This window comes from Bubalus kerabau, chromosome 3 (assembly GCF_029407905.1).
Source record: "Bubalus kerabau isolate K-KA32 ecotype Philippines breed swamp buffalo chromosome 3, PCC_UOA_SB_1v2, whole genome shotgun sequence".
Classification (NCBI taxonomy): Eukaryota; Metazoa; Chordata; class Mammalia; order Artiodactyla; family Bovidae; genus Bubalus; species Bubalus kerabau.
Window position 1 is genome coordinate 164,935,908 of NC_073626.1, and position 72,089 is coordinate 165,007,996.

Sequence of the window (72,089 nt, forward strand, 5' to 3'; positions counted from 1 at the left end):
CTGTCAGTCTTTATATCTCTCAAGCTTATGTCAAATCCATCTCTATTTGCTAACACAGTAGGCCAACCCAGCATCCTCTATTCTCACAATAGCCTCCTTAGGGTCTCCATACTTCCACTCTTGTTACTGCCAATCTCTTCTATTAATAATTAGGTGTTAAAGATGGTAACCACAACACTATATGCAAGACAGCAAAAGAGACACGGATGTGAAGAACAGACTTCTGGACTCTGTGGGAGAAGGCAAAGGTGGGATGATTTGAGAAAACAGAACTGAAACATGTATAGTGAAAGAAGCAGTCCAATTTCAATGTATGAAACAGGGCGTCAAAGCCGGTGCACTGGGACAACTCTGAGGGATGGGATGTGGAGGGAGGTGGGATGGGGAGGGAGGTGGGGGCAGCATTCAGGATGGGGGACACATGTACACCCATGGCTGATTCATGTCAATGTATGGCAAAACCCACCACAATATTGGAAAGTAATTAGCCTCCAATTAAAATAAATAAATTGATTTAAAAAATAATTAGGTGTTCATCCTCTATCACTAGAACTTGTTTGTGTCTTTCAGGGCACTAGCACACATTTGGTTTATTTTGTTTCTCTCACTAGACTCTGAGCCCTATGAAGTCAGAGACCTTTCTTATTCACCCCCTCTTATTCAGCCCATCCCCGTACCCCCACCTAGTGTTTAGCACCTGGACGCCTTTTCATAAATAGTCAATGAATGAATGCGTGTGAATTCTCAGTCTCAGCGACCCTGTCTTAATTCACCTTTGGGTTATCAGGACCGAGGGCTATGCCTGGTGCCAAGCAGATACTGCATAAATACTTGTTTCACGTTTGGGTCAACTGAAGAAGGGAGGACTCTGCTCTCTACGTTATAAACAAAGCTGAATTGTCACTCTGCTAGTTGCTTGACTTTGACCCTGGCCTTCATTAACTGACAAATGAGCTAATTTCACAGGGTTGCTTTACGATGCCCTCTGTTTGGTAAAGGGCTTTGCAGAATGTGTTACATGGCGTATACTCAACATTCCCAGTAGCAGTGGTGGGAGGTCCAAAGTCTAGAAGTGGAAGGGGCGGGGCGAGAAGCTTGGTGCAGATAATGCGTTCTGAGGCTGCGCGCCGCTTGGCCCTCTGGCCTCGCCGTCCTCCCCTCCCCCGCCGCCGTCGCCTGGGAAACGGGACGCGTTCGCCCGCCCACCGACCGAAGCTAGTTTCATGGCAGCCACGAAGAAAGCAGTTTTGGGGCCGTTGGTGGGAGCAGTGGACCAGGGCACCAGCTCGACGCGCTTTTTGGTTTTCAATTCAAAAACAGCCGAACTACTTAGTCATCATCAAGTGGAAATAAAACAAGAGTTTCCTAAAGAAGGATGGGTGGAACAAGACCCTAAGGAAATCCTGCTGTCCGTGTATGAGTGTATAGAGAAAACGTGTGAGAAACTTGGACAGCTCAATATTGATATTTCCAACATAAAAGCTATTGGTGTCAGTAACCAGAGGGAAACCACTGTAGTCTGGGACAAATTAACTGGAGAACCTCTATACAATGCTGTGGTGTGGCTCGATCTGAGAACCCAGTCTACCGTTGAAAGTCTTAGTAAAAGCATTCCAGTAAATAACAACTTTGTCAAGACCAAGACGGGCCTTCCACTGAGCACTTACTTCAGCGCAGTGAAACTTCGTTGGCTTCTTGACAACGTGAGAAAAGTTCAAAAGGCAGTTGAAGAAGATAGAGCGCTTTTTGGGACCATTGATTCATGGCTTATTTGGAGCTTGACAGGAGGAGCCCATGGAGGTGTCCATTGTACAGATGTAACAAATGCAAGCAGGACGATGCTTTTCAACATTCACTCTTTGGAATGGGATAAAGAGCTCTGTGAGTTTTTTAAAGTTCCAATGAAAATTCTTCCAAATATCCGGAGTTCTTCTGAGATCTATGGCCTAATGAAAGCTGGGTCTTTGGAAGGTGTGCCCATATCGGGGTGTCTGGGGGACCAGTCTGCTGCATTGGTGGGACAACTGTGCTTCCAGGATGGACAAGCCAAAAACACGTATGGAACAGGCTGTTTCTTACTATGCAATACAGGCCATAAGTGTGTATTTTCTGAACATGGCCTTCTGACCACAGTGGCTTACAAGCTCGGCAGAGACAAACCAGTATATTATGCACTAGAAGGTTCGGTAGCTATAGCTGGTGCTGTTGTTCGCTGGCTAAGGGACAATCTTGGAATTATAAAGACCTCAGAGGAAATTGAAAAACTTGCTAAAGAAGTAGGTACCTCTTATGGTTGCTATTTTGTCCCAGCCTTTTCAGGCCTATATGCCCCTTATTGGGAGCCCAGTGCCAGAGGGATCATCTGTGGGCTCACTCAGTTCACCAATAAATGCCATATTGCTTTTGCTGCACTAGAGGCTGTTTGTTTTCAAACCCGAGAAATTCTGGATGCCATGAACCGCGACTGTGGAATTCCACTCAGTCACTTGCAGGTGGACGGAGGGATGACCAACAACAAAATTTTGATGCAACTGCAAGCCGACATCCTGTATATCCCGGTAGTGAAGCCCTCGATGCCGGAAACAACTGCCTTGGGAGCTGCCATGGCAGCAGGGGCCGCAGAAGGGGTCGGCGTGTGGAGTCTCGAGCCTGAGGATTTGTCAGCTGTCACGATGGAGCGGTTTGAACCTCAGATCAACGCCAAGGAGAGCGAAATTCGTTATTCCACATGGAAGAAAGCTGTAATGAAGTCCATGGATTGGGCTACCACTAAGTCTTCAGAAAATGGTGACACTGGAATCTTCAGTAGTCTACCCTTGGGCTTTTTTGTAGTGAGTAGCATGGTAATGTTAATCGGAGCCAGGTACCTCTCAGGTGTGCCATAAATAATACCAACTCCTGGATCCCAAAGATCTTGACCTAAGGAGAGAATTCAGTGATTCTGTCTCTTAATGTGCTGACACTATTCATAGACTCTGATTTTATTTACAAGCCACTTGCTGCATGACCCTCCAAGTAGACCTGTGGCTTGAAATAAAGAAAGTGAGGCCGAAAAAAAAAAAAGTGATTTCTCAATTAGGAAAAAAAAAACAAACAAACCCAGCAAGTTTTGCATACAAAAAGTCACAAACTACTCCCCTGAACTACTCAGGTGTTGTTGTTTTTATCCAACTTTCTATTAAAATGTTGAAGGAGAAAGGGGCATGGTGGGGGGATTGGTAGTCAACTATGTTGATTTGCCCTGTTCCAAACTCCCTCTAGCAATGACTTGACAGCTACCTCCCACTTGGTGTTGGTCAACTCTACAGTAAGATTTATAAAGAAAATGTAGTGTGTGCTCACAGGATGAGGCACAATCTGTTATTTAGTTGCAAAGTTGTGTCTGACTCTTTTGCAACCCTATGGACTATAGCCCACCAGGCTCTTCTCTCCATGGGATCCCAGGCAAGAATACTGGAATGGGTTGCCCTTTCCTTCTCCAGAGGATCTTCCCAATCCAGGGATCCAACCTGTGTCTCCTGTATTGGCAGGCAGATTCTCTACCACTGAGCCACAAGGGAAGCCCGAGGCACAATTTAGAATCACTCCATTTATTTAGCATATCATAAATGGAATCCTTCCGTGGCAAATCTTAGGGTAAAAACTTGAACCCTAAACACAGCCTGCAAGGATCTGATTCGTGGCCACTGTTTTTGCATCATTTCACTACAATCTCCTTGTTCTCTGAGTTCCCATTATATTTGCATGTATGAAGTAAATGAAGTATATTTATATACTTTAGTTTCAGCCACAGGACCTTTGCACATGTGCTTCCCTTTGCTTGAGTTAGATTCACCTTTATAATTAAAGTCAAGGTCACTCCTTCTGAGACTGACGCTCCAGTCTAAGTCCTAGAACCTTCTCATTCATTCACAGTAGGGTTTCACTTTGCAATTACACACCCAATGGTGTGGTTAATTTTTCTTGTTTCTCTCCCCGCCCCACCCCCACCCTCCAATCCCAATTTGTACTGAGAGCAGAATTGATGAATGAGCTAGTGTATCCTCAGCGCCCAGATTGGTTCCCGGCAAGAGATAGGTATTTAATAAATGTCCATTGAATGAGTAGGCGAAAGGTTTCCAGGATAGGTGTAGGAATCTGAGACACAAAGCTAAGGAGTCCCCCAGAGTTTGGGAGTGGTGTGGGGGACACAGACCAATAAACAGATGGGTACCAAGCTCCAGAGAAGCTAACTCTTGCTCCTACCTCCAGCTGGTGGGAGAGCCTAACCCTTCTCCAGCTGCAGACACTTTAGGAGGAAGAGGTGGGTTTAAGAGCGGATGCTGAAGCCGGACGCACAGTAATCGATCTCTGAACAACGGCCAGGGTTCGGTGGAGACCCCCGGGTTTCTAGGCTAATTGCAGGAACCCGAGTTGCCGGGCTTGGGCAGGTTGCCAGCTGACCCCGCTTGCCGACCCTTGTGCCCAGCGTTGCGCTCTCTCTTCGGCGCCCTGGCGAGTCAGCCAATGCGCTCTGGGCGCCGCAGCTGCTCCCGAGCCCCGGCGCTCGTGATTGGCAGCCCCCAGCCTCAGCCCCGGCGGGCCCTCCCACCCAAGACCAAGTCCAGTCCGCGCCCAGTCCCGGGCGGTCGCTGCCTCCTCTGCGCTCGGGAGCCAGGAGCTGGCCCGGGCGGCCGCTCACACCTTGCAGGCGCAGCGGAGCAACGAGATCCCAGGCGACCGCGCTCAGCGCCGCCCTCGCTCGCCACGGCCGGGCCATGAAGGTCGAGTTTGCGCCACTCAACATCCCGCTGGCGCGGCGGCTGCAGACGGCTGCGGTGCTGCATTGGTTGCTGTCCTTCCTGCTGTTCGGTAAGGACGCCTGGCCGTGCAAGATCCAGGCGAAACCGCGCGGTGCTTGGGGCTCCCTCTGCTCCTTTCCGGACCGTCGTTGTCGGAAAGTCCAGGGACGTCCTTAGACCCTCCAGCCCCACTCCCTTTGTAAGCCTAATCTGGCAGGTCACACGGGGCGTGGGTAACTAATTTGGGATTCCCCTCTTTGATTCATCCTTTCACATGAAGCTCGTAGCGAACGACTGATTTCCGACTTAATTTTCCCCAGTGCTGTTTTTAAAAATCGAGGCGTACCTTTACCCCAAGTAAAAGGCCCAGATTTACGGCTCGATGGGTTTTGACACATGTATACATGCAAATGGAACCACGACCCAAGCCAGCTGGAAGACAAGGCACTTAAGCCTCTCGAAGTAGACAAACTCGTTTATTGAATTACGGGTTCGGAAATTGACTCAATGCCCAAGGATCTGAAACCTGATCCCTTCCTTCTCTCCACCCTAAGGACAAACATCTTGGTTAGCTTCTCCGTGTTGAAGGTTTCCGGGATGCGGAAAGGTACCTTGCTGCGGATGCACCATGCACTAGTTGAGCTGGGTGGCCTCTGCCTGTAAACAATTCAACCCCGGAGAATGTTGTCCTAGCCAGCTCTTAAATTAAGCCCAGGTAGGAATGCACAGGAGCCAGTCACTAGATGGGGCAGGGGACTTACCTGTGCGCCTTTCCTCCGGATATTTGTTCTGCTGTTGGAGTAAAGGGGTTGAGGGGGTCAGGGTTAAGGGGGGTGGTACGAGAGCACAGGAATTATTGGGAACCTAACCGCTCAGACAGGACTGAGCGACTAACATACGCAGCCGATTCAGAAGACTAGTTATTTGTATGCTCGAAGACCATGGGCTGTACACTGGAGGCCACAGTAACAGTGATAACTCATTGCACTGTAGAGGTTTACCGTTTTGAACAGTCTTACATTTTGAGTGTCTTGGATCGATGGTTCTCAACCCAGGCTGCAATTAAAATGACTGGAGAACTTTCTTAAAAAAAATAGGATGCCCATGGTCTCTCCCTAAGAATTTTGAATTCATTTATTTCAGAATGGAACCTGCACACGGGGATTTTTTTTTTTTTAATAAATTCTCCCGAGTGCAGCTTGAGTTTACTAAAAGAGGAAATTGAAAGCCTTAGCTCATTAAGTCCTCCTAGGCCAGACTGTTGAGACAGCATTATATTTTGTTTTGCTCTTGGTCAAAGTACCATGGAGATAATAGCTACACTTATCAAGGCCTTGGGGTGTGCCAGGTGCTCTCTGCCAACTACAAATGGGCACATGCCGCCTACCTCTACAGTGCTAAGCACCATACACTGTTAACCATGTAATCTTCACCACAGCCCTTTGCGGTAAGGACTGTGCCTTCTTGCACTCATTGTACAGATGAAGGAACCAAAAGGTCGAGTGAATTGTTCATGGGTTAGTAGGTGGCGGAGGAGCTGGGGGCAAACCTGAATACTCTACCCAGACTTCCTGCTTTAACCATTCTGCTGTCCAGTTTAATGTCTTGAACCTGGAGACTGACCTCACTCACCAGTCAGCACATCTCTGATAGCCCGCTGTCTTTTCCTTCCATGGCCCTTGCTGATGCTTATATCTGTGTATGTCTGTGGCTACTTGAGAAAGGTCTGTATTGCCATCCATAGGTAAGCAGAATTTGTCACTCTAAAATATGTTTCTTTGGTTTATTAATTATTTGAAGCTGGTTATTTTCTAAAAAGCACCAAACAATACAAAGACAGACAAAACAAAACACTCTGAAAACCCAGCAGGAGTTACCCTTTTGTAAGTAATATTCACATTTATAAGAGAAATCTCTATTTGTAGTTGTGTGTCCCTTGCTGTAGGAAAGAGGATGACCAAATCTCTAGAAACCTATCAAGTGGAGAAGGGAGGGAAAATGGAGAAGGGAGGCTTATGGTTTGGTTACCTGGTTATCGGTAGGGCTGGGTGAAGATGGAACCATAGGGCGAAAGCATAATTAGGGAGTTTGGGGTGGACATGTACACACTGCTATGTTTAAAATGGACAAGCAACAAGGTCCTACTGTATAGCACATGGGAGGAACTCTGCTAAGTGTTATGTGGCAGCCTAGATGGGGAGTTTGGGGGAGAATGGATACAAGTGTGTGTATGGCGAAGTCCCTTCGCTGTTCACCTGAAACTCACAACATTGTTAATCAGCTACTCCAATACAAAATACAAAGTTAAAAAAAAAAGTCTGTCAAGCCACTGTAGTCTGACTCAAATTAGGAGTGGTGGGCCATGTCCAATCCACTCACATCTGGTTATGTGGAGCTCTACCACTCACCTTGTGACCTTCAACAATTACTACACCTCCAAGAAGCCAGGTTATCTGTTCTGCAAGATACCTTCAGGATTCCTCTGCTATTTTGGAGGGCTAACTTGTTCCTCAATTATCTGTTGTTGTTCAGTTGCTCAGTTGTGTCCAACTCTTTTCAACCCCATGGATTGCAGCCCTCCAGGCTTCCCTAAACTTAACCATCTCCCAGAGTTTGCTCAAACCCATGTCCATTGAGTCTGTGATGCCATCCAACCATTTCACCCGCTGTCATCTCCTTCTCTTCCTGCCTTCAATCCCATCATCAGGATCTTTTCCAATGAATCAGCTCTTCACATCAGGTGGCCAAAGTATTGTAGCTTCAGCATCCGTCTCTGTATTTCTTCTAAAAGGGAAGTTGGAGCTAAAACCTTGATGAGATTTAGGTGAAACATTTTTGCCAGTCCTATTCCAAGGTGTTGCTGGGTGCTCATGTCACATTATGTCAGACCCATGTAATGTCCAGTTGTCCCATTATTAGTGTCTAAGAGTGGTCAGTGGGTCCAGGTAAGAAGTAATGTGAGGGCTGGTAATTGACATGGGTGCAGATAAAAGTTCCCCATTGACCATTGATCTTTCACCTAGTCTCTGTTAATGATCCTTGACTAAATTAATTTTTATTTGGAACTACAAAATGGTAATTTTCCTATTGTCTCATTCTTTCTTCACATATTAGCTAGAATTTACACCAGGAATAATTTTTCCTATCATCTATGGCCATTGCTTACCCTACAATTCCTTTCTTACAGGGAAGATAAGGATAAACACTTATTTCTTTCCATTTTAATTATTTTAAAGAGTTGTAATATCTCCTTTCAATGGTGACAGAAATTTTATTAACTATGTCTTTTAAAATCTCTAAATGAAGATCTTGGAATACATTTTTCTTTCCACCATCAGGAAATGAGTTTAAACTATTACCAATAGCACTTGAAATATATTTTTTAAAATAGCAAATTGCTTCATTTAGTCATGAAATCAAATACTCTTTCCTTGAGATAAATGTTAAGTGCTTGTTTTTCAATCTTACAACATTGTATTAGTTTTAGGTATACAATGTAATGATTTGATTTCTCTGTTGCAAAATGATTTCCACAAGTTTAGTTAACATCCATTACCACACAGTTACAATTTTATTCTCTTATGATGAGACCTTTAAGATTTACTCTCAGCAACTTTCAGATATACAATATTATTAACTATAGTCACTATGCTATACATTACATCCCCAGAACTTTTGATTTCTAGTTTCGATTTCCATTTTTCTAATGAGAGATGTTGAACATCTTTTCATATTAAGCTATCTGTCTTCTTTGGACAGGGAGGCCTGGTGTGCTGCAGTCCATGGGGTCGCAAAGAGTCGGACATGACTGAGAGACTGAACTGAACTGTCTTCTTTGGAGAAACGTGTGTTTAAGTCTTCTACTCACTTTTTGATCAGGTTGTTTGTTTTTCTGGTATTGAGCTGGATGAGCTACTTGTATATTTTGAAGGTTAATCCTTTGTCAGTTGTTTCATTTGCTATTATTTTCTCCCATTCTGAGGGTTGTCTTTCCCCTTTGTTTATAGTTTCCTTTGCTGTGAAACAGCATCTAAGTTTAATTAGGCCCCATTTGTTTATTTTTGTTTTTAATTTCTGTTACTCCACAGTTCGTTTGCTCGTTTGTGTCAGACTGTTTGAGACCCCGTGGACTGCGGCATGCCAGGCCTCCCTGTCCGTTGTCAACTCCCAGAGTTTACTCAAACTTATGTCCATTGAGTTGTTGATGCCATCCAACCATCTCATCCTCTGTTGTTCCCTTCCCCTCCTGCCTTCAGTCTTTCCCAGCATCAGGGTTCTTTTCCAGTGAGTCAGTTCTTCACATCAGGTGGCCAAATTATTGGAGCTTCAGCTTCAGCATCAGTCCTTCCAATGAATATTTAGGACTGATTTCCTTCAGGTTGGACTGGTTGGATCTCCTTGTGTCCAAGGGACTCTCAAGAGCCTTCCCCAACACCACAGTTCAAAAGCATCAATTCTTCAGCGCTCAGCTTTCTTTATAGGCCAACTCTCACATCCATACATGACCACTGGAAAAACCATAGCCTTGACTAGATGGACCTTTGTTGGCAAAGTAATGTCTCTGCTTTTTAATATGCTGTCTAGGTTGGTCATAACTTTTCTTCAAAGGAACAAGCATCTTTTAATTTCATGTCTGCAGTCACCATCTACAGTAATTTTGGAACCCCTGAAAATAAAGTCAGCCACTGTTGCCACTGTTTCCCCATCTATTTGCCATGAAGTGATGGGACCAGAAGCCATGATCTTTGTTTTCTGAATGAAGAGTTTTAAGCCAACTTTTTCACTCTCCTCTTTCACTTTCATCAAGAGGCTCTTTAGTTCTTCTTTGCTTTCTGCCATAAGTGTCATGTCATCTGCATATCTGAGGTTATTGATATTTCTCCCGGCAATCTTGATTCCAGCTTGTGTTTCTTCCAGTCCAGCGTTTCTCATGATGTACTCTGCATATAAGTTAAATAAGTATGGTGACAATATACAGCCTTGACATACTCCTCTCCTGATTTGGAATCAGTCTGTTTTTCCATGTCCAGTTCTAACTGTTGGTTCTTGACCTGTATACAGATTTCTCAGGAGGCAGGTCAGGTGGTCTGGTATCTCTTGATCTTGAAGAATTTTCCATAGTTCTGATCCACACAGTCAAGGGCTTTGGCATAGTCAGTAAAGCAGAAGTAGATGTTTTTATGGAACTCTCTTGCTTTTTTGATGAGCCAACAGATGTTGTCAATTTGATCTGTTTCCTCTGCCTTTCTAAATCCAGCTTGAACATCTGGAAGTTATCGGTTCACGCACTATTGAAGCCTGGCTTGAAGAATTTTGAGCATTATTTTGATAGTGTGTGAGATGAGTGCAATTGATGGACATGAGTCTCAGTGAACTCCGGGAGTTGGTGATGGACAGGGAGGCCTGGCGTGCTGTGATTCATGGGGTCGCAAAGAGTCGGACACGACTGAGCAACTGATCTGATCCGATCTGATCTTGAACATTCTTTGGCATTGCCATTCTTTGGGATTGGAATGAAAACTGACCTTTTCCAGTCCGTGGCCACTGCTGAGTTTTCCAAATTTGCTGGCATTTTGAGTGCAGCACTTTCACAGCATCATCTTTTAGGATTTGAAATAGCTCAACTGGAATTCCATCACCTCCACTAGCTTTGTTTGTAATGATGCTTCCTAAGGTCCGCGTGACTTTGCATTCCAGGATGTCTGGCTCTAGGTGAGTGATCATTCCATCATGGTTATCTAGGTCGTGAAGATCTTTTTTGTACAGTTCTTCTGTGTATTCTTGCCACCTCTTCTTAATATCTTCTTCTTCTATTAGGTCCATACCATTTCTGTCCTTTATTGTGCCCATCTTTCCATGAAATGTTCCCTTGGTATCTCTAATTTTCTGAAAGAGATCTCTAGTCTTTCCCATTCTGTTGTTTTCCTCTATTTCTTTGCACTGATCACTGAAGAAGGCTTTCTTATCCCTCCTTGCTCTTCTTTGGAAATCTGCATTCAAATGGATATATCTTTCCTTTTCTCCTTTGCTTTTCTCTTCTTTTCATAGTTATTTGTAAGGCCTCCTCAGACAACCATTTTGCCTTTCTGCATTTCTTTTTCTTGGGGGTGGACTTGATACCTGTCTCCTGTACAATGTCAAAAACCTCCATCTATAGTTCTTCAGGCACTCGATCAGATCTAGTCCCTTGAATGTATTTGTCACTTCTACTGTAAGGCAGAGACATTACTTTGTCAGCAAAGGTCCATCTAGTCAAGGCTCTGGTTTTTCCAGTGGTCGTGTATGGATGTGAGAGTTGAAGTATAAAGAAAGCTGAGCACCAAAGAATTGATGCTTTTGAACTGTGGTGTTGGAAAAGACTCTTGAGAGTCCCTTGGACTGCAAGGCGATCCAACCAATCCATCCTAAAGGAAATCAGTCCTGAGTGTTCATTGGAAGGACTGATGTTGAAGCCGAAACTCCAATACCTTGGCCACCTAATGCAAAGAGCTGACTCATTTGAAAAGACTCTGATGCTGGGAAAGATTGAGGGCAGGAGGAGAAGGGGATGACAGAGGATAAGATGGTTGGATGGCATCACCAACTCAATGGATATGGGTTTGGGTAGACTCCGGCAGTTGGTGATGGACAGGGAAGCCTGGCGTGCTGCCGTTCATGGGGTTGCAAAGAGTCTGGGCGACTGAACTGAACTGAACTGAATGGTCTAGTGGTTTTCCCTACTTTCTTCAATTTCAGTCTGAATTTGGCAATAAGAAGTTCGTGATCTGAACCACAGTCAGCTCCTGGTCTTGTTTCTGCTGACTGTATAGAGCTTCTTCATCTTTGGCTGCAAAGAATATAATCAGTCTGATCTCGGTATTGACCATCTGGTGATGTCCATGTGTAGAGTCTTCTCTTGTGTTGTTGGAAGAGGGTGTTTGCTATGACCAGTGTGTTCTCTTGGCAAAATTCTGTTAGCCTTTGTCCTGCTTCATTTTGTACTCCACGGCCAAACTTGCCTGTTACTCCAGGTATATCTCTTGACTTCCTGCTTTTGCATTCCAGTCCCCTGTGATGAAAAGACATCTTTTTTTGGTGTTAGTTTGTTGTAGGTCTTCATAGAACCACTTAACTTCAGCATCTTTGGTGTTAGTGGTTGGAATATAGACTTGGATTACTGTGATATTGAATGGTTTGCCTTTATATGGACTGAGATCATTCTGTCATTTTTGAGATTGCACCCAAGTACTGCAGACTCTTGTTTACTATGATGGCTACTCCATTTCTTCTAAGGGATTCTTGACCACAGTAGTAGATATAATGGTCATCTGAATTAAATTCACCCATTTGGGTCCATTTTAGCTCACTGATTCCTAAAATGTCAATGTTCACACTCGCCATCTCCTGTTTGACCACTGCTAATTTACTTTGATTCATGGACCTAACATTCCAGGTTCCTGTGCAATATTGTTCTTTACAGCATCAGACTTTATTTTAATCACCAGTTACACCTACAACTGTGCATTGTTTCTGCTTTGGCTCAGCCTCTTCATTCTTTCTGAAGTTATTTCTCCACTCTTCTCTAGTAGCATATTAGGCACCTACCAACCTGGGGAGTTCATATTTCAGTGTCCCATCTTTTTGCCTCTTCATACTGTTCATGGGGTTCTCAAGGCAAGAATGCTGAAGTGGTTTGCTATTCCCTTCTCCAGTGGACCACGTTTTGTCAGAACTCTCCACCATGACCCGTCTGTCTTGGGGGCCCTACATAGCATGGCTCATAGTTTTATTGAGTTAGATAAGACTGTGATCCATGTGATCAGATTGATTAGTTTTCTGTGATTGTGTCCAAATCCAAAGATGCTGTACTATGACCTGACTGACTCATTTGAAAAGACCCTGATGCTGGGAAAGATTGAAGGCAGGAAGTGAAGGGGACGACAGAGGATGAGATGGTAGGATGGCATCACCAACTCAATGGACATAAGTTTGACTCAACTCCAGGAGTTGGTGATGGACAGGGAGGCCTGGCGTGCTGCAGTCCATGGGGTCTCAATGAGTCGGACACGACTGAGCGACTGAACTGAACTGAACTATGACCTAAGCCAGGGGCCCTATTCATGTTTCACCAGTTGCCCCACTAATGTCTTTTATAGCAAAGGAATCTACATGTATTAAATTACATCATTTTAGTCTCCCTTAATCTGGAAGATTTTGAGGGAGCACGTTTTAATGTTCACGCTAGTGATTTGTACTAGATTCTTGGACTTGCACGAACACTGTTTGCCTCTTCTATCATGGATTATCTTTGTGGTTTTTAGTTTGTAGCTTTACAAATTATTTATGTTTCTTTTGTCCTTCAGCTTGTAAAGCTTTCTGAAATAGTATGAAAATGGGACTGGTTTCAACTCAGTCCTTGTTATAATTTAACTTCATTAGGCAAAGAAACAGTTCCAATAATGAATTCATCTTTAACCAAGAAAAGTGTGAATCCTTATAAGTCGATACTTTTAAAAGGCAGTATGGAGCAGACCCACATATGAGGAATACTAGGCTGCAAAATTCTTCGAGGGGTTCTTAGATTTGTGTTTTAGCATTATCGTCATCCTAAGAATCTCTGGAAGTGAAGTTTTTTTAAAGCAAGCATTTTAAAAATTAGAGGAATGTTAAAATTGCAGTCTTATACTCAGCAGATGGCACTGATTGATGCTTTAAAACACAATGCCTCAGGAATAAAAAAGAAAAGAATGTGATGTGCTAAAGGATTTGCTTGCCTCTGAATTCTCTCCTTTCTCTATACTATGTTAATGGCTAAAATAAGTATAGAAATAGTTTTTATGGGGGCAAATGAAAACTTCTTAGATACAAGTGGAAATGGTACCCATACAAGTTAAATATTTTTAATAATTTCTTAATATTGGTCACTGGTCACTATTTAATGCAAATAAATAAACTTCCACAAGTTTTCACAGTGTTTTTCTGATGAGATTTGTTCATGGTAATTTAATAAAATCATGTTAAAGATGAAAATATTCTTACATAAGTAGACTTATTCTGTTTTGTTTACTTTTTTTCCCTTTAGTGGAATCACTTTATTTAATTTTTAAAAAGAAGTTTTGATTATAAGATAATTCATGCTAGTTATTAGAAAAATTAGAAACCAAAGAAGAACTTTTAGGAAAGACTAGAGAAAGCCCATTTTCTCACCCAGGGATACCTATTGTAAATATTTTCTCATATTCCTTTCCTTTTATTTACCTGTTTTTAAAATTTTTATCAAGGTAATATAAGCACTGGGAAATAAATAAAAAACTGGGTTAAGCTATATGAAACTGGTATTTATAAAGGTCTCAAACAGTTAGTGGTGGCTGATAACTAACATTTATTTGGGATTTTCCTATATGCCACTTTTACCAAACCTGGGTTCAGCTGGTAAGCCAATAATTCAAGAGACAAGTGTCAGTAGAAAGGAAAGATTCTTTCATAAGGAAAGCCAGCCACCTGGGAGAAGATGGATTTGTGTCCAGAGGCCAGCTCTGAAGATTGTGCTCAGTCATGATGATTTTTAAAAGGGGACATGTGGGAAGGGGAAGCATCCCAGTGAATCATCCAGGCAGGAGGTTGAGTTCTACATCACTCTCCATGAGGACAGGCTGGCTGACTCTTCAGATATTATCTTGCCTGTATGATCTGCCTGCAGTATTGCTTGGGGGTAGAGAGCTAGTTATTTTGTAAACCGTATAATTCTTCATTTCCACTTATTTTTATCTAGGGAAAGGATCAACAGGTGAGGCAAAGCATGGTGTGCATTCAGGAGAGCCTAAGTCCAGAGTTAGTTTCAATGGCTTAGTGATCTCATTCCTATAATTAGGTTCTTTTAAGGTTAGAAGGGAACAGAACTGGGCGAATAGGAAAGGGGCAAAACAGCTGCTTTCACCATCATTGTTCTTTTATTATTCTTATTGTTATCCTTTTGTTTATTAAATTTTTTTGGTCGCACTGTGGCAGTGCAGGTGTGGCATCCCAACCACCGGGACAAAGTTGAGAATGGATAGGAGCTGGGAGATAAAGTCAGCATGAGATTAGTGACTCAGCACAAAATAAAGAAGAAAGAGGCAATGCTACTCCTTAGAGGAGTAGTAATGGCTGGCATTTTTTGAGCATTTACTCTGTGCCAGGTTTTAAGTCTCTGTGCTCTTCCCCATTGATATCTTTTTGTTTTTATAATTTTTTAAAAAATCTGACACAGAGCATAGACATGTGGGCTTCCCAGGTGGCGCTAGTGGTACCGCCTGCCACTGCACCTGCCAGTGCAGGAGACATAAGAGACACAGGTTCAATCCCTGGGTCAGGACGATCCCCTGGAGGAGGGCATGGAAACCCACTCCAGTATTCTTGTCTGGATAATTTCATGGACAGAGGAGCCTGGTGGGCTACAGTCCATGGGGTCACAAAGAGTCAGATATGGCTGAAGCGACTTTGCACGCATGCACAGCATTGACATAAAAAGAAAATGTGTAGCTTAGCTTAATGTATTACTTAAAGGCAAATATTCTTGTCACTATTGCCCAGGTCAAGTTTTATCAGTTCCCGCTTCATCTATTTGAGTCTACGTCATTAGGTGCACAGATAATTAGAATTGCTCTGCCATGAAATGTTGCAAGAAGTAGGTGAGCTAAGGCACAGAGTGTCTTCTCTTTTATTTCTATCTCTGGCGATAGAGTTCCTGAAAATGAAGTTTCTCAGTGGAATGTGCCCTTTACATGGGCATATGATGAATAACTGCTCAATCAAGGTGAACACTTGTAGTAGGAACTCTTCTTTATCCATCTTGTCAACGACAGTTCCTCCACATTGGGGGTGCAGTGGGGTGGTGGGGTAGGGTCATGGGCTTTGACAATGGACCTTGAATTTAGACGGGTCAGCCACTTACAATTCGTGTGTCTTGAGCAATTCACTTAACCTCCTGAAGCTGCAATTTTCCCTACTGTAAAAAGTACATTAGCTCAATGTTATGTAATAACCTAAAAAGGAAAAGCATTTGAAAAAGAATAGACACAAGTATTGGGCTTCCTAGGTGGTGCTAGTGGCAAAGAACCTGCCTGCCAGTGTGGGAGACATAAGAGATGAGGGGTCAATCCCTGGGTTGGGAAGATCCCCTGAAGGAGGAAGTGGCGACCCACTCCAGTATTCTTGTCTGGAGAATTGCATGGACAGAGGAGCCTGGTGGGCTGTGGTCCATAGGACATGACTGAAGCAGCTTAGCAAGCACACGCAAGCATGCAGACATGGATATGTATGACTGAATCACTTTGCTATACATCTGAAACTAATACAACATTGTTAATCAGCTATATGCGAAAATAAAAAGCTAAAACATGTATCTCATTTCTAAATTATACCCTTTTGTGAAAAATTACTTTCTAGACTTTTAAAAAACAAAATAAAGAAATTGAAGCCCAGGAAAAAAAGGAAAAAACGACATTAGGAATGTTCCGGCTGCTTCTATGATGTTGTGGCTATATGAGGATTAAACTTGAAAATCTTTTGGTGAAGCCCACAATACAGAAGTTGCCATATACTATACATCCAAGAAATGTTAAGTCATACTATACATTGCTGTCTTGTTATATTGTCTCAGTTGAACTGAGGCTCAGTTAAACATACTTTGAAAATATTAGATCCTCCTACCTTGGGCCACCTAATGCAAAGAACCGACTCATTGGAAAAGACCCTGATGCTGGGAAAGATTGAGGGCAAGAGGAGAAGGGGGCAACAGAGGATGAGATGGTTAGATAGCATCGCTGACTCAATGGACATGAATTTGAACAAACTCTGGGAGATAGCGGAAGACAGAGGAGTCTGGCATGCTGCAGTCCATGGGGTCGCAAAGAGTCGGATACAACTTAGCAACTGAACAACAACAACACCTTGAACTAGTGATTGTATGTACAGCGGGCAGATTCTAACGGACCCCAATTTCTGAGGTCTTCCCCTTTCTTACAGCACAGGTATGCCTCGGAATTATCGTGTTCCTGATCATACGCAACTACTGGTTCCTCTACCTCCCTTACTTGACATGGCTTTACTTTGACTGGCAAACCCCAGAGCAAGGAGGCAGAAGATCCGAATGGGTCAGAAACTGGGCCATTTGGAGGTACTTTAAGGACTATTTTCCAATTCATGTGAGTAGTATTATTTTACATAGTATGGTTTTGAGCTGAGAAAAAAAATGCAAATGTGTTTTTGTCACATATTTTTCAAGCTTTTCCCTTTTTAGAGGAAGAGAGCCTGAAATTCAGCCCAAGTTACTAAATGGAGTCTAAGCTAAATTGACAAAATTTAGCAGGCTATGTGTGAAGGGCTCAGGACACAGTTGAAAAATGTGAATACAGCTCTACCCCAGGGAGGGCTTCCCTGGTGGCTCAGATGGTGAAGAAACTGCCTGCAATGGGAGAGACTTGGGTTCATCCCTAGATCAGGAGAGACTTGGGTTCATCCCTAGATCCCTTGAAGAAGGAAATGGCAAATCACTCCAGTATTCTTGCATGGATGGAGGAGCTTGGTGGGCTACAATCAGTAGGGTCGCAAAGAGTCCGACATGGCTGAGAGACTAATACACACTATCCCAGGAAACTAAAACGAGTCAAGTTTCCCATTTCCTCTTGAATGTAGAACTGCATCCTTTTGTTTCTTATTGGAAACTAATCGGGCAACATTTTATTTTTTTATGTCAACATAAACGCACTGTAGCTCATCAAAACCTGGGATTTGGATCCGAGTCACAACTACATATTTGGGTTTCACCCCCATGGAGTGCTTGTGGTTGGAGCCTTTGGAAACTTCTGTACAAATTATTCCGCCTTCAAGGAGCTGTTTCCCGGCTTTACTTCCTATCTTCACGTGCTGCCGTATTGGTTCCGGTGTCCGCTCTTCCGGGAATATCTGATGAGTAGTGGTAAGTGAAGGCAGATCACTGTTTCCACGGTGTTCTGGGGTGGCAGGACCACACAAAATGTTCTCTCTCAAGCCAACCAGGTTTATGGTTTTTTAGAGTATAACTCTGTGTCTTTATCCCTGTCTCACACTTAATATGCTGTGTGGATGGTTCTTGCTTTCCCCCACGGGACTGGAAACACGAGGAAGACAGAAAGAAAGTCAAAGTGTTAGTTGCCTAGTCATGCCCGATTCTTTGCGACCCCATGGACTGTAGTCCGCCAGGCTCCTCTGTCCATGGGATTCTCCAGGCAAGAATACTGGAGTGGGTTGCCATTTCCTTATTTCCTTCTCCAGGGGATCTTCCTGACCCAGGGATCAAAGCTGGGTCTCCTGTACTGCAGGCAGATTCTTTACTGTCTGAGCCACAAGACGGTGTATTTTTCCCCCCCATAATTCACCAAGTAACTAGCATAATATATAGCATAGTACCTGGGATTTAGGAATGTCCAATAGATGTTAATTCAATGAAAGTATAAATGAATGAATGCATTTTGTGTGTCCAGATGAGAAAGAAAGAATCATGCTTGGAGCAAATAAGTAATAAATGGTACCTTTGAAGAAGTGCTTTGTCTACTTTAATGAATATTAGAAATTTAAAATGTCCTCCAATGTGTCTTGGAATAATGGCCATACTGAATCTACTGTCTTTTTCCTCCCAGATTAAGCACAACTTGGCTCAGAAATTTTACTCTGCTACTCTGAACTAGTGGAAGACTTTCAGATTAGAGAAACCATAATCCTCCCAATTCTGAGAATAAAATTCAGTAAAAATGCTGTAAAGATATTATATGAGTGTGTCCAGAATAGCTTATTTAATAGCTGTTATTTCAACTTGAGGCTCAATTTATTTGATTTTTCCAACTTGACCAATTTACTAAGTGTGAGCTGTAGTAATTTACAAAGAGCTTTATTTTTATGATCATTGTGTAGGTTAATTATTATTGTCTTTGCATTTCTTGGACATAATGAAAAATGGATAATCTCTTGGGAAAATTATAATTTCAGGATCAGAGCATATTCAGAGATAGAATTGCTCATGGTCTCCCAGGTTTTTATTACTTCTTATTAATTTCTCAACTCTCTGTTGTCATTAGATAGCTTGTTGGAAATCACTAAACGTCCTTGCCTGGGTTTCCAGGTTCTGTTAATGGACCTTCACGCATGTAACCCTGGGCTGTGTCCAGTTTAGGCTGTCTCTGCATCTGGCCACTAGAGGGCGCATTATCCCCCATCTCCTGAACTAAGTGGGGGGAAAAAATCCCTTCTCTTTCCTCTTTTGCAGATGCTGGGTTAGAGTTTTATAAAAGGAAGAAAGTTAAAAGGAAAAGTTTTTTTTTTTTAATTTCAAAAAATCACAGAAATATATTTACATTATGTGTGTGTGTTAGTCACTCAGTCGTGACCCCATGGACTGTGGCCTGCCAGACTCCTCTGTCCATGGGATTTCCCAGGCAAGAATATTGGAGTGGATAGCCTTTCCCTTTTTCAGGGGATTCTGACCCAGGGGTCAAACCCAGATCTCCTGCATTGCAGGCAGATTCTTTACCATCTGAGCCAGTAGGCAAGCCCCATTTACATTATACTGTTTGCTGATTCGAAGTATAGCCACAGGGGAGTTTGGGTAGTATAATTGGAAGCAGGTGTGGCAAATTTGTGGCAGGAGAGATGAAGGTATACCCTCTTGAAGGCCATGTCAACCACAAATAACCCAGGATAGGGTCTTTGTCCACGAGGAGCCACTGTTGGTTTCTAGAACTGGCATTTGAGATGGAGCGGGTCTACTGTCCCTGGCTCATGACATCATGAGACCTTCCCTGTTGCTGTCACCTGAAATGCCCTAAAGCTAAATAAAAACATCCAAACTTGTAGCCAGGGGAAGTTTGGACTGTCCTTGTCTCTAAGTTTAGGGAGTTCTCATCCCTTCATAGAACTGGCCTCCTAGAACTGCCCCTAGTCCAAAGCTGCCCCTCTACTCTGCACCTGCCTTGGTGGCTGCCTCTCTGGGGGGGAAAGAGACAGCCATGTGCCCCAGACCTCACTTAGTAAGGAACCCATTGTTGTTGTTTGGCCGCTAAGTTGTGTTCAACTCTTTGCGACTCTAGACTGCAGCATGCTAGGCTCCTCCATCCATGGGACTCTCCAGGCAAGAATATTGGAGTGGGTTGCCATTTCCTTCTCCAGGGGATCTTCTCAACCCAGGGATCGAACCCATGTCTCCAGCATTGGCAGGTGGATTCTTTACCACTGAGATTCTCTACCTTAGGAAGCCCTAAGTAACTCATTGCATTTCAGAAATCCTCTGCTGATGGTATTTCACTCTTACCAAGATTTCTGTAGCTATAAGTCTTTGCAAGTTCCATGTCCATGCTATTCCTCTTGGTGCATTTTGGTAAATCTGTACTCAGCAGATGTTGGCTAGAGTACACGATGTGGTTCATGTTTCTTTATGTCTACTCATTAAGGGTGAGCAGGCAGCTGAGATCAGATCATAGCAGCCTTATCTATAACATATACACTTTAGATTTTTTTTCTTGTAGATTAGCCATGAGGAACTTGTGAGGGATTTTGAGCAAAGTAGGGACCTGATAGGATTTTGCACAGTAAGTCATGCAGGCAGTAGCTTGGAAATAAGTTAGAGATGAGCCTGGAGACTATGAACATGAAAAGGCCTATTTCAGTCATCAAGGGACAGGTGATAAGGGCTAAACTGGCACAGTGGCTGTGGTAGTGGAACTAGAGAACAAGGAATCGATATGAAAAATAGTTGATAGAGTCTACAAAACTTGGGGTTCCCAGGTAGCTCAGTGGTAGAGAATTCACCTGCTGATGCAGGAGACTCAAGAGATGCAGGTTCAATCTCTAGCTCGAGAAGATACCCTGGAGGAGGAAATGGCACCCCACTCCAGGATTCTTGCCTGGAGGAGCCTGGTGGGCTACAGTCCAAGGGGTTGCAAAGAGTTGGACATGACTGGGCACACACACAGTGCAACAATATTTAGTGACTGATTCAGCCCATGAGGGCAGCAATTGTATTTCACTGTCTTATCAGCATCTAGCACAGTGTCTAACCTGTAGCAGTAAGTGTTTTTGAATGAATGAATGAATGAGTGAGTGATGAATGATCATGGTGGCTGAAAAGAGGGGACTGTATATGGAAGGAACCTACATTCTGACTTGGGGGACTGGATAGATGATAGTCCCAATCGCTTTGATAAATAATATTGGGAGAGAAACAACTTTGTGGAAAAATTTCATGCACTGGGTTGGGGAAGCATGGAGTCTGAGGTGTCTCGAAGCTGTTGAGGTAGAGATGTCCTTTGAGCAACAAGAGGTGTAGGTCTAAAGCCTCAGGAGGAAGAACTCCCTGGAGATGGGTTTGGGAGAACTCAGCACACGTGAGTGGTGGTTGAATCCTTGTGGAGAGATGATGTTAAAAACATCGGCTGCTATAAGAGAATACTATAGACTAGATAGCTTGAACACTAGAAATTTATTTCTCACGGTCTGAAGGCTGGGACGATCTGATGTCTGGTGATGGCCCACGTGCTGGTTTGCAGATGGCCATCTTGTTGTATCTTCACTTGGTGGAAAGAGAGAACAAACTAGGTTTGTCCTCTTCCTGTCAGAACATTCATCCTGGGACTTCCCTGGTGGTCCAGTGGCTAAGACTCCACGCTCCCAATGCAGGGGGCCTGGGTTCGATCCCTGGTCAGGGAACAAGATCCTGCATGCTGCATCTAAGAGTTCTCATGCCACAACTGAAGACCCGAGTGCTGCGACTAGGACCCCAAGCAGCCGCATTAATTAATTAGAACATGTAAATAAATATTAAAAAAACATTAATCCCATTCAGGAGGCCTCCACTCATGTGCACTAATTATCTCCCAAAGGCCCCACCTCTTAATACCATCCTATTAGGGATTAGAGTTTCAACATATGAATATTGGAAGAATATAAACCTTTAGTCCCTAACAGCCCTGAGAAATACCAACTTTTAAGCATGATCTGAAGAAGGGAAGACTCAGGAGGAAACTGAGAAGTGGACAGAGGCAAGAGAGGACTGCCAGGTGTCTGAAAATCCAAGGGGCTCTCTTTTCCAGTGGAAGTGATGCCTCTGCGCCCATTCAGGGCACACAGAGCAGAATGGCCATGCCCTGAACTCAACGAGAGTTCACACTCCTGTTTGCCCAGGTTGTCTACCCTCTAACCCACTCTCCTCTGCCTCTTCTCTGCAGAGAGTAGCTGGTTTTTCAGAATCTGGTCCTTATTTTATATTCCCCCAGCAATAGAAATGCACAGTAAAATGAGCATGTAATTTCCTTTAAGAGATGAAGTGTTATGTCTTGATAAAGCTAGCACATTCTTTTATGACTAAAAAAAAAAAAAAGGATAAAATCAAGAATGGAAGGAAACAATAAGACATTAAGAAGGGATTATCTCTGAATTATGGGTCACGAGTTGTTTGTGTTTTCATCTTTATTCTTTTTCTTCAAGAGTTCATAGTATTTTCTTCCAAGAGTACATTGTGCTTTTAAAATCTGAAAAGGAGTCTTTAAACTTATTTTTACATGGGAAAGCCTCATATAAAAACTGAACAGTTATATAACTTATGTCTTAAACAATTTACCAAAGTCAAACTAGACATTTTGGAACCATGCACAGATTTAGCAATTGATATAGGTTATTTGTCAGATGTCTGAATTTTTTTGAAACCATTTACATTATAAATCCATGCTTGAGAAATAAAAATCCATATAGAGTACCTGAAAACAAATCATTGGTGTACGGAAGATCAGTGCAACCTCTTGGAGGGTATATTGTTTGGTTCTGAGCAAGGATCTGCCAGGGTAATGATCAAGACTACCACATACAGCTGTGCAGGTTGTGCACTGAACAACTTCAGGAGACACCTTTTACTTAAAATGCAATATGAGTGCAGTCTGTAGAATTCAGCAGTACACAACTTACTCAAACACCTGGTAGACCTAGTAATAATCGAGTGACATTTTAAAGACCTAACCCATCACCTACCAAAATGTTAGATCTTATTGATGGAATCTATAACTGAAGATTTGGCTATGGAAAAATTATAAACCCACACAGTGCTCCAAATATAAGCCGTGTAGGAAATTTTGTTTAATATTTGCTAGTGCCATAAATCAGGGGTCCCCAACTTCTGGATTCTAATGCCTGATGATCTGAAATGGAGCTGATGTAATAATACTAGAAATAAAGTGCATAATAAATGTTCAGTTCAGTTCAGTCACTCAGTCCTGTCTGACTCTTTGCGACCCCATGAACTGCAGCACGCCAGCCCTCCCTGTCCATCACCAACTCCCGGAGTTCACCCAAACTCATGTCCATTGAGTCGGTGATGCCATCCAACCATCCATCCTCTGTTGTCCCCTTCTCCTCCTGCCCTCAATGTTTCCCAGCATCGGGGTCTTTTCAAATGAGTCAACTCTTCGCATCAGGTGGCCAAAGTGTTGGAGTTTCAGCTTCAACATCAGTCCTTCCAATGAACACTCAGGGATTTCCTTTAGGATGGACTGGTTGGATCTCCTTGCAGTCCAAGGGACTCTCGAGAGTCTTCTCCAACACCACAGCTCAAAAGCATCAATTCTTCTGTGCTCAGCTTTCTTTATAGTCCAACTCTCACATCCATATATGACCACTGGAAAAACCATAGCCTTGACTAGACGGACCTTTATTGGCAAAGTAATGTCTCTGCTTTTTAATATGCTGTCTAGGTTGGTCATAAATTTCCTTCCAAGGAGCAAGTGTCTTTTAATTTCATGGCTGCAGTCACCATCTGCAGTCATTTTGGAGCCCAAAAAAATAAAGTCAGCCACTGTTTCCACTGTTTCCCCATCTATTTGCCATGAGGTGATGGGACCAGATGCCATGATCTTAGTTTTCTGAATGTTGAGCTTTAAGTCAGCGTTTTCACTCTCCTCTTTCACTTTCATCAAGAGGCTCTTTAGTTCTTCTTCACTTTCTGCCATAAGGATGGTTTCATCTGCATATGTGAGGTTATTGATATTTCTCCCGGCAATCTTGATTCCACCTTGTGCTTCATCCAGCTCAGCATTTCTCATGATGTATTCTGCATATAGGTTAAATAAGCAGGGTGACAATATACAGCCTTGACGTACTCCTTTTCCTATTTGGAGCCAGTCTGAATGCACTTGAATAATCCCCAAACCACTCCCCACCCCCCCATCCCCCTGGCCCGTGGAAAAATTGCCTTCGATGAAACCAGTCCCTGATGCCAAAAAGGATGGGACTGTTGCTATAGATTCTTAAGATAAGAATGGTAAAGGGGAATTAGTTAACGCCTTTTGTTTTATTCACTAAGGGCCAGTCTCAGTTTCCAAGAAAAGTGTGTCCCACGTGTTAAGCAAAGAGGGAGGTGGAAACATCTCAGTCATTGTGCTCGGGGGCGCAGAGGAATCACTGGATGCCCATCCTGGAAAGTTCACTCTGTTCATCCGCCAGCGGAAGGGATTTGTGAAAATTGCTTTGACCCATGGGTAAGTGGCTTTTCATTTCAGGCACCTGGGTCAGGGAAGCTAACCCATTATTAAGTGAATTCAAACAAGTAATTTTTCTGGCCCTTAAAGACAGACCTCATCACTGACCTTCCAATGAATCCAGATGTGAATGTTTATGGAAAATAAAAGACAGCCTTCCCGCTAAGATAACTCAGTGTCATGGCATCCAGCCATTCAACTTGTCTATAAGAGCAAAGCAAGCAAAATACAAAATTTCATAGGCATAGTATAGATTTCCAACCAAGTGAACAAATGAGCCATGGCCAAAACCATAAATGAAAAAGAAACTTCTGGAACCTTGATTTTCTATAGAATAAAATTCCACAGATCACTAAGACTGCTGAGGTACCTCCACAAAGGACTTCAGGAATTCAGTTTCAATACGTGGAACATAAACTTAGCACTCCAAGGAGGCTTGGGGACATTAAACAATTGTGAGGAATCTGTTGCAGGTCAGCTGGGCTAAATGAAATATTTAAATCCTTTTCATTGAAAATGCTTATTCTTCCTCCTTGTTATTTCCAGTGCTTATTTGGTGCCAGTGTTTTCTTTTGGTGAAAATGAACTATTTAAACAAGTTAGCAACCCCGAAGGATCATGGCTTCGAAATGTGCAGGAGAAACTACAGAAGATCATGGGATTTGCTTTGCCACTGTTCCACGCCAGGGGAATTTTTCAATACAATTTTGGCCTAATCCCCTATAGGAAGCCCATTCACACTGTTGGTATGTACATCAAATACTGGAGGCTTGTTAAACTGAGCAAAAGGATTATCTTACTTTGAGCAATGTTTATTGTTACTGAAGTAGCTTTGAGTAAGCCCTTCCTAAAATAATAGTCCTATAGATGTTATTTGACCTTCCTTTACAGTATGCCTTTTATTTATGAAATGATTATATTTTCCATTTGAATGGGAACCCACTACTTTCAAAAATATTGTTATTGCACTCCAAATACAATCCAATTTTAGAAGTGGCGTTCCTAATACTCTGTGATGAATCTATTTCTCTGTACTAGAAGATGATAACATAGCAAGTCTTTGAATACATTACATCAGAACCCCTTGAGAAAATTTGTGTATAATAGATGTCTTCATCAGGTTTAGTTCATAGGCATCAGTTTCTACCACAAAGCATTTTTTTCCCAACTAGGTATATTTATATGTATTCTAATATAGGGCTTCCCAGGTGGCTGAGTGGGTGAAGAATCTGCCTGCAACGTAGGAGATGTGAGTTCAATCCCTCAGTTGGGAAGATCTCCTGGAGGAATGCATGGCAACCCATTCCAGTATTTTTGCCTGGAAAATCTCAGAGGAGCCTGGCAGGCTACAGTCTAGAGAGACGCAAAGGGTCAGTTCAGTTCAGTTGCTCAGTCGAGTCCGAGTCTTTGCGACCCCATGAACTGCAGCATGCCAGGCCTCCCTGTCCATCACCAACTCAGACATGACTAAATCAACTGAGCACTCACTCGCAGACTGATTTTCTTTTTAAAAATGGCATGTTTGGGTTTGGGGGGCATTGAGATGGGGGAGGAGGGTAACAACCATGTTAATAGAAGAACAGAGGAAGAAAAATAATGGCTCCTGAGGTTGAAAAGGGGTTTGGAGGGTGGAAAAGGAGACAGTGCTGAGTCGATTGCTAATAGCAAGATTAGCCAGACTATATACACATATGAAATGGAAGTAATAATTTCACCATGAATGGCCCATTAAATGAAATTGAAACATTTCTTTAGATCTGTTCCCTTGGAATGGGAGTTCACTGCTCTCAGTTTGTAACAGCTTTGCATTTCTCTTGCAGTCACATGACATTTTTAAAAATGCTGTTTTTAACTCAAATGGAATATTCAGTTCAGTTCAGTTGATTAATCAGTGTAATAGGAAGACTGAGATAAGCTTGCAGTTATATTTTTCAAGATAAGTGGTTCCATTTTTTTGTCATAATATTAGTTTTGATCCCTTACGTGCAAAGTATGGTCATTGGTATTTTGGGGGCATATGAGGGAAATTATATGATATGATTTTTCAGGGTCATTCTCATTGGACATAATTTATAAAGAAACTACCATGTATTTTCTCTACATGTGTCAGAAGTAGTATGTCATTTACATATTTTATCTGAGTTATTATCGGTTTATCAAAGTAGAATAAACTGTTCACATATGTTGTATTTTATTACACAGTAGTAGAGAGAAGCTGATTTCAATGTCCTATCTATCATGACAACTGGGAGAGAAAAAGGAAGTGAGTTTAGACTTCAAGAACAGCTGTAAAAAGTCCCAGTTCCTTGCAAGAATGTTGCTTTTTCTTTGTTTCTGCCTCACAGAGCTCCAGGTGACAGAGATTTTACTCTTTGTTCTCTGCTGTGTCCCCAGTGCTCTCAGGGTAGGAGCTCAAGACACATTTGTGAATCAACAAATTAGTCTTTAGTTAGGCCTGTCTGGTTGTAATTCTCAAGTTTTCAAAAATCGAACAAGTATGTAGTAACAAAAATTTTAAATAAATTTCCCAGGTGGCTTGCTGGTAAAGAACCAGCCAGCTAATACAGGAGATGTGAGGTCGATTTCTGGGTCAGGAAGATCCCCTGGAGAAGGAAACGGCAACCCACTCCAGTATTCTTGCTTGGGAAATCCCATGAAGAGAGGAGCCTGGTGGGCTACAGTCCACAAAGAGTCGGACATGACTGAGCAAACACACACGCATGATATTTTTTTAAGATTTTTTTGATGTGCATCATTTTGAAAGTCTTTATTGACTTTGTTAAAATATTGCTTCTGTTTTTATGTTTTTGATTTTTGGTCATGAGGCTTGTGGGATCTTAGCTTCCTGCTGCTGCTACTGCTAAGTCGCGTCAGTCGTGTCCTACTCTGTGCAACCCCATAGACGGCAGCCCACCAGGCTGTCCCTTCCCTGGGATTCCCCAGGCAAGAATACTGGAGTGGGTTGCCATTTCCTTCTCCAATGCATGAAAGTGAAAAGTGAAAGTGAACTCACTCAGTCGTGTCCGACTTTTAGCGACCCCATGGACTGCAGCCCACCAGGCTCCTCCATCCATGGGATTGTCCAGGCAAGAGTACTGGAGTGGGGTGCCATTGCCTTCTCCGACCGGAGATCAAATTCTCACCCCCTGCGCTGGAAGGCGAAGTCTTAACCACTGGACCACCAGGAAAGTCCCTCAATTTACTAATAAGTTCAAGTTGTAGAACCAGTACCAGTAATGTGATGGAAAGTTGTTTGGGCAAGAAAGTAAAATACAAGAGAAACTTGATATTTAAAAGAGGAAATTTCATGTGTTGTAGTAGGTATTGGTTTTAAGTTTTAAAATTTCATGTTGAAAAATTTCAAATGCTCAGAAAAGTCTCATGAGTAGTAAAATGAACTCTTATGTTCCTTTCTCCTAGACTCACGGCGTGTTAACATTTTTGCTACAGATTTTTTTCTCTCTCTAATAATATCACAAATACACTTTATACTATTGTTATCACTGAACTATTTAAGTAAATGCAGACAACAGGAGAAGGCAATGGCACCCCACCCCAGTACTCCTGCCTGGAAAATCCCATGGATGCAGGAGCCTGGTAGGCTGCAGTCCATGGGGTCGCTAAGAATCGGACACGACTGAGCGACTTCACTTTCACTTATCACTTTCATGCATTGGAGAAGGAAATGGCAACCCACTCCAGTGTTCTTGCCTGGAGAATCCCAGGGATGGGGGAGCCTGATGGGCTGCTGTCTATGGGGTTGCACAGAGTCAGACACGACTGAAGTGACTTGGCAGCAGCAGCAACAGCAGACAACATGACCATTTGTTCCTCATTACTTTTTTTTTTTAATTTTATTTTATTTTTAAACTTTACAAAATTATATTAGTTTCGCCAAATATAAAAATGAATCCGCCACAGGTATACATGTGTTCCCCATCCTCATTACTTTTATGTATCTCTCTTAAGAACAAGATTATTCTCTTTCATAGTATCAGTAGGCTATAGGAATTTAACATCAATTAAATGCTATTAACTATGTACACTCCATATTCAAATTTCATCAGTTGCACAGTCACTTTCTTTTTAGTTGTGGGTTTTGGTGAAGGGCAATATTTTTTCCCAAAGCAGGATTTAATTTTCACGTTTCATTAGTCTACTTTAAACTGGATTCATTTTTAAAATTTTCTTTGTCTTTATGGCATGAGTAGTTTTTCTTTGTCTTTATGGCATGAGCATGATCAAATCAATGATGTCTATGACTTATTCTCATATGGTTCTACAAAAACAAAAATACTAAAACATGTGTATATCTATATACATACTGTGTATGTGTGTGTGTGCAAAATGTTTGAAATTGGTGAGTCTAGAGGAAGGGCATGCAAGTGCTTATTGTATTATTTTTTCTATAGGTTTGAATTTTTTTTATAAAAAAAAGTTAGGGAAGGGAATGTACCTTATTTGAATAAAACTGGTTTGGATCCCACTTGAGGACAAAAGTAGTCCATTTTGTTTCAATTAGTTATTCTACCCTGAGGGATAAAACAGCTAAGGGATTTTTCTGAAATATTGGGTTGGCCAAAAAGTTCTTTAAGGTTTTCCATAACATCGTACTGAAAAATCTGAACAAACTTTTTGGCCAACCCAATAGAAAGAAAGAAAGAGGAACCTAAATTAAATTTTAATTATAAAGTGGGGATTGTTGTTGTTGTGCTCAATTATTCAGTCATGTCTGACTCTTTGCAACCCCATGGATTGTAGCCCACCAGGCTCCTCTGTCCATGAAATTTTCCAGCAAGAATACTAGAGTGAGTTGCCATTTCCTCCTCCAGGGAATCTTTCTGACCCAGAAATCAAACCTGCATCTCTATAAATAAACTGATGCAATAGGTTTTTCCTTTGTGTTATAAAGAGGGAGTCATGCAGCAGTCTGCAACTAACCCAGTCTCATGTTGAAACAGCTTTCTTCTCCTTAGTACTAAAAATCTCCTTTTTCTGGAAAGTGGGAATTGTGATCTTCTAGGGCTCCGAAGGTGCTTCTCAGATTTGCAAGTTTTTCTTTTGTTACCTCTGTTTTTATCCCTAAAAAGTAATTAGAAAGGTTTTTTCCTCTCCAATCCAATTTTGGGTTTAGTTTAGTAATGAGGGGCAAAAGTGTTGGGTTTAAATCTTAATTCCCTTTGGTTTCTGTGTATGTCTCTTTCTGTTTGTTTTTTGTGTATGTGTTCTGAAAGAGATGGGAATACCAGACCACCTGATCTGCCTCTTGAGAAATTTGTATGCAGGTCAGGAAGCAACAGTTAGAACTGGACATGGAACAACAGACTGGTTCCAAATAGGAAAAGGAGTACGTCAAGGCTGTATATTGTCACCCTGCTTACTTAACTTATATGCAGAGTACATCATGAGAAACGCTGGACTGGAAGAAACACAAGCTGGAATCAAGATTGCCAGGAGAAATATCAGTAACCTCAGATATGCAGATGACACCACCCTTATGGCAGAAAGTGAAGAGGAACTAAAAAGCCTCTTGATGAAAGTGAAAGTGGAGAGTGAAACAGTTGGCTTAAAGCTCAACATTCAGAAAACAAAGATCATGGCATCTGGTCCCATCACTTCATGGGAAATAGATGGGGAAACAGTGGAAACAGTGTCAGACTTTATTTTTCTGGGCTCCAAAATGACTGCAGATGGTGACTGCAGCCATTAAATTAAAAGATGCTTACTCCTTGGAAGGAAAGTTATGACCAACCTAGATAGCATATTGAAAAGCAGAGACATTACTTTGCCAACAAAGGTCCGTTTAGTCAAGGCTATGGTTTTTCCTGTGGTCATGTATGGATGTGAGAGTTGGACTGTGAAGAAGGCTGAGCACCGAAGAATTGATGCTTTTGAACTGTGGTATTGAAGAAGACTCTTGAGAGTCCCTTGGACTGCAAGGAGATCCAACCAGTCCGTTCTAAAGGAGATCAGCCCTGGGATTTGTTTGGAAGGAATGATGCTAAAGCTGAAACTCCAGTACTTTGGCCACCTCCTGGGAAGTGTTGACTCATTGGAAAAGACTTTGATGCTGGGAGGGATTGGGAGCAAGAGGAGAAGGGGATGACAGAGGATGAAGTGGCTGGATGGCATCACTGACTCGATGGGCGTGAGTCTCAGTGAACTCGGGGAGTTGGTGATGGACAGGGAGTCCTGGTGTGCTGCGATTCATGGGGTCGCAAAGAGTCAGACACGACTGAGCGACTGATCGGATCTGATCTGATATGAAGTTTGGAAATGTTCACCATCTCATTTTCTCTATAGGTTAAATAAGAAGAAGACAATCACAGTTTAAAGGGAAAAATCTTATGATAAATTCAATGTATGTGGGCATACATTGTACAAGTACTGGAGTTTGAGCTCTTTGAAATATAATAAAACTATTAGTAGGAAAAGAACAGGATTGAAATGAACTATAGGCTAGCTTTTAGGAAATAGGACTCAGTAATTCAGAATTCACAAGTCCTAATTGAAGTAAGTGCTTCCAAGGTGGCTCAGTGGTAAAGAATCTGTCTGCCAATGCAAGAAACATGGGTTCGATCCCTGGGTTAGGAAGATCGCCTGGAGAAGGAAGTGGCAACCCACTCCAGTGTTTTTGCCTGGGAAATCCCATAGACAGAGGAGCCTGGTAGGCTACAGCCCATGGAATCACAAAAAGGGTCTGACACAACAACAATCTGAGTAATCTAGGAGCGAAATAAAAGACTTCATCTTCTTGGACCACGTAGACCCTCTATCACTATAAATCCCCCCTCCCACCCAGAACAGTTGCATTTAATCTCTCTCCATGATAATTTCACAATAAAACAAACCATTTCTATGAAACCAGAAATTTGCTAGTAGATTTACAGGTAGATTTCTCACTATGCCTGTAAATTTCTCATTTTGGGGGGTGGGGGGTGGGGATCAAAGAACAACAAAGATTAGAGCTAGAAATGTGTGTGTTCTTAGTTGTCCAATCATGTCCGACTCTTTGCCTTCTTATGGACTGTAACCTGCCAGGCTCCTCTGTCCATGGGATTCTCCAGGCAAGAATACTGGAGTGGGTAGCCATTCCTTTCTCCAGGCAGTCTTCCTGACCCAGGGATTGAACCTTGACCTCCTGCAGATTCTTTACTGTCTGAGCCATGAAGGAAGCCTTAGAGCGAGAAGGAAGCCTCAAGATCACCTATTCTTTTATCCTTTGTTGTTCAGTCACCAAGTCATGTCTGACTCTTTGCAACTCCATGGACTGCATCATGCCAGTTTTCCCTGTCCTTCACTATCTCCTGGAGCTTGCTCAAACTCATGTCCACTGAGTCAGTGATGCCATACAACCATCTCATCCTCTGTCCCTCAATCTTTCCCAGCATCAGGGTCTTTTCCAATGAGTCGGTTCTTCACATCAAGTGGCCAAAGTATTGGAGCTTCAGCTCCAGCATCAGTCCTTCCAATGAATATTCAGGGTTGATTTCCTTTAGGATTGACTGATTTGATCTCTTTGCTATCCAAGGGACTCTCAAGAGTCTTCCAGCACCACAATTTGAAACCATCAATTCTTTGGCACTCAGGCTTTATGGTTCAACTCTCACATCCATACATGACTGCTGGAAAAACCATAGCTTTGACTATATGACTTTTATCCTATACATGTGAAAATTAAGGTCAGAGAGGAAGTTACTTGCTAGCTGGGTGTACCTGCTGGGGAGTTAGCCCTGGATGTGGTCTAGCCTGGTGCCTCTTGTGCAACACCAGCTCCTGTTTCCATCAATTTTCAGCCTCTCCTAGTCTGTATTTCATGGAGAAGGCAATGGCACCCCACTCCAGTACTCTTGCCTGGAAAATCCCATGGATGGAGGAGCCTGGTGGGCTGCAGTCCATGGGGTTGCTTAGAGTCGGACACTACTAAGCGACTTCACTTTCACTTTTCACTTTCACGCATTGGAGAAGGAAATGGCAACCCACTCCAGTGTTCCTGCCTGGAGAATCCCAGGGATGGTGGAGCCTGGTGGGTTGCCGTCTCTGGGGTCACACAGAGTCGGACACGGCTGAAGCAACTTAGCAGCAGCAGCAGCAGTCTGTATTTCAACCACAGCTGACATGGGAGTTCCCTGGTGGCCCACTGGTTAGGACTTGGTGCTTTCACTGCCCTGGACCTGGGTTCAATTCCTGGTTGGGGAGCTAAGATCTCACAAACCATGTAGGGGGGTGAAAAAGGCAACCACAACTGACAGTGATACTGTTACGTTGAATCACAAAGGACTGCTGCCTACTATATATGTTTGACATCCAAGCTTTCGAGGAAAACTCTATATGAGCTTCTTGAGGCTATATCTAGCTAAAAATATAGGAATTTGAGAATACTAATGTTTCTGTGAGGATATATATACACATACACACATAGGATGGATAGATTATATATAACCTTGTATATAAATATAGATCTTAATTTATGATGCATTATGATACCTATGTGTGTGTTTGTGTCTGTATCATTCCCTTCCTTGTACTCCCTAACCTCCCATACTATTATCACACTTCTTTCTGCTGTTATTTATCACTTCCTCTTTCTCTGGTTTCTTTTTAACTAATCATGTTTTGTTACTGACATGGATTGAGCCTTGGAGGTAGCATGAGGAGACTCCACGTAGGCAAAGGAAGCCCTGCGAGTGCCATTCTGTTACTACAGCCCCACTTGACCTCATGCCGAAGCTGACCAAAAGTAATAAGCAGCTTGCTGCTCAGCCTTTGACGTTGACCATCCTGTACATTGGAGAAAGCAATGGCACCCGACTCCAGTACTCTTGCCTGGAAAATCCCACGGACGGAGGAGCCTGGTGGGAGGCAGTCCATGGAGTCGCTGAGGGTCGGACACGACTGAGTGACTTCACTTTCACTTTCACGCATTCGAGAAGGAAATGGCAACCCACTCCAGTGTTCTTGCCTGGAGAATCCCAGGGACGGGGGAGCCTGGTGGGCTGCCATCTATGGGGTCGCACAGAATCGGACATGACTGAAGCGACTTAGCAGCAGCAGCAGCAGCAGCATCCTGTACATTTGAAGCTCTTGGCATTAGTAGCAGCATCAGGCCAGCAGAGGGCGCAATGCACAGCAGAGAGGACTGAAGAGCAGGTGGCAGAGCCACGTGTATCTAGTCTTTAATCTGAGACAAGTGAGGTAAAAGTTATTTATTATATAAATGCTAGGTTTAAAAAAATTAGTCGGTTTTTTAATTATACAGGTAATACTAGTACCTTCTCATTGTAGAAAATTGACAAAATACAGATAAAATATAAGTCCCCCAGCTCTCCCTTCTTCCCTCCATGTAAGGGCTAGCAGTGTCTCTTGGCTGACTTTCGTAGTAGACTAAATGCTTATAATGCACCTAGATATAGAACATTTTCAATAAATAGGATGATGCTGTATTATTTTGCAACTTTCCCCTTCCTACTGCATTTTAGACTTTTGCATATGTGTGTGAACACACATATATATTTCATTTTTTTACATTGAGATATATAATTACATATAACAGATTAGTTTCAAGTGTTAGTTTGATATTTGTGTATATTGTAAAAGGATCACCACAGTAAGTCTATTTAATATCTGTCACCATACATAGTTTCAAAAATATTATTTCAGCTTTCAAAAAAAATTGCTGCCTAGAATTCCATTGAATGAATGGTCTGTGATTTATTTAATAATTTTCTCTATGAAATTTTTTGGTTGGTTTTTTTTTCTGCTGTTACACACAGTGGAACCCTTGTGATTAGGTGTGTTTTCTAGTCCAGATTCTCGGCAGTGAAGATGCATATTCATTTTTTAGGATGACAAAGAGCCAGATTAGAGGGTTGATGGCTCATGAGTCAAGACTTCCCCGGGCAGTGATAATAGAGCACTGTGGCCTGGCTGTCAGCTGTACGGGAGGGAGCGAGCTGGTGACGTGCACACACAGCCGTGTGCTTGTACCCCACAGCAGCAGCACAGTAGTTCACTTGACTCCAAGTCAAAACCACCAGTGCCCTGACAATCCAGCATGTGCGGAGAAGGAAGGCTCTTTATTTGTCACCAGAAGAGACGGTGTGACCACCGCAGGCAGCCAGTGAAATGAAGAAGGGATGGGAGCTGGCAGGCCTGACAGCTTCTGATTGGAAGATCTTTCTAGAGCTGTCCATTAAAGGTGGTAGTCCGTGGTGGAGTGGTTTTGGTTTCTTACTTAACGATGCATTCTTTGTTTTTGCAGTTGGCCGCCCAATCCCTGTTCGTCAGACCCTGAACCCAACCTCAGAGCAGATTGAGGAGTTGCATCAGACCTACATGGAGGAGCTGAGAAAATTATTTGAAGAACACAAAGGGAAGTATGGTATTCCAGAAAATGAAACTCTCATTTTTAGATAACTGTCGTCTTAGAAGACATGCAAGAGAGCGAGAGGACATCCCACTGAAAGAAAGATATTCTAAATAAATTTTTTTCTTTGACAATGGAATCAAATTTGCAACTGTAAAATATTATGTATGGTGACAGGTGTTGATATTTATCTGTGGTAACTAAAACTCCAGTGGGTGACTATAGGGTAAGGTTGGAGGTGATGATAAGCCTTTTAAGTGTCTTTAAGTAGGAAGGTAAAAATTGTTTTACAAGTTAAGAAAATGTTTAGAATTATTCATGTGCTTAAAAACAATGACAGCTTTAAAAGATAATTAGACCCTTTTACTGAATATCACAATAATTTAATGTGGTGTTTTCACTGAGTGTGACAGTTGTTCAGCACAGCTGGGACATTTATGAGACAAGTGTGTGAAATAATTTCCCGTATAGAGCTGGAGGAGATCATTTTATTTTTTCCTGCTTGAACAGACCATTTGTTAGTGAATAATGTTACTTTTAAGACTTAGATCATTTGATCCTTTAGGTCATATCAACCAACGCATTTTTATATAACTGCAGAATTCTTATGCCGTTTTAGAAATAAGATGAATCACCATATGGAAACCCATGTGGATGAGAGCATTTCTTCTCTTTTCTCATCATGCTCAGAAATATTCATCATTGTCATTTGCTTAGAAATATGTTCATTTGCTACAGATAAGAAGGTCTTTTGGAAAACATACTTTTGATGGGTTTTAAGACTTTGAAGGGCTTCCCTAATGTCTCAGATGGTAAAGAATCTGCCTGCAATGCTGGAAACCTAGGTTTGATCCCTGGGTCAGGCAGATCCCCTGGAAAAGGGAATGGCAACCCACTCCAGTATTCTTGCCTGGAGAATCCCATCAACAGAGGAGCCTTGTGGGCTACACTCCATGGGGTGGCAAAGAGTCAGATACAGATGAATGACTAACACACGCACATACAAGATATTGAAATTCCAAGAGGTTTTCATGGTAATACAGGGGTTTTAATTTTCTCCGCTAATGGCCTCTTCAAGTAAGACAAGCTCTGAAAGAAAGTGTCTTTTCTGGTGAGATGTGACCAGTTCACAGTTGGCTCGGGTTGGGTAATTCTCCCTAAACCAAAATATCAGGTCCAAGAGTGGGAACCTTGTCCTTTTTGTTCACAGATGTCTCCTGTGGGCCTGAGTCAACTTATGACACTTAGTACATATGAAATAAATGCTTGTTTAATGGATGTATTTCTAGGTGAACACACAAACTTTGCCATAATGTGAAGAATTGTTAAAGTTATACCAGAAGATGAAACCTATTCTAAGAAAAGACCCACTTTCAGAAGGAGATAATTTATGTCTGATTGTCCTATGCCGGTAATTGACAATACTGTGGGCTGGTTTGTAAGAAGCAAATCAGAAGGCAGATTCTGAGAATTAGTCGAAAAGTATTAAATAATTACTTATTAAGTAAGAAGACTATCTAGTTTTCAAATGATCTCTGCTGCTACATGTCTTTCTATACCTCCTTCTCTCTCAGTATTTAGGGGCAACTTTATTGAGTTGTTCTAACTTATTGTTAATATGTGTTAAAACCCATAATTTTTAAAACAGCAGGTCCTGGGCAAGAGCCTAGATTGGGTTTAGCAACAGCAAAACACAATCATTCTGGGTAATGGCCTGAGTAGAAGACCATTTCATACAGGGAAAAGGGAACCTTCTCAATTGTTCTATAGAAGACTTTTAGGCCGGCATCCCTTTGGCTTCATATGGTTGGGCTGTCCAGGAGTCCACTGACCCATGGTCTTAAAATTAGATTGGTTTCTTTGTCAAAGCCGGGAATAGGACACTATTTATCCTCTCTTTTTCTTTGGCTTGCACTTCGTGGTTTGTGGAATCTTAGTCCCCTGACCAGGGATCAAACCCAGGCCTCAGCAGTGGAAGAAGCATAGAGTCTCAACCACTGGACTGCCAGGGAATTCCCCGGACTCATCCTGTTTTAATAGATGCAGATAATTTGACTATAAATTCTTTTTTGTATTACTCAATACCAAACAAATGTAAAAGGAGAACCATTTACATGAAACCACACAACTACCCTCTAGCTACCTCCCAGGTGGCTCAGCGGTGAAGAATCTGCCTGCCAAGCGGGAGACACAGGTTCGATCCCTGGGTTGGGAAGATCCCCTGGAGAAGGAAATGGCAACCCTTTCCAATATTCTTGCCTGGAAAATCTCATGGACAGAAGACCTGGCAGGCTACAGTCTATGGGGTTGCAAAGAGCTGGATACGACTTATCGACTAAACAACAATGCTTTAGCTGGTCAGGGGTGAGTTTTTGTGAGCAAAGTTGTGAGCCCAAATAACCATAATAACCAAAGGCTTTTAAGTATAAAACCCATGAACTTCATTCTTTTGGAAAAGTTTATGAAAATCTCATGACACAGGCTTTTGCAATTTCACCATGTTATGAATTTTAATCTCACAGTAATGAGGGACCAGGCTGACCACCAGCCTCCACTGGATTGTCTAGTGAGCAGTTAAAGCCCATCTGTAGTAAACAGAAGCCCTGAAAAATGGGAAGAGTTCTGCTCTGATTAATTTATCTAGAATTTTGCTATTTAAAAAATCTAGACATCGGTCTCTTTAATTTTGGCACACATAAAATCTTATTTTTAGGTGTGTATTAGGGAGTTTATTTCTTCCTTTCTTAGGGTCTCCGAGGTCTTAATTCAGCCAGGCCAGAAGTCCTTTCTTAAACTCAAAGCATAGTTTTAAGTCCCATATAGTCCTGCAGATGGGAAGGGAATATTTTGATAGGAATTTTTGCTACAACACAATGTGAGCAATATTTTGTATTCATTAGTATGACTTGATGGAGATCTCTTCAGTTTTAGAGGTGCTGATCTAATGTGTAATTGCCCATAAAATTTACATAGCAAAACAACAACAAAAAATAACCCCAGGACACCGGAAGGGCCTGTTACCTTAAGAAAATGTGCATTTATGCTGTTTGATCTGGACATTTCTTTCTCCCATTTCCTTTGCACACCCCGTACAGGCTGAGTCATTTCCTTTGTCCTGCAGCTAGAAGTATTGAAATTGTCTATAATTTCAGACCTGTAACCAGCCAGGTCTGTTACACTCATTGAAGGCTGCAGCTTTGGTGCTTATGAAAGCCAGCCTGTTTTGCTCTGTCTCAAGGGGAACCAGGGCGAGGGATGCTCCATGATTTACACAAACCCTTCACCATGACTGTGAAAACAAAGTCTCTATAAATCACTGATGACAAGTGACCCTTTACTGTGTGTGTAGGGTTAAGAGTAAAAGCCCTACTTCCAGTAGAAGTTCCATTTCTGTCATGGGACACGCAGGAGGTGGAGTCTAGATTCAGTGTCCTTACTTCTGTACTTTGCATCTCTCCTGAACTACCTCACTGGTGCAGATTGCCAAACTTGTGATAAATCAGAAAACATGTGTGGGGCAGATTATCTGTCTTCCTTTCCTCTGAAACAAGAGACAGTGTTCATGGGATCTGTCAGTTTTTTCCCCAATAGCCCAAGGTTTCTAGTTCTCATGTTTATTTGTTTTTTTAATTAAATGATAAAATGTCTATTTGTGCGGCTAAGGAGAGTTCCTTCTAGTAGGCTTTGTATATCTTTTTAAAGGAGGAAAACAAGGCAAATGTCAATATAACCAAGTAGTTGCTCCTGTTTCTCTGGGATGGCAAACGCAGAAGCAATTCTTTATATTTAAAACAAAGGGATTTCTCTCATGACTTGTATTTTTGTTATTTTAATTAATCTTTCCCAAATGTCTTCAGCTGAGTGCCTTAATGTATTATATGAGAAAAAGAAGGTTATCTCAATCCACAGATAGGTTTTCTTGGGTGAGGATTTCCTAGGTGGTGGAATCTCTGTGTTGTGTATGTTTTGATCCTGGCCCCAAGAGAGCAGACTACTGCTGTTTCTGCATGAATGATTGAGGCGCTGACCTGGAAGTCTGATGGATGGTGCCATGGGAGCCAAGTATTAGAGCCAGAAGGGACTGCAGAGTCTGTCAGTTTCTTCTGCTGCAGATGGAGCAGTTGAACCCCAGTGAGGCTGAGTACAGACTGGAACTGACTCCATGTTCTAGGTTGAATAGGAGGTACCACCATCCCGTGGCTGTTGATTGGTAAACCCAAGAATCCTCCTATAAAGCAAAAGTGTCCAAAAAAGTAGAGTAGGATTAAAAATACACTTAAGGCAAGGGATTAACAACTCGGCAGCAAGCTCAGTCTTATTGGGATGGAGAACATTTTTCTTTCTTGAGGCCGGTACACCGCATTGTTGATTTTTCCCTTTTGCAAGAGCTATTTTGGTGATGCGTCTGGGCAAAGTCCAAGTTTCCAACAGTGAGCTTGGGCCCTGGAGCCTCCTGTATCAGAGCTGCAGGATGGGGCAAGGTGTCTTGGGCCCAGGGTGAGTGACAGACCCTGCAAAGATCTTCCCTCTCAGCCGCGTTGTGATTATTAATGCGGCCAAAGCAAGCTCATTACTCAGAGGTGCAAACAGGGCTTCTGTCCCCCCTGGTCAGCTCCAAGCCCTGTGTCCATTCTGGCTCTGGCCTCATCCAGCTGCTTTTTTGTTGTTTTTTGATAGCTCTTAAATTCTGGTTAAGAATTATCTTAGGCTCTATTGAGAATAAAGATAAATCTGACTTTCCTTGTATTCCCAAGGGTTTGCATGATTCTCCCTTGCTCCATTTGCAGACCAATTTGGAGCTTCAGGTCTTTCTGGCTGGATTTCAAGCCCTCATTTACTGAGCTGCAGTCATATGGATACAACCAGAGAAAATAACTATCCTACTCTTTTCTACTCTCCAGGCTTCCATGTTCAAATCCCCCTTTAGTCTCTGGCCTTCCACTAATGGACTAAGTGACTTGCGATCATTGAGTTCCTATGTAAATAGAGTTAGGAGTGAATGGTCTCCAAGGTTTCTTCTGGCTCTATCTCTGTGGTCCCTCGCTGGCCATTTTTCTGTCTTCATGATGACATTTAGTGGGAGATTCAGATTTACCTACTGACTTTTCCTGTACTTTCCTCATTTGCCTATGTTCCCCCAAGACATGTGGTGAGTTCAAACAATTGTCTCACTTTCCTGGTATTTACAAAACACAGAGTGCTACCAAAATTTCTCCAGCATTGCAGTGACTTTTACTCATGGTGTTTCTTAAGAAATAATTTAAGTCTGTAAGTAAAAACCAGAGAAATGTCTCTGAGACTGCCTCCTCTCTATCATTCAATACTAGGGAGTAACAATTTATTACATGTTAAATCCTATAGGAGATGATAAATTTTTATATTTTCTATGTTGGACGTGTGGCTGTATGCTTTTTAAAAAGTTGTTTGTAAAGTTTTGACCAATAAATGTGTTTCATGCCCAAGTTGTAGTTGTGCGAGTGTGATGTTTTACCTGGATGGAGTGGTTTTCCTTTGTTCACACCTTGACAAGGCTAAATTAACTTGAACTTGAGATTGAATATAAGCAGGGTAATTGTGACACAACAGTGAGCATTGCAAATTTTCCTACTGAAGAGTCAGTCCTTCAAATTCACTTGGGATAAAAAACAAAACAGGAACTTCCCTGGTGGTCCAGTGGTTAAGACTCTGCACTTCTACTGCAGGGGCCATGGATTTGATCTCTGGAGGGCTTCCCTGGTGGCTCAGATGGTAAAGAATCTGCCTGCAATGCCGGAGCCTGGGTTCAATCCCTGGGTGGGGAAGATCCCCTGAAGAAGGGCATGGCAACCCACTCTAGTATTCTTGCCTAGAGAATTCCATGGACAGAGGAGCCTGGTGGGCTACAGTCCAGGAGGTGGCAAAGAATTGGACACAACTGAGTGACTAACACTTTCTTGGGGAACTAAGATGCCCGTGCAGCTCATGGGAGCCAAAGAAAAAGCAAAAAGACAAAAGACAAACAGAAAGCCGGGGCAGGGCTAACCGAAAAGCACAGGTGTGCAGGATGCGGCAAGAGCAGAGGACAGTGAGCGAGGAGGAAGCAAGTCAGGAAATGGCTGTGGTCTCGCTTGCGTGGTAGGAATAAGTGTGAAATTTCTCAGATCCAGCAGTATTCAAAAACTAGTCAAGCAGTTGATAGATTCCCAGTCAAGTGAATCACGGCTAGTGGGTGCTGGGTTTCTTCTTTGGGTGATGAAAATGTTCTAAAATTGGATAGTACTGATGGTTGCACAACTCTGAATATTCCGAAAACCCCTAAACTCTACACATCAAATAGGTGGACTCCATGGTGTGTGAATTATGTCTCAATAAAGACGTTTTGCAAACTCAAGTCATCAGACATTTGCCAAAATAAAGGAAGAAGCTCAAAAAGTCCTTTTACTAATGTGTCAGAAATAAAATGGCCCCCCTTTGATGCCAGCACTTTGGATGACAAAATTGATAAGGCCTGTGATGTTTCTGGTGTTCCCTATCAAAACAGGTGTTTCCAGTACTCGAAGTATTTTATTGGCTAAAGGACATGCTGTTTTATTATAGTGTACAACACTGCTTTGACTTTAATTTTTCCAAATATTTTATTAATACTGTAGCTGAAGACTAATTAATATTATCATATAAAGATAACAATGAATATTTATTGATCACCTCCAATGGACCAGATTCAGAGCTAAGTACTTTATGTGCCTTATGGCATTTAGCTCTTGAAATAGCCGTATGGATTGGTACTATTTTTACCCCATAGGAAACTGGGGCTCAGAGCAGCTAAGGGCTTTGCTCAGGCAACCCTGATGGTGGGTGGTGGAGCTTGGACATGACACCAGGTCCCCTGGCCAGAGCCCATTCTTTGGGTGTAGGGCTCAAGAGCCCTGGGGTGTGTGCTGTCTCTGTCTCTAGCTGACTGTGTGACTCTGTAAGTGACCTTGTGTTCTTTACCTACAAATGAAAAGGTGGGATTTGATGGTGAAGTTTCCTTATTGGTCTGCCTGGCTGTGATTCTATTCTAAAGCCATCTGTATGTCCAAGCCACTCCCCTAACCTAGTGGGCATGGAGCCATTCTCAGCTCTGAGAACAACCCTGAAGACCCATTGTGAGGTGGAAAATGTTGTGTTGACCATCAAAAGGACTAAGAAAGGCTTATCAATGGACTAGTATTTGTTGTCAAAGTTTAAAATGTTATATGAAGAATACTTGTTTAATTAAAAGTCTTGATTTGGGGGCTGGGAAACTACATAGAGCATTAAGCCAGGGAAAGGTCACTTTCTTCAAATTGCATTTTATTTTATTATTTTTTAAATTGAAGTATAGTGGATTTACAGTGTTGTAAACACAACAAAGTGATTCAGTTATATGTGCCACACACACATATATTACATATGTATGAACATATATATATTCTTTTTCAGATTCTTTTTCTTCATACATTATTAAAAAATTTTGAGTATAGTTCCCTGTGCTATGTAGGAGGTTCTTGTTGGTTATCTATTTTACATGTAGTAGTGTATATATGATAATCCCAAACTCCTAGTTTATTTCTTCCCCCTTCCAAACTGTATTTTAAAATTCACTTTATTTATCACATGTGTATATGTGTATCACATGTGTATTTATCACATGTGTATATCTATCATATGTATATGTGTTTTCCTAAGTAACTTTAAAAATTTTGCTGTGTGTTCCAAATTTAAGAAGTGTCTCCTGTTTGACTTCTCCTTCTTTGCCTTTTCCAGCTCACCATCTTTAAAAATTCAAAATGGGAAGGAGACTTGATCTTAAGTTTGACATCGCATTTTACATGTCATGCTGAAATAAAGGAATGATCTGATCTTAGATGGACCAATTCTCTAAGAAAAGGATCACATAATTTGTAATTTCAAATTCACTTAACTTTAAAATAATATTGTATCCATACCTATGGAATGTAAGTCATATTACATTTAGTGAAACTTGCAGAAGGGCTTATATAGATAGATATAGATACAGACATTTATGCATATATGTATATATTTTTTCATTACTCCTGTTGAAATAATACTCAGATAAAGGAAATTTTAAATCACTCGAATAAGAGCAAACGTGATTCATTTGGGAACTATCTATACTATTTAAAATGGAGTTGACTTCAAATAATATACAATTGATGGAACTTAGTGAAGTTATTATTATGCATAAACACAGGAGATATGGCATAGTGACACTCCAATGTTCCTGAAGGAAGCAACACACTCTGTTGTTTCAGGACAAGAGCAGACCTGCAGCTGAATAGCATTGCAGCTCCAGAGGGAGGAGTGACCATCCGGCCAGGGAAAGGCCTTGATCAAACATCCATCCACATGCCTCCCCTTTTCTATCTTCCTCTGTCATTCAGATTTTTTTCAGCTTTATGGCTTATGGCTTCTACTCTGTCCATAATCCAGGGAAAAGAAAAAGAAGAGAAAGAGAAGGGTAAGTTAACTAGCAAGGAGCAACCAAGAAATTGCCTTTTTGTCAGAGGTCAGGTCAAGGACCATGAAAATAAGGAAGAGTCAATATGAAAGCAAGGAGGACTGCATGGAGGAGGAGGATGTCTCATGATGATACATTTCACGTTAAAGGACTGTTCACATTCCATTTCATGGCATGTCCTTGTCCTGGAGACTTTCAGTAACAGGTGACAGGAACAATGTTATTTCAGAAATGACGCCCCACCAAAAGAAGGTTTATCTTCCTCTTTACCCTTTCCTGGTGATGTCAGGACCGACTCCTTTGTTAGCGGTTCACGTTTCATTAGCTCTACCAGACCACCAGGATAAGGATCTTTGCTATTTAGCTGATTACTGTTATGAATCCACTGTCTCTTACTTAGGTATCTATACAGTTGAAAATCTTAGCTGGAAGTTAGAGGAGACCCTAAAAACCCATTTTTTCCCTCAGTACTATGCCAAGTAGACAGATGATATTAGCAACTAGCCCAAAGATCAAATAGTCAAGTGAACACAGAATAATAAAATGCTGTTTAAATCTGCCTAGGCAATGTGAGCATTAGAACTATGTATTCACACAGTTATTGTTAAGAGTTTGATGATACAAACCGCCAGGGTAATTTGACTACAACTGCTGAGTTTAGATGTTTAGATGACAGAGCTTATGCAGAGCAGTGGTCATTTACCCGAGTGGTCATTTGTGACCCGAGAAACCTGTTTTCATAAGGAGCTATTGGTACTGAACTTTTGAAATACTCTGAAACTGTTACCACATTCTTTTGGCCCGACTTTGTTGCAGATATTATTTTCCTTTCCACATCTTGATAGGCTTAGAAACTGCCCCAGGGCCATTATTTCAAAGGAGAAATTTCTCTTCCATCCTGGCTGTGATTTCTCTTTGCCCTGGGCTCTAGAAACAGAGGGACACAGTGACTTCAGTCTGATCCTCTATCTGGGGAATGTAATGTGTTTTCTGCTAATTTACTGAGTTCCATCAGGGTTATTCTCTGCCAGAATTATTTGGCAAGAATCTGCTGAAGAATTACTTTCAGCTTTGTTTGTGGTTACTAGATTCAATTGGAATTTCCTGCGTCTCCTGGCAATTCTGAGATTTTCGTGGAGGGGCCAAGGCCCTGGCTGCAAGGTGTGGTTTTGCCAGCAAATGCAAGAAGTCTGGGTACAGCATAGAGGAAGATGCTCGGGGCCCAGTTCTGAACACCTTCCCAATTTGACAATGTTGATCAACCACTGACTCAGTATAAAGAACTAAAGCCCAAGACATATGTTTTGCCCTCTTGAGGGCTATAAGAAGAAAGTATCTTATAGGGAGGAGATTAAACCAGTCTCAAATCAGGATCAAAGCAAATCCTAAAGGAAATCAACCCTGAATATTCATTAGAAGGACTGATGCTGAAGCTGAAACTCCAATACTTTGGCCATCTGATGCAAAGAGCCAACTCATTGGAAAAGACTCTGATGCTGGGAAGGATTGAGGGCAAAAGGAGAATGGGGCAACAGAGGATGAGATGGATAGGTAGCATCACTGACTCAGTGGACATGAGTTAGCTAACTGGGAGATAGTGAAGGACAGGGAAGTCTGGCGTGCTGCAGTCCCTGGGGTCACAAAAAGTCAGACAGGACTTAGTGACTGAACAACAGCAACAACAATCTTACAGGAGAGAGAGGGAAGCAGAGGTCACAAGATGAACACCAGCCCAGAGCTTTGTAGATCTGGCCATGTAGAGAGATGAGTTGTGGCTGGGGGATCTGGGAGGAGACATGGAGGGGATGGAATTGACTTGGGCTTGCAAGATTGAGGACTATCTAGGTGAGCACAACGGGGAATCTCAGGCAGAGGAGTCACGGAAGAGTGGCCAGCTTGTCACAGTTTGCTGGGACTTCCCTGGTTTTAGCAGTGAGAACCCCTCAACCCCAAGCCAAGCAGGTGGCTGGCCATGGTCGGCTGGAAGGCAGAGCTAGTGGTTTCCTTGGCCTATTGGAGGGACAGTAGGGGGGCCTTTTGTTTTTTAATGCTGCAGAGAGCAACTTTTAAACCAATCTTTGCCTATGGTTACTGGGGGTGTGGGGCGGGGATGGGGGAGGAGGGATAAACTGGGAGATTGGGACTGAGATATACACACTATGGTATATAAAATAGGTAACCAAGAAAGACCTACTGTATAGCACAGGGAAATTTACTCAATACTCTGTAATGGCCTATATGGGAAAACTATCTGTAAGAGGAGATATGTATATAACTGATTCACTTTGCTGCACACTTGAAACTAACACAACGTGTAAATCAACTATACTGCAATAAAAACTATTTTTAAAAAAGGAAGAAAAAATAAACCAGTCTTTGGAAAATGAATAATTCTAGCTTAGCTATCAGTTCAGTTCAGTTCATTTCAGTTCACTTCAGTTGCTCAGTCGTGTCCAACTCTTTGCGACCCCATGAATCGCAGCACACCAGGACTCCCTGTCCATCACCAACTCCCGGAGTTCACTCAAACTCACATCCATTGAGTTGGTGATGCCATCCAGCCATCTCATCCTTTGTTGTCCCCTTCTCCTCCTGCCCCCAATCCCTCCCAGCATCAGAGTCTTTTCCAATGAGTCAACTCTTCGCATGAGGTGGCCAAAGTACTGGAGTTTCAGCTTTAGCATCATTCCTTCCAAAGAACACCCAGGGCTGATCTCCTTTAGAAGGGACTGGTTGGATCTCCTTGCAGTCCAAGAGACTCTCAAGAATCTTCTCCAATACCACAGTTCAAAAGCATCAATTCTTCAGCACTCAGCTTTCTTCACAGTCCAACTCTCACATCCATACATGACCACAGGAAAAACCATAGCCTTGACTAGACGGACCTTTGTTGGTAAAGTAACATCTCTGCTTTTCAGTATAGCTTAGCTATATAGCCTATGATACTCTGCAATTTCCCAGCTACTGGGAATTCAATGTGAATGACAGGCTCAAGGCTCTGGAAGGTCACCATATATTTGAGGGAGATTTTTGTCATGCATTCCCCTTAATTCCCTCTTTTGTCCAAGTGGCCTCAAAATTAATGACTGAATATTTGCCAAAAATCTGGATCCCATGGAAATAGTTACTCTATGACTGTGACCATCTTTTCTGAGCTTCACTTTCTCTTTCTCAGTTCAGTCGCTCAGTCCTGTCCAACTCTTTGCGATGCCATGAACTGCAGTGTGCCAGGCTTCCCTGTCTATCACCAGCAGATAGATTTAACTTGGACTAAAGTTGAACTCCCCTCAACTGGTAATGTGACCACAATCAAATTCATAAAGAAATGAAAAGTTTCTCATGGGAAGCATCCATCTAAGTTAGTCTTTCCCTTGTTGACAATTGTTAAAACTGGGTTTAGAAAAACTATACACTGCTTCAAATCAATTCCAGTGCCAGAGACCCAAGAAAGCATTAGATTTTTGAACATAAAAAGTAATATAACTGATAAAAATGCAGTCAACCTCATGCTGGTTTCATCACAGTGACAAAAATGTCATCACAGCTCCAGACATCACATCCATGTTTAAGTCAGGAGGAAGGAGAGAGGTGTCAACTCTTTCTTTTGCTTCATTAGAATCTACACTATCTTTCTACAGTCCCTCTTGCAAACTTTCCTGGCTATTTCATTGGTCAGAACTAGGTCACATGATCCCCCCTCCCCCACTCCCTTACAAGTATCTCTGGGAAAGTGAGTATTTACTTTCTACTCTCTGGAGTAGGGGTCAGCAAAATTTGAAGACTGAGACAGTAAATATGTTAGGCTTTGCAGGTCATTTGGTCACAATACTCAACTAAGCCATACAATGCAAAAAGCAGCCACAGATAAAATGTATTTGGATCGACGTGACTGTGTTCCAATACAACTTCATTTGTGAGCAATGAAATTTGAATTTCATGTAATATTCCTGAAATCTTCTTCTTCTTTTGAGCTTTCTCCAACCATTTAAAAGTGTGGAAATCATCCTTAGCTCCTGGGTTGTACAAAAACAGGACCCCAGTCCCCTATGTGAGAGGAGGTTAGAAACAGCTTTGGAAGGCTTACCATGTGCTATGACAAACAGGCCCTGTACCGTGAGTATAGATTATTGGAAAAATGCTGTCATGCTCAATCTATCAAGCCAATGTTAATTTTCCTGAGATAACAAGAACACTTGCTTCCCAACCCTGTTCTTTGTCATGAACAGAGTGAAGTTTATCAGATAGCTTTAATTCAGAAAATCTGTATTGCTGATTTCCTAGGTCAGGAAACCTTATATATTTTACATATTTTGTTTCAAATTGCCCTACAGTGACTGTAGAACTGGATCAGGCTCTACATGAGAAAACTCTACAACAGTCTGGAACTGTATAAATTATAGACACTATTCTTTCTTGGAGAATTCCATGGGCAGAGGAGCCTGTGGGCTACAGTCCATGGGGTTGCAAAGAGTCAGACATAACTGAGCAACTGACACTTTCTTCTTTTCATAACAAAGATTTTGCCTAATTTCTCAAAGGTCTGTTTGCATTTACTTCATAAAACTTCAGAGATAAAATTACTCTAGATACTAGTTAAAACAGGAGAGTGATGTATTAGGTACCTTGATCTAATGATTATTCTCTAAAATGCTACATGTTCATTTTCTATTCTCTTTTGAACTTCATAGTTAATTTTATAATTACGTTGCATGTGTGTATTTCTATATAAATATTAAAATATGTACATATAAATTTAATATGAAATAATTCTAATATAATATGTACTATTGGTTTTTAGTCTTCACTCAGCCCTTAGGGCTCCTGGATAGCTCAGTGGTAATGAATCTGCCTGTCAATGCAGGAGATGCAGGCTTGATCCCTGGGTCAGAAGGATTCCCTGGAGAAGGAAATGGTAACCTACTCCAGTATTTTTGCCTGGGAAATCCCATGGACAGAAGAGTCTGGCAGGCTACAGTCCATGGGTTCATGAAAGAGTCGGACACGACTTAGCAACTAAACAATACCAATATAAAATACCCATATCTAAATAATCTGATGCTTCCTTAAAATTTTTTTTTAATTTTATTTATTTTTAGTTTTGGCTTTGCTGGGTCTTTGTTGCTGTCACAGATTTTCTCTAGTTGTGGCGAGTGGGGTTTCTCTCTAGTTGAGGTGTGCGGGGTTCTCATTGCAGTGGTTTCTTTTGTTGTGGACAACTGTCTCGAGGGCATACAGGCTTCAGTAGTTGTGTTTCCTGGGCTCTCGAGCACTGGTCAATAGTTGTGGGGCACGGGCTTAGTTGCTTCATCGCACGTGGGATCCTCCCAGACCAGGGATGGAACCTATGTCTCCTGCATTGGCAGGCAGATTCTTTACCACTGAGCCACCAGGGAAGCCCAATTCTGTATATTTTTAAAAACCCCAGGCAATAGATATGCACCTTATCCATGGATCTGCTTTGTGAACCAGTCAATGGGATTGCATTAGAATACAGGCTGCGTGACCATAGCAAAGAGACCTCAAATTACAGAAGCCTCAATATGAAATTAATTTCTTTCTCACATAATAGCCTGGAGGTAAATGGCCCAGGATGCTGGGTCTATTCATTCAAACACCCAAGTTGCTTCTGTTTGTTTGACCACCATCCCCTAGGGTTTCATCCTTGTCTGCATGATGAGGTTGGCTGCTGCTACATCCACATTCTATCCCATGGGAAAAACAGAGTAGATAAGCACAGAGTTGCACGTTAAGGCCAAGACTCAGCTGTACACACATCACTTCCACTTTCATAATATTGGCACAGCAGGCTACAAGGGAAACTGGAAGGTGTAGTCTTCCTCTCGTGTAAGATATAGACATATATTTTTCTTGTCTCTAAATACACACTGCTGCTGCTTACTTGCTCAGCCATGTCCAACTCTCTGCGGCCCCATGAACTGTAGCCTGCCAGGCTCCTCTGTGCATGGGATTCTCCAGGCAAGAGTACTGGAGTGGGCTACCATTTCTTCCTCCAGGGGATCTTCCTGGCCCTGAGATCGAACCCATGTCTCTTGCATTTCCTGCATTGCAGACAGATTCTTTCCCACTACGCCACCTGGGAAGCCCTCCTACATACACACACTCAGATATATACATAAATAGCTAAATGGGCATATGCCCAGCTGAAATTGGACACCTGAAAATGAAACATTATTTTCAGTTAAATGTAATAAATTGAATGCTTGTGTTAATCTTTATTCTTTCATGAAACCATACTGAAAGAAAAAGAAAGTGAAGTCGCTCAGTTGTGTCCAACTCTTTGAGACCCCATGGACTGTACCCTAACAGGCTTCTCCATCCATGGGATTTTCCAGGCAAGAGTACTGGAGTAGGTTGTCATTTCCTTCTCCAGGGGATCTTCCCAACCGAAGGATCAAACGCCAGGTCTCCCGCATTGTAGGCAGACGCTTTACCCTCTGAGCTACCGGGGAAGCCCCAACCATACTGACACAAGAATAAAAAAAAAAAAAAAAATGGTGAAAATTCAAGAAGTTAAAGAGAACAGGGGAGGAGTAAGAGGAGAAAGTGAGGTCAACACTATTTTGCAAAATGGGAAACAGATGGGAAAGTGGTAACTGACTAGGCAGAACAAAAATACCAGAAATTTAATGGCAGAGAGAGTTGAGGCAGAATGCCTGGTAGGAAACCACCCGATGCCCATTGCAGAACCTCGGAAAGCCCAAGGTATGGAAGGCACCACCTGTCCAAAGCCAGGTGTGCGGAATTCCCTGGCGGTCCAGTGTTTAGGACTCAGTGCATTCACTGCCTGGGCCCAGGTTCAATTCCTGATCAGGGGAACTAAGATCCACAAAGGTGAGTGGTGCGGCCGAAAACAAAACAAAACAAAACAACAAAGACTCGGGTGTGGAGGAGACCAAAAGCAGAGAGCAGTCAGTCTCTTGAAGAAGCAGACTCTCAGATTTCCTGTCCTGGCTCCTGCAGCTTGTGCATCGCTGACCTGAATAGAGCACAGAAGCTCTGCTCTTGGAAATTCTAGAGAAACTCTGAGCTTTGGGGCACCAAGCTCAGTGGAGGAGATGGGGTGGGGAGATGCTTTTGAAGCAGACTGAATGACAATCTTCATACTGAGCAGTAATTCCTACAGCGCTCTTCCCACACCCGGTTCCTGTAATCCTGGGAAGCTGGTTTTCTATCACCCCCAACAGGAGACTGGAGAATTCCTCTTTGGGAAAGTCAGCCAACCCAAGAGAGAAGACCTACAGATTCCAGTCCTTGTGGGTCCCCATCTGCCACAATATAATGATGCTAATCACTGAATAAATTCTATTTACACAGAGCTGCTGGTCAGCTTTTTAGTGGCAGCAATGGACATCCAAAATCAACAGATGTTTCAAGGAAGCCTTCAAAAGGAGCAAATATAACAAATGAAGAACATGAGAGACAGAGACAGTGAGAGCAAGCTTACAATAATTTATATCGTTAGATAAGAGAAAATTTTGCAACGATAAAACAAGAGCAGAATGCTAAAGTCAAAAAGCATTAAAAGAAAAGAAGGTGACATAACCATATAGTGATGATAGGAAGAGGAGAAAAATAGGTGCAGGAATGAATGAGGGTAAAGAACCCACCTGCCAATGCAGGAGATGCAAGAGATGAGGGCTCAATCCCTGGGGAAGATTCCCTGGAGGAGAACATGGCAACCCACTCCAGTATTCTTGCCAGGAGAATCCCATGGTCAGAGGATCCTGGCGGGCTACAGTCCACAATGTCACAAAGAGTTGAACACAAGCGACTTAGCACACACAAGCAGGCCTGAATGAAGAAGTCAAATTCTCTCCTATTTTGTAGGAAAGAGTCAACAGATGGACTCTAACATTAAAAAGTAAACAAAAATATCAATTTAAGGATGTCATTTAGGATATAGATGTAAACACACAAAGAAAGCTAAATGAGTAGAAAATTACTGACTGGAAGGAGGAATTGAGGTTGACGAAGGTGGGGCAGGAGACTCCTGCTTTTTACTGTATTTAATTTATGAAACCACATATGTAACATTAAAATATGTTTTTAATAAACTAATAAACATTTTATTAGTTTTAATATTATTTAAAAATATTATACTTTAAAATAATAAAAACATTAATATCTCATTTCTTGAAGACTGCTTCCCTATAAGATGTTGAGCTCTAAATGTACCAGAAGTCTCTGTGTGAAGCAATTAGGAGAAACAACAGCAAGATGGAGCAGGGGCTAGAAGCAGTTTTTCAGGGACCTCATGATCTTAACATATGAAGGCATTTGAAAGAACCCTGGATCATTCAGGAGGGAAAGTGGGAATTCCAATTTTAAGAAATCTGAGCAAATCATTGTGGACCAAGCTGCCAAATATTGACAGGACTAGCAGATGTAGAAATACAGATGTTCTGTTATTAAAAAATTTATTCTGTTTATATATTTTAATAATAGGCAGTCAGTTTGCTTGGATAATATTGGGAAATGAAGACTGGCTTTTCCTTTTAAGTTATAACCAGAAATGCTCTGCATGACAAGCCTGACATTACTGACTTTTCGAAACCTCTTCATCCTGACTGGCATCCTAGGCAATAGGTTGGATATTTTCTTTCTCAGTCTTACTCTCAGCAGAGGTTGCCCATGTGTTCCAGTTCTGGCTAATGACAAATAAGGGAAACTGCTTAGGGCCTCTGGAAAGTTTTGTCCTTCTTGATGAGGAGTTGGAGCACTGGGAAAGAGACTCTGTAGACTGGCTTGGAACACGGTGTTAATGTCATTTTCCAGCTCTCTGTGGCCATCTTGCAACCACAAGGGAAAGGCCAAGGGAATTTCCAAAGACTCCAGTCCCAAGCTCTGGCATCAACAAACCAATACCAGTAACTGTGTAACTCAAATCTCCCCCTTTTGTGTGACCAAAAGCAAGTCTACTTTCACCATTGGTTCAAATATGTGCTTGTACTATTTTTATAAATAATGTAATCTTGGCAATGTCCCCTGTGGCAACTATTGAAGGAAGGCAAAAGGATTCACTCACATCAACATGATCATTCACCACATTTGTCCATTTGTATGAAAGTTCAAAATAGTTCTTCAAGAAGTGGACATTGGGGGACTTCCCTGGTGGTCCAGTGGCTAAGACTGTGCTCCCAATGCTGGAGGCCCAGGTTTGATCCCTGGTCAGGGAACAAGATTCCACAAGGGGCAACTAAGGCCAAGTGCATACAAATAAATATTTTTTAAAAAACTATAAAAAAAGAAGTGGACCTTGGGACACAGATGTTGTAGGCATGATGAACTAATGACCCCCTTAGTGGAGGTTGCTTCAAGGGGACTGGGTAGCAGGAGTCTTTAGGACATTGGAGCCCCTGGGGAAGTGAGGATTCCCTCTGGCTGCTTTGTCTGTTTATCCTCAATGCACAGTGCATATAACATCCTTTACTCTGAGTGCCATCAAGCAAAATGTGCCAGGAAGCCATGTTTTGGGACTCACTCAAGGCTTCCCCAATAGCTCGGCTGGTAAAGAATCCGCATGCAATGCAAGAGAGAAAGGTTCAATTCCTGGGTCAGCAAGATTCCCTGGAGGAGGATATAGCCACCCACTCCGGTATTCTTGCCTGAAGGGTTCCATGGACAGAGGAGCCTGACAGGCTACAGTCCATGGGGTTGCAAAGAGTCAGACACGACTGAGCAACTAAGCACGCCAAGGCTTTTATGTGCAAAGAACCAACTCGTTGGAAAAGTCCCTAATGCTGGGAAAGATTGGAGGCAAAAGGAGAAGGGGGTGACAAAGGATGAGATGGTTGGATGGCATCACTGACTCAATGGACATGAGTTGGAGCAAACTCTGGGAGATAGTGGAGGAGAGAGGAGCCTGGCATGCTGCAGTCCATGGGGTGGCCACAAGCTAGACAAGACTTAGCGACTGAACAACAACAAGTTGCCTTGATGCTGTGTTGCTCTACATGGATAAAGTCTGCTCTAGGGAAAGTCTTGGCATTCCAGTGGTTAACACTCTCTGCTTCCACTGCAGGGCGCATGGGTTCAGTCCCTGGTGGGAGAACTCAGATCCCTCAAGCCTCCCAGCAAGGTCAGAAAGAAGAAGCTGCACTAAAGTACGAGGTACAGAGAAGCACAAGGTGTAGAATGATCAAGAAGAAACAATACTCTTCCCCAGACCCTTCAGCATCAACACCCCAAAGAAAAACAAGCTGTTACAGAGGAAATACAGTTTGCTTCCTGACTTCAGCCCCCTTTTTAAAAACAGCAATTAAAATACATAATAGATACTGGAGTGCCCCAGTGCACAGCCATTGGGTGGCAGAGTCAGAATTCGAAAGTAGATCTCCTGACTCACTAATGAAGCCGAGGGAAGAGGCACACATTACCTCCAACTCTCCAGTCTCCTGTTCCCCCTTCCTTCAGAGGTAACTGGGCAATAACGAACTTTCATAGCTGAGAGAGGGACGTGGGAGCAGGCAGCTACTGGGGTGATGTGCCGGAGGATGGTTTGGCAACCACAGAAGTGAAAACTGAAAGAATGAGGGTGGCTCGGCCAACTCCAATCCCTTTATTCGTGGTCTGTGAAGATGTGACAAGACCAGAGGAGCCAGGGCAGAGGACAGGGGCCCCATTGTTCTGCTGGGCTGAGGCCGAATGGACTTCCTCACCATTTGTTTCTCTGACCCCCTGACCTCCGCTAAATGGCACTGTCCTCGCCCCGTGCCAACTGCTGATGACGAGGAAATCAGAAGATTTGCTTGGGTGGAGACTGGGCTCTGTCCAAGCATGTGTGGCTTTATTACTCATTTCTTTAACTTCTGAGGTTGCTGCCTGAGACTGTCAACCCTGGGGCTACTGCTGGTCAGATGTTTTACTTCTGCTTGCAATGCAAGATGGTGGGGCTTTCTGTGATAAGGAAGCAATGACATCCAGGGGACCAGAAGACTAGTAGGATCTTCTCCTTATGCAAATAAGAAAAGCCCTAAAAGGCCAAAGGAATTTCCCCAAATCTCAAAACGACTCAGTGACAGGCAGGAATTACTCCCTGCTTGGTAGCCTGCCACCTCCTGAATATGTAACTTTGGCCAAAAAACTCAAGCTTCAGTTTTCTCATCTGTAGAGACTTGTAAAAGAATATTTCACATAGAAATGGGAGAAGGAGCTGAGATTATGCATATAAAGGGCATACCCCACTGCCTGAGCACATAGCACATGTGGAGATGTTTGCTTTATATTATTATTGATTCCTAGCTTGTTTCTCTCCATTCAGTTCTGGGGGGTCTTCACTGTGCTGACTGCTAACTGTAGGAATCACAAGAAAAGCATCCCATTTGTGGAAACCCTTGGTGTTGTATACCTAAAAAGTGTGAATTTTCCTTTATCTAAATTATACACAAACCAACCTGAGGGTGTTTTTTAAAAAGACATTTATTCCATTGCAAACTATCGAGTCTCATTATGCACAGGTAACACTGTCATTTGAAAAGGTTCTTAAATGGTTATGGTGGCCAGTTTAAAATATGACTCGCTGGACGTGAGTCTGAGTGAACTCTGGGAGTTGGTGATGGACAGGGAGGCCTGGCGTGCTTCAATTCATGGAGTCGCAAAGAGTCAGACACGCCTGAGCGACTTCACTTTCACTTTTCACTTTCATGCATTGGAGAAGGAAATGGCAACCCACTCCAGTGTCTTGCCTGGAGAATCCCAGGGACGGCGGAGCCTGGTGGGCTGCCATCTATGGGGTCGCACAGAGTCGGACACGACTGAAGCGACTTAGCAGTAGCAGTGGAGGCAGTTATAGATATTTGTCCAGAGTATTGGTTAAGCATTCTAAAAGTTTCAGCAATCAATTCAAAAAAGTGTGTCCCTTGGTTAAATAAAGACAGTTTATTTGGGTACTTTTAAGGAAATTGCTGATTTCCCTTTGTAGTTTTGTGTGCTTTGTGTTGCCCGAAGACTTGAACGCTTTCCATGAACTCCAGAAGTTCTTTCTGAAGCTTTGCAAAGTCAGAATATATTTTCGTGATTTCCTTTCTCCCAAGCAGACAAGACTGCTTCTCTGGAATTTCCTGACACTTGGTAGCATCAGACAGAGTTATCAAGATCTAGCTGACATCCTAATTATTTGTGAATGTGTCTTATTTTCTCCTCTAGATGTTTAGCTTTTTGAGGTCGAGGGCTACAACTGAATGATATTCCTGTTCCTAACGGTGCCAAGTTAATGAAAAAAAAACAGTCATTATTGTTAACTGATAAAACAATTAAGAAGCAATGTTTTGTTTCCCAGAGAGCTTAAATAAATGAAAAAAATCATGAAACAAAATACTGTTTCATTATTGTTAATGAGTAGAGGCAGAACAAAGAAGCCATATATTGTTTTAGAGGGAACTTTAGGTCCTTGATTTAGTATAAAGAGACAATCTTTCATTAGCATATCAATTGTTTTTAAATGAATGCTTCTGACTGGACTCAGAATTAGGGCACCTGAACTGTGATCCCAGCTCTGTGACTAGTCTAAACTGGAAATTTGGCTAAGTTACTTGAGCCTCTGAATATCAGTTTACTCCTTTGGACGTTGAAGGGACTGAAGTCATTATTTGATCATCTCCAAGATTCCTTCCGGTTTTAGCATCCGCCAGGTGTGGGCCTATCTGTGTGTCTCAATGCCTCGGTCGCAGTGGACTGTGAAGAAATGCCAGAGTTAACAGAGGAAGTTAGCTAAGTGGTTTCCCTTTAATATTGTTATCTATATTTTACAAACTCTTTATTGATAATATAAACTAAATCACAGCTAAGCTCGTCTTCCATCAGCACAAATTCCACACTGGCAGGATCCAAATCACTGCCATTGTATTGAATTTGGAGTGATCAGCATATGTACTCTCATATGTAACACTCTTCCATGTATTACAAAAATTTAAAAAATAAATTTAAACAATGCTTTGAGATTAAGTTGTCCAGGGAATCTGAATCTGGGGTCTTTAAACCAGTGAGCTTAAGGGTTCCATGAACCCCTAAAATGTAGCCCTCAGAATTTTGTCACTGTTCATTCATTTTATTTACCTTCTTTCAGTAAAAGCACTTAGCACTGTGCTTAGTCGCTCAGTCATGTCTGACTCTTGGACTGTAGAGTCCAAGACCTGGACTCTTGACTCTTGCGACCCCGTGGACTGTAGCCCCCCAGGCTCCTCTGTCCATGGGGTTTTCCAGGCAAGAATACTGGAGTGGGTTACCATTTCCTGCTCCAAGCGATCTTCCCGACCCAGGGATCGAACCCACGTCTCTTGTTCCTCCTGCACTCTTTACCACTGAGCCACCTGGGAAGCTGGATAGGTAGAATAAGGTGGTTTCACACTGTGGAGTATTACTCAGTGGAGTATTACTTAGATTCTACAGAGTAGAATAACACTTAGTGAAAAAAGTAAGAAAAGTAAGCACTTATCACTGCTTGAAATTAATCATATTTTTGCTTGTTTCACCAAATCCGTGCTTGAGCTTCTCCTTCTACTTCTGCTCTACACACACACACATACACACACGCCACTAACCCGTAAGCTCCAGGAGGGCAGCATCTCCTCTTGTCTTGTTCACCAGTGTGCCTGGCACTCAGTGGTTGCTCCATAAACATTTGTTGACTGAATGAATGTGTACACCAAAAATAAATGGATTATATAGAACCATAATAAATGGATTAGATAGAACCCGTTTAAATTCAATAACCCATCCCCCAAACCCACAAATTCGGTTTCAATATTCTTCAAAAAAATGTGTAATTTTTAAGTTTCTGGGAGGTGAAGATATATCCCAATACATATCAAAAATCCTCTTTACCCATCCATCTTTCCCGTGTCTCTTATAAGGCAGGTACCTTGAACTTTCCTCTTTCTTCCTTCCTTCCTCAAATTCCCACCCAAACTGGCTCCCTTCTTCATTCTCTCTGTCTAGCCACCCCCAGATCTATCATCTTACGAATCAGTGGGTTTTAGTGTATTCACAAGTTTCTGGAACCATCACCTCTAGTTTCAGAACATTTGCATCACTCTGTAAAGAAACTGGTACCCACTAGCTGTCACTTCCACTTACTCTTTCCTCCATCCCCTGGCAACCACTACTCTGCTGCCTGTGGATTTGCCCATTCTGGACATTTTACACAAACAGAATTGTATAGTATGTGACCTTTTTTTTTGGCCTGGTTTCTTTCATTTAGCATAATGTTTTCAAGGTTCATCGATGTTACAGTATGTATCAATACCTCATTCCTTTGTGTGGCTGAATAATATTCCATTGTGTAGATATACCACTTGTTGCTTATCTGTTCATGAGTTGATGGACATTTGTTTCTTTCCCCACATTTTGCTTATTATGAATAATGTTGCTGTGAATATTCACGCACAGGCTTTTTTGTGAAATGTGTTTTCAGTTCTCTTGGATATAAACCTAAGAGTAGAATTTCTGGTCATAATAGAATTCTATGTTTAACTTATTGAGGAATTTCCAAATTGTTTTCCACTTTTACCAGAAAAGTATGAGGCTTCCAATTTTTTTCACATCCTCACCAACACTTGGTAGTGTCCATCTTTGTTTCTACGATAGACAGTCTAGTGGGTGCCAAGTAGTATCTCATTGTGGTTTTGACGTGCATTTCCTCAATGACTATTGAGATTAGCGATATTGAGCATCTGCCCATTTTATTGGCAATTCGTATACCTTCATTGGTGCTATGTGTATTCAAGTCCTTTGCCCCCCCCCCTTTTAATTTATTTATACTTAATTTTGGCTGTGCTGGGTCTTCACTGCTGTGTGCAGGCTTTCCTCTAGTTGAGGGAGAGTGGGGGCTACTCTTCCGTTGTGTCGTGTGGGCTTCTCACTGCGGTTGCTTCTCTTGTTGTGGAGCATGGGCTCTAGACACTTGGGCTTCAGTAGTTGTGGCACACAGGCTTAATAGCTCTATGGCATGAGGGAATCTTCCTGGACCAGGGATCAAACCCGTGTCCCCTGTATTGGCCGGCGAATTCTTAACCACTGGACCACACTTGAAGTCCTTGCCCATTTTTAAATTGGATTACTTGTCATTTTACTGTTGAATTGGAAGAGTTCTTCATACATCCTGGATATAAATCCCTTGCTGGATACATGATTTGCAAATATTTCTCCCATCCCATGGGTTGTTTTTCACTTTCTCGATGATGCCCTTGGAAGCATGAAGGTTTTGAATTTTGATAAAGTACACATTATCTACCCTAGATCTATTCTTACTCACTTTCTACATTAGTGCCCTAACCCTTAGGTAAATCAATCCAGCTTCTCTGCTTACCTCTGATTCTCCTTTCTACACAGTACCCTGAGCAGTATAACAAAGGCCCTGAGGAAAGTAGAACAGATACAGTATCTTCTTTAGGATGTGAAATAAAGAGGAAAGTCTGTGATCTCCTATAATTTTATGTTTTTGTCTCTTTCAGCTACACAAAAAAATTTCGGCACAATGTACACTTTTCTGGGAGTATGGATCTCTGTAATTATTTCATCAGATTTTCAAAGATCTCTTTCATGACAAAAATATTAAGAAATATACATCTAGCTTCATTCTCTTATTTTATAGAAATATGAAAACCTAAAGCATCTGAGTGACTTGACCAAGGTCACTAAACCTCTTAGTGACAGTTCTAGAGACATTCAGGTTTCCTTAGCTCCCTGCCCCTCTCCCATCAACACCATCCCAGCATATCATGCTGCCTATAGGACTCTCATATTGCAGATGAATTCTTCTTGGAGCAGCATATTCATCTAGTACCAACATTTTTGAGACTAAGGCCAGGCAAGACTGACATGAAAGGGTATGTGGAAATTGGGAAACAGCACGGGTCTTGGGGGTTGCAGAAGCATTCGTCTGAGGCTCCTGAGAAAGCTGTTTGGCTGGATGGAGGGCAAATCAGAAAGTGACAGAATCAAAGGTCGGGGGAGGGATGGTGATATGTAAGCCCACATCACCTCTTTGCTTGGGATCAGTGGAAAATTAACCCCAGTTTAAATCATGGAAGCGCTTTGCTGAGCAGGGAACAAGAATCAGAACCTGGCAGTTAGCAAAGTGGAGAAACAAGAAAAGTGCCTTGATCCTTTCCTCTATCCAGACCATCAAAAACATTTCTATGGGTGCTCCATTGAAAAAGAAAAAGAGCATTTTAGAAACTTGCTAATTTTTTACTTCTAGACCTTTTTTTTTTTTTTTTTTACAGTCAGTAAGAAATTTCTAAATGTTTTTATGGTTGTATGGGCGGCAAGGTTAACATCAGTACTTTGACTGCAAGTTCTATTTAGTTTAGTTAGTGATATTGTACCAATGTTGATTTCCTGGTGTTGGTACTATATTTATGTACAAAATATTAATGTAAGAGGAAGCTGGGTGAAGGATATATGGAAATTCCGTCATTTGGGGGTAACTTTTCTGTAAGTCTAAAACTATCTCAAGGTAAAAAGTAAATAAAAAAAAGAAAAAATTTTGGCTCCATTGTTTAGTTGTTTTTGTATCCAGAAATGTATGTTTTAGCAAAACATTCTTTATGGGATCCTAATTAAAAATATTAACTAAAATCTAAACATGGGAAATCTTACTGAATTTACATACTTATTTTACTTTGTATCATGCGCAAGTGGTGTATTTCTAACGTTTGAAATTTTTAAATATTAAAGGATATGCATTGAAAACTTGATCTCTACTTTCAGCCACAAAGTCACCCAGTTCCTCTACTTGCAAGCAAAGTTTTTTGATTTTCCACATGTATATATAGATATACTGGCATATATCTATATATAAATATACTGGTATATACCTATATCTACATATAGATGTACTGGTATATGATTCTAGCTCTATATAGATATACTGGTATACACCTATAGCTATATATAGATATACAGGTATATATCTATAGCTATATATAGATATACTGGTGTATCAGAGTATAGTTACTTTGAAATGTTGTGTTAGTTTCTGCTATACAGCAAGGTGAATCAGCCACATGCATGCATATATCCATCCCCTCTTTTTTTGGGTTTCCTTCCCATTTAGGTCACGACAGAACATTGAGTAGAGTTCCCTATGCTATGCAGTAGGTTCTTATTAGTTACCTATTTTATACATAGTAGTGAATAAATTGCAGAAAATTCTGAAAGAGACGGGAATACCAGACCACCTCACCTGCCTCTTGAGAAACTTATATGCAGGTCAGGAAGCAAGAGTTAGAACTGGACATGGAACAACAGACTGGTTCCAAATAGGAAAAGGAGTACGTCAAGGCTGTATATTGTTGCCCTGCTTATTTAACTTATATGCAGAGTACATCATGAGAAACCCTGGACTGGAAGAAACACAAGCTGGAATCAAGATTGCCGGGAGAAATATCAATAACCTAAGATATGCAGATGACACCACCCTTATGGCAGAAAGTGAAGAGGAACTCAAAAGCCTCTTGATGAAAGTGAAAGTGGAGAGTGAAAAAGTTGGCTTAAAGCTCAACATTCAGAAAACGAAGATCATGGCTTCTGGTCCCATCCCTTCATGGGAAACAGACGGGGAAACAGTGGAAACAGTGTCAGACTTTATTTTTTTGGGCGCCAAAATCACTGCAGATGGTGACTGCAGCCATGAAATTAAAAGACGCTTACTCCTTGGAAGGAAAGTTATGACCAACCAATAGCATATTGAATTTTCAATAGCATATTGAAAATAGCATATTGAAAAGCTAATTTAAACAGCATATTGAAAAGCAGAGATATTACTTTGCCAACAAAGGTCCATCTAGTCAAGGCTATGGTTTTTCCTGTGGTCATGTATGGATGTGAGAGTTGGACTGTGAAGAAGGCTGAGTGCCGAAGAATTGATGCTTTTGAACTGTGGTGTTGGAGAAGACTCTTGAGAGTCCCTTGGACTGCAAGGAGATCCAACCAGTCCATTATGAAGAAGATCAGCCCTGGGATTTCTTTGGAGGGAATGATGCTGAAGCTGAAACTCCAGTACTTTGGCCACCTGATGCAAAGAGTTGACTTATTGGAAAAGACTCTGATGCTAGGAGGGATTGGGGGCAGGAGGAGAAGGGGATGCCAGAGGATGAGATGGCTGGATGGCATCACTGACTCATTGGACGTGAGTCTGAGCGAACTCTGGGAGTTGGTGATGAACAGAGAGGCCTGGCGTGCTTCGATTCATGGGGTAGCGAAGAGTCGGACACGACTGAGCGACTGAACTGAACTGAACTGAACTGAATGTATATGTCAGTCCCAATCTCTCAATTCATTCCACCCCCTTCCCCTGACTCCTGCACTGTTTTCCTTAATCACAATCACAATTTCCCCCTAAACTTTTTTACTGATTAGATATTCCGTTGAAGACTCCCCTCCCTTTCCCCCACAAGCACCTACTTCCATGGCCCTCACTCCATCTTTCTGTTCCAATCACGACTAGTTGGCACGGCTCTCCTTCTAAAGCCACCCTTCACCACTTAGTTGAGCACTATTATTATTTGTTTTAATTCTATGCTTTCTTTGTTTGTTCCTTCATTTTGCTGGAGCACTTCTTCAAGGAACCTTCTAAGAAAGAGTGTTGTATTTGCTCTCAGATTAAGAGTCTACCTGATATTTTTATCACTTTCAAACCACCTCAATTGACTTCTCTCTATGAATTTGCTCAAAGTAAAAATAATGCCCCAACTGCCTATCACTTGGCTTAAGGATTACTTTATACAAAAATAATTTGTGTCATGGGGCAGACATCTCCACCATCCAAGCCCTCAAAATACAGACACTGGGTTTTTCCTTTACTACTATGGCTCCTCCAGGTATCAAAGATCCCTCTTCTCTCTTTAAGAGTTATTGTGCTTTATTGTTGTTGTTCAATCACTAAGTCATGTCTGACTCTGTGCAACCCCATGGACTGTAGCATGCCGTCCTTCCTTTCCTTTCCTTCTCCATCTCTGGGAGTTTGCTCAAAATTACGTCCATTGAGTCGAAGAAGCTATCTAACCACATCATCCTCTGTCCCACCTTGTCCTTCTGTTGTGTGTGTGTGTGTTGCTTAGTCATGTCCGACTCTTTGTAACCCTAAGGACTGTAGCTTGCCAGGCTCCTCTGTCCATGGGACTCTCCAGGCAAGAATACTGGAGTGGGTTGCCATTCCCTTCTTCAGGGGATCTTCGCAACCCAGGAATCGAACCCGGGTCTCCAGCATTGCATGCAGATTCTTTACTGTCTGAGCCATCAGGGAAGCCCTCTCCTTTTGCTAGTGATGCATTTTCCCCCTGACATGTTTCCGATCTCCCATTTTGCTAAGTTCTGAAGTCTCATAAGTGGTTTATTTCCAGGATTATCTGTTACTTTTTTGTATGGCGTGTTTTCCTTTATATTTATTTGGTAATATAACACTTTTCTTCCAGACCATACATGGGAAAGTATTTCTCTTCTCTATCCATAAGGCACAAAGGATAGGTTCTCTAGCGGGAAACACAACTGACATCTTTATGGCACTCTCCCCGATTGCAATGCACACGTTAATCTTGATGAATAAGATATTAGTCTAGATAAGTAAGCTCTTTTAACTGACTCATAGCTGTCTTTTGCAGGAGCAAGAATTTATTTCCTGGAGCAAGTAAATGAGATAATTTTACTTCTTATGTAACGTAAGAGCAATGTGCCCTATTTCAGCACTGTTTAACACCATGAGCACACCCTTGTTTGTTTCTATTCTCATAGGTGAGGAGGGAAGAACCTTACCTTTACTTTAATATCATATGTTCATTGAGTGAGAGCCACGGCAGAAAAAGGAGAGGTGGCGGAACCAACAATGTTAGAACTGGCATGAGCAGTCTAATGGGAACTGTAGCCCCTCACGCCAGTTCTCTGAACTTAGATCAAGTCACTTTCTGGACTCTTCACCTGACTTGTAACATGTGAATATTTTGTTTTAGTATTGCAAAAAGTATATATCCAGGAGGAGGTTTCCTTATGTTCTCAATCTTGTGAGGCCTGAAGGTAACTGGTCTCACTTCCTTTCCTCAAACTAACATACACACACACACACACACGGTTTCTCCTTTCTCCCCACATCTCCTCTAACACAACCTTCATTTAGTCAAAAATCAACAAAGAGCAGTGAGAAAAACTAGGCCAGCTTCACAACACTCTGCATTGTTTTGGGAAACAGGAAAAAATAGCACATTTGTCAGCTTTAATCTGATGTCCAGTCATGTGAGTTGTTTCAATTCTTACAATATATTTTATGTATTAAAATCCCTATACTTTAGTAAGATCAGAATTTCATACAATTTATGACAAAGTTCCACAATGATGAGCTAGATTTTCTGTTAAATATCACTTCAAAGTTCACAACAATCAGTTAAAACAACTAGTAAAAAGTTAAGGAAAATTCAGTTTATCAGAATTCCTCTTGAGAAAACACGGGATTTATTGGAAAGTAATATTTTGATAAGCCACTTGGGTTAGGAGCGTGGACTCCCAAGGAAATGATTATGCAGCAATCATGTTAATAATAGTAAACACAATTTTGTAGAGCCTGAATCCTATTAACAGGAGGCTATTTGTCTAGCTGAGCAATGAATCGGTTTTATGTGTGCCAGTTTAGGAGTAGAAACAAGAGCAAAGCTGAATCTCTCTGCATAACAGAGAAGACCCAACTAGGCTGGGCATTGTTGGAGGAAGAAGAGAGAGAGAAAAAGTTCTCAGTCATGATATTGTTGACTGAAAAGAAAAAAAAAAAGGCACAACCTAAAAGTTGAGAATTATGGTTTTTTAAAAAAATTGTATTTATTTTTAATTGGAGGATAATCGCTTTATGGTATTGTGTTGGTTTCTGACATACATCAACATGAATCAGCCATAGGTATACATATGTCCCCTCCCTCTTGAACCTCCCTCCCTCTCCCACCCCTCTAGGTTGTCACAGAGCCCTGGTTTGAATTCCCTGAGTCCTAGAGCAAATTCCCCCTGGCTATCTATTTTATGTATAGTAGCATGTATGTTTCCATGCTATTCTCTCCATTTGTCCAGGTGGGATGGATGGAAAATTATGTTTTACTTGGTGGACTTGCTGAGGACTTGAGCCCGGGAAGCAGCCTCTCTGGTAGCTTCAAAGGATAGCTCTGAAGAGGTCAAGGGAGAGGCCAGGTTATAGAAGAGTTTTTGCTAAAAAACCTGTAGGTGGGAACATCAAAAGATTACTGTTAATTAAAGAAAAACAGACATCTGAAGTTAATGAATTTAGTGCTCTTCTATGGGAAGATGTCAGAGTCTGGGCTCATTGAAATCATTCCGATGATGTGCACTTTAACTATCTAGGGTCAGTGTCTGCTTTTCTCCATCCTGAATCCCCTCAGGGTGCGCCACTGGGGTCTGCTGCAGAAGCCGATGTTGCAATATCCTTTGTTTACTGATATGGCAGATGACAATGTTTTGTTCACAGTATATCAAAAAGTAAATAAACATGAAATGTTGAATATTTCCTGCAGGACGTATGATTGTAAACCTGATGCTGAGGTTTCTCACCCTTGGCACTTTTGACATTTTAGGCCAGATAATTCTTTGTCATTGGTGCTGTCCTGTGCATTGTAGGATGTCTAACTAAAATCCACCATCCCTGGCCACTCACCACTAGTCGTCGGTAGCATCTTCCCTCTTCCACCAGTTGTTGCAACTGAGAGCATCCCCAGGCATTGATTGCCCCTGGGAAGCAAAATCACTGCTGGTAGAGAACCACTGTGTGACTTTAGTCAAATCTACTCTCTTGGGCTGGGTGAGGGGTGAGGAAAGGAGGTCAACAGCCAGTTACTAAGATGAATGTTCTTGTAATAGGAAACAGCCTTACTTTACCGGGGCCCTGGATTCTTGTACTAACATTATAGACTTGAGACATGGCTTGCACACATTCAAGTTCCTAATAAATAGTCTGACACATATTGCAAGGGCAAAATGAGACAGAGTCAGTCTTTAGAAGGATTCCTAGTTTCTCTGTGCCCCTTGTCAACCTTGAACCTTTCAATTATAGCCTTTTTTTAAAGAAAAATTTATTTACTTTTTATTTTTGGCCATGGGCAGCCTTTCTCTAGTTGCAGTGAGCGGGGGCCGCTCCTCGTTGCAGCACTCGGGCTTCTCTTTGAGGTGGTTTCTCTTGTTGTGGAGCCCAGGATCTAGATCTCAGGTTCAGGAGTTGTGGCACCTAGTTGCTCCATGGCATGTGGGATCTTCCTGGACCATGGATCAAAAACATGTCTCCTGCCTTGTCAGGCAGATTCTCAACCACTGGACCACCAGCGAAGTCCTCAATTATAGCATTCTATTTAATGCCTTTATAGCTGCATGTCTGTTTCATTTCTAGATTGCAGGCTCCTTTGTTAGCACCACTACCCAATGCAATGTCTAAAGTATTCTAAACCTGAAGTCACAGGCTAGCAATCCACAGGCCTACTTAGCCTGTAGTTATGTTTTCTTTAGCTCTTTTGAACATTAGGATGTTCACATTAAAATATAGATTTATAACTTTTCTAAAAGAATCAGAAGATGGGGACTTCCCTAGACAGAGAAGCCCATGCACCAGAATGAAAGATCCTGCATGCTGCAATGAAGATCTCACATGATGCAACTAAGATCTGACACGGCCAAAGAAATAAATATTTAAAAAAAATCAGAAAACGGTTCAACAGTGGACTAGCATTGCCAGGAATCCACAGTTTCTGGAGCTGAGAATCAAAGTCTGCTTTAGAAGAAGAGGTACATTCTCACCAGTTTGCAGAGTTCCCTCCATCCTCTTGGCACTGCTCCAGCCTCTCCTGTGGTCTGTGTTACTGACCTGGGCCCTGAAGGTCTATGGATTTTCAGTCCCTGGTATAAGACCCAACAATGTTTACAATAATCGGTCTTTGATTGCCTATTGCTGCTGCTGCTGCTGCTAAGTCACGTAAGTCGTGTCCGACTCTGTGTGACCCCATAGATGGCAGCCCACCTGGCTCCCCCGTCCCTGGGATTCTCCAGGCAAGAATACTGGAGTGGGTTGCCATTTCCTTCTCCAATGCATGAAAGTGAAAAGTGAAAGTGAAGTCGCTCAGTCGTGTCCGACTCTCAGCGACCCCATGGACCGCAGCCTACCAGGCTCCTCCGTCCATGGGATTTTCCAGGCAAGAGTACTGGAGTGGGGTGCCAGTGCCTTCTCCGTGATTTCCTATTAGGTGTTCTAATATTGTGGGCTCCCCTGGTGGCACTGGTGGTAAAGAACCTACCTGCCAAAGCAGGAGACATGAGATGAGGGTTCAGTTCTAGGGTCGGGAAGAATCTCTGGAGGAAGGCATGGCAACACACTCCAGTATTCTTGCCTGGAGAATCCCATGGACAGAGGAGCCTGCTGGGCTATAGTCCATGGGGTCATAGAGAGTTGGACATGGCAGAAGTGACTTTAGCACGCAAGTAACCTAATATTACATGGTGACTGCAGCCTTGAAATTAAAAGACGCTTACTCCTTGGAAGGAAAGTTATGACCAACCCAGACAGCATATTGAAAAGCAGAGACATTACTTTGCCAACAAAGGTTCGTCTAGTCAAGGCTATGGTTTTTCCTGTGGTCATGTATGGATGTGAGAGTTGGACTGTGAAGAAGGCTGAGCGCCGAAGAATTGATGCTTTTGAACTGTGGTGTTGGAAAAGACTCTTGAGAGTCCCTTGGACTGCAAGGACATCCAACCAGTCTATTCTGAAGGAGATCAGCCCTGGGATTTCTTTGGAAGGAATGATGCTGAAGCTGAAACTCCAGTACTTTGGCCACCTCATGCAAAGGGTTGACTCATTGGAAAAGACTCTGATGCTGGGAGGGATTGGGGGTAGAAGGAGAAGGGGACTACAGAGGATGAGATGGCTGGATGGCATCACTGACTCGATGGTCGTGAGTCTGGATGAACTCCAGGAGTTGGTGATGGACAGGGAGGCCTAGAGTGCTGTGATTCATGGGGTCGCTCACGAATGAGCGACTGAGCGGCTGAACTGAACTGAACTGAACCTAATATTGGATGGCATAGAAAGAAAGAAACAAAGATGGCCATACTGCTATCTGAAACAAAGTTGGATTTATTGGCTTGCTTGACAAGAGGAGTTGCATCATTCAAATGCAAAATCAGTGGGTCTTTCTGAATAGAAATTGAAAGAGTGAGATATGTGTTGAAAATAAAGTATGTCGAATATATACAGAGTGTAAGTCCAATGGCTCCTGAAAGAAAAAGCATTAGTATTAGTAACTCAGTCATGTCTGACTCTTTGTGACACTATGGACTGTAGCCTTCCAGGCTCCTCTGTCCATGAAATTCTCCAGGCAAGAATACTGGAGTGGGTTGCCATTCCTTCTCCAGGGGATCTTCGCAACCCAGGGATTGAACCTGGGTCTCCTGCATTGCAGGCAGATTCTTTACTGGCTAAGCCACTAGGGAAATCCAATATCTCCTGAGTTGGATGGCAAAACTCCTCTTTGCAATTGGTCACTGCTTTAGAGGAGGACCAGGGCTCTAGAAGGAACCAGGAGAGGCTGCATAAAGCTCCAGTTAGCTCAGGACCATGTAGTTCTGAATGGGCATGCTGAGGATCAGTGGAAAGTTCCCCCCTCCTTTTTTATTTTAATTTTAAAATAATGGTTAATAGTAATAGCTATTATTCAGACAGTCAAGTGGCTACCTCAATGACTGAAACAAACAGCTTCGGTTTAATTTAATCGTTGACCCTGGTAGTTTCTTTCTGGTTCATTAAGGACATCTTAGTGATGTTAGAGGTAGGCCATTCAGTATATTTGAGTTGTGCTCCTGGAGTTCTCTTTCTGCACCTCTAGGCAATCTCCAAACCCTTGAATTTCCCTAGCACAACACTAGTGCATTGTACCAAGCAGATTCTCACAGCTCACAGCTCCCAGCTCTGCAGGGAAATTAGGCCAGGCTGGATATTTCCTGAAACAGGACTTTTATTTTCTCCAGCCAATATGATAAATCAATCAACCTCATGGCCATGAATTCTGGACATTAAAATAAGTTATTACTTTATCAGTGGACCTGCTTTTAGACACAGACATCAAACTAAGCTTCATTCCCCTTGATCAGTAATTGACAGGATGATTAATAACCACTTGGCATTTTAAAAGTGACTACTCAAAGCATGATAAATAGACCGAAACACTAATTAGTCACCATGTTTACAAAGCACTTGTCTCCCAGGAATATAATAATTAAACAGTTCTTCTGATTTGGCTTAAGAATTTATTGGAGGAAAAAGGAAAAAGGAAACCTCTTTAAGATGTTAGTATTACAATAGTAATGAGAATTTGATATATTTGGGTAGTTCATAGCTTCTAGTGACTTGCTGTCACTAAGTCATGTCTGACTCTGTGATCCCATGAGCTGCAGCACACCAGGCTTCCCTGTCCTTCACTATCTACCTGAGTTTGCTCAAATTCATATCCATTGAGTTGATGATGCCATCCACCCATCTCATCTGTTGCCCCCTTCTCCTCCTGCCCTCAATTTTCCACTGCATCATGGTCTTTTCCAATGAGTCAGCTCTTCTCATCAGGTGGCCAAAGTATTGGAGCTGCAGCTTCAGCATCAGTCCTTCCAACGAATATTCAGGACTGATTTCCTTTAGAATGGACTGGTTGGATTTCCTTGCTGTCCAAGAGACTCTCAAGAGTCTTCTCCAGCATCACAGTTTAAAAGGATCAATTCTTCCATGCTCAGCCTTCTTTATGGTCCAACTCTCACATCCATACATGACTACTGGAAAAACCATAGCTTTGACTAGACAGACCTTTGTCAGCAAAGTGATGTCTCTGTTTTTTAGTACACTGTCTAGGTTTGTCACAGCTTTTCTTGCATGAAGCAAGCAGCTTTTAATTTCCTGGCTGCAGTCACAGTTCTCAGTGATTTTGGAGCCCAAGAAAATAAAATCTGTCACCATTTCCATTGTTTCCCCATCTGTTTGCATGAAGTGATGGGACCACATGCCATGATCTTAGTTTTTTGAATGTTGAGTTTTCAATCCAGCTTTTTCACTCTCCTCTTTCACCTCCATCAAGAAGCTCTTTAGTTTCTCTTCACTTTCTGTCGTTAAAGTGGTATCATCTGCCTATCTGAGGTTGTTGGTATTTCTAGGATGTTATTGACCAAAGCTCTTTGCCTGCAATCCCAGGAACTGCCACCAGGCGGTGGTAAGCCAGCTTGGGTACTTAGGCTAGCTTTCCAGGGAAATGCTGGAATCTGACAAAGCTCAGTTTTAACTTAAAAAAAGAGAGAGAGAGAAGGGAGAAAAGAAAAGAGAAAAAAAGGAAGAAAGGAAACAAATTACAACAAAAAATGTCAGGACATCATTATGAATTAACAATATCCATCTATTGAAAACTTTCTTTCTAAACAGAGCTATGTGTCCTGTGCTCATATGGGATTCTCCAGGTAAGAATACTGGAGTGGATTGCTATGCTCTCCTCCAGGCTAAACAGAAACACTAGACATCAACTTCCTTCTCTCTCCTTGCCCCTCCTCTTTTTGTCTCCGCTGGCCCCTGTTGGAGTTCACAGGCAGCTGCTTTGGACAGTTCCCACCTCAAGGGGTGGGCATATTTTTCATGGCTGAGTGATATTCAGTTGTATATATACACCACATCTTCTTTATCCATGTATCTGTTAATGGGGACTTGGGTTGTTTCTGTATCTTGGCAATGGTTAGTCATGCTGTGATGAATAGAGCACATATCTTTTTGAATTAGTTGTACAAATTAGTTGTACACCTGAAACTTATAGAATATTGTAATTCACTCTTACCTTAAAAAATTTTTTTAAAAAGCAGGGACTTCTTGTCAGGGATTTTTTCTAGTTCTAAAAATTTTTGGTGTCTGAAAAAAATATAATTCTTCTTTATAATGTTTTGGGACTTCCCTGATGGTCCAAGGGTTAAGGACTCCACTCTTCCCCTGTAGGGAGCTGTCACTGGTTCGATCCCTGGTTGGGGAGCTAATGCATGCTGTGCCAAGAAATTTAAAAAACGAAATTAAATTTAAAAAAGATTTTTGGTGTTTGTTCTATTTGTGTAGCTCAAGGAGGCCTGGAAGACTTAGGAACTTAATAACCTCACTCAGCACTCTGCCAGTGGGGAAAGAGTCTGTGGATAAACAGCTCAGCTTCCCCTCTTGGTGGGACCATTCTGAGAAGCTTCTCCGTGGCTTCTCAGAGGGTCCCTAGTGAGACTGAGCCCCAGATGCCTTGAGGGGAAGACTGTTCATTTATGTACCATTTATTTATTGGGTTTCTCTCTACCCCTTCTTACTTTCCTGCTCCCTCACCAGCACTTCCTGAGGTCACCTGCCCCCAAAACTCGACCTGAATTATTTTAGAGTCAGCTTTGATAGAACCTAAACTAGGACACTAGTACAAGTTTAACTCTGGTATCTTTTCAGTCTTACTAGGCACATAATATAGAATCCACGCATTGGAAATCATACCTAGATTGGTTTGCACAGACAAAGACACACACACACACACACACGAACTTGCACCTGGTTTTGTTTCTGTCAGCCCTAAGTGACATTCAAAGAGTATTGATTTGCTAATTGCGTTTCTCAAATTGAATTTTCTTTCTGTGTCTGTTTCGTTTAAGCAGCTGAACTTTTGGAAACACCTTTCTTACTAGGTCTCATTATATCTTAAAAAAAAGAAAAGAAAAAAGGAACTAAACTGCACACCCTAACATGGTGGCCATTGTATTACTATGCTTAGAATTTGGTTTTCTACCTGAGCCAAAACTTCTTTTCTCCCCCTTTTAAGTAGACTTTATTTTTAGAGTAGTTTTAGGTTCACAACAAAATTGAGCAGAAAGAACAGGGAGTTCTCATGTCCCCTGCTCTCCATTCATGCATGGCCTCGCCCACTATCAACCCCAAACTGATTTTGAATTATTTTTTGTCTTTTTTAAACTTAACATGTGTCTAACATCATCTAGATTTTGAAAGTAGTGGGCTGGTGATTTACTGATACGGCCAGCTGTCTTTGATCTTTTCCTTTATGTCTTTCCATTCTCAGGCTGCCCTCTTATGAAGGCAGGCAGAAAGATCCACAGAACCCTGTGTTACCAGGCAAGGGCTCGTGTGCCCACGGTATAGAAAGTCAAACTCTGATGGTGGATGTTTGCATCAAAGTAAGGGTTTATTTGCAGGGTGCCAAGCAAAGGGAATGGGTAGCTCATGCTCAAAAGATTTGAATTCCCTATTGGCTCTTAGGCAAGGGTTATCAAAGACCGTTTTAGGGGAGAGGGTTGTAGGATGCCTGCTCAGTTTAGGGACCTTTCTCTGAAGGGCTGGAGGTGAGGTAATAGGGTGGTGTTTCAGGAATCTCAATCATCAACCTTCTGCTTGTAAGCAGCCTGGGGTTTGCATGCTTGTGGTCAGTAAGTAGTCACCATCCTCCACCAGGTAGGAGTCTTAGTTTCTGCAGAGCAATTCAAAGATATGCATCAGATTATTATCTATATCCCTCCAGGAAGACCAAAGAGTCCTGTGACTCTATTCTAATCATTAATGGCTTGAGTCTGCTCTTTGGAATTCGATGAAAGCCTAGGAGACTAAAGCCTTTTCTCTACCAACAGGAAATGAGGGCTATGGAGGGACTTTTGTATCCTGGAAGGCCCTGCAGGGTCTTGCTTGGTTTCATATACACCAGGGCTCGTCCTTATCAGGGAGGGGACTTTTCCAAGGCAAAGAGCCGAGGAAGGTTGATTTTCACCAAAAAATGGGAGTCTGAGTCCGAGGTCAGGGGCAGCGGCCGAGAGGAGCTACCCCATGCCCGAGGTCAGGGGCGGCGGCTGAGAGGAGCTACCCCACGTTCAAGGTCAGGAGGGGCAGCCATGAAGAGATAGCCCATGTCCAA

The 72,089-nt window shown here is 42.1% G+C and overlaps 2 protein-coding genes across 4 annotated transcripts; both read left to right on the forward strand.

The window, feature by feature from the left end:
* The first annotated feature begins 652 nt into the window (after positions 1-652).
* Positions 653-4,207, forward strand: LOC129646819 (glycerol kinase-like). The gene has a single exon (XM_055573593.1). It carries the CDS (start codon positions 1,224-1,226, stop codon positions 2,883-2,885), a length of 1,662 nt encoding a protein of 553 aa, XP_055429568.1. The 5' UTR covers positions 653-1,223; the 3' UTR covers positions 2,886-4,207.
* Positions 4,208-4,318: 111 nt separating this feature from the next.
* MOGAT1 (monoacylglycerol O-acyltransferase 1) lies at positions 4,319-40,120 on the forward strand. 3 transcript variants are annotated; one of them, XM_055573594.1, is made up of 6 exons: positions 4,319-4,851; positions 16,767-16,945; positions 17,514-17,718; positions 24,118-24,292; positions 24,839-25,038; positions 29,527-30,017. In XM_055573594.1, exons 1-6 carry the CDS (start codon positions 4,758-4,760, stop codon positions 30,000-30,002), a joined length of 1,329 nt encoding a protein of 442 aa, XP_055429569.1. In that variant the 5' UTR covers positions 4,319-4,757; the 3' UTR covers positions 30,003-30,017. The 3 variants fall into 3 exon arrangements, with proteins under 3 accessions (XP_055429569.1, XP_055429572.1, XP_055429570.1); XM_055573597.1 differs by lacking the exon at positions 29,527-30,017 and adding an exon at positions 34,554-40,120 and having other exon boundaries at positions 4,330-4,851; XM_055573595.1 differs by lacking the exon at positions 4,319-4,851 and having other exon boundaries at positions 16,780-16,917.
* The last annotated feature ends 31,969 nt before the right edge of the window (positions 40,121-72,089 follow it).

Bases quoted from the DNA above. Each gene is read 5' to 3' on its own strand.
- LOC129646819 (XM_055573593.1), top strand. From the start codon at position 1,224: ATGGCAGCCACGAAGAAAGCAGTTTTGGGGCCGTTGGTGGGAGCAGTG.
- MOGAT1 (XM_055573594.1), top strand. From the start codon at position 4,758: ATGAAGGTCGAGTTTGCGCCACTCAACATCCCGCTGGCGCGGCGGCTG. The intron at 4,852-16,766 runs GTAAGGACGCCT...CCTTTCTTACAG, and splicing joins GCTGTCCTTCCTGCTGTTCG to CACAGGTATGCCTCGGAATT. The intron at 24,293-24,838 runs GTAAGTGGCTTT...TGTTATTTCCAG, and splicing joins AAAATTGCTTTGACCCATGG to TGCTTATTTGGTGCCAGTGT.